Source organism: Elaeis guineensis, chromosome 8 (assembly GCF_000442705.2).
Source record: "Elaeis guineensis isolate ETL-2024a chromosome 8, EG11, whole genome shotgun sequence".
Lineage (NCBI taxonomy): Eukaryota > Viridiplantae > Streptophyta > Magnoliopsida > Arecales > Arecaceae > Elaeis > Elaeis guineensis.
The window spans coordinates 54846936-54919024 of record NC_026000.2 but is presented as its reverse complement, the minus strand read 5'-3'; the positions used below and the strand labels follow the sequence as shown (position 1 = coordinate 54919024).

The 72089-nt window shown below is 40.5% G+C and overlaps 1 protein-coding gene across 1 annotated transcript; it reads left to right on the top strand.

The window, feature by feature from the left end:
- The first annotated feature begins 31377 nt into the window (after window positions 1–31377).
- LOC105035662 (probable alkaline/neutral invertase D) lies at window positions 31378–50330 on the top strand. Its single transcript, XM_073261739.1, has 5 exons — window positions 31378–31536; window positions 31888–32270; window positions 32844–33275; window positions 48761–49319; window positions 49811–50330. Exons 2-5 carry the CDS (start codon window positions 31890–31892, stop codon window positions 50104–50106), a joined length of 1668 nt encoding a protein of 555 aa, XP_073117840.1. The 5' UTR covers window positions 31378–31536; window positions 31888–31889; the 3' UTR covers window positions 50107–50330.
- Window positions 50331–72089: the final 21759 nt, after the last annotated feature.

Here is a 72089-nt window from a genome sequence, read left to right as displayed (position 1 = left end):
AAACATAGTTAGGCTAAGAGCATAAATCCGATCTATATCAAAATACTTAGTACCACAATATATATCATAATCTTTCACTAAACATGTGCATAAATCGATATACCATAACATTTCAAAAGCACTTTTCTTTCAAAACATAATTTCATAAATCATGCATAATTTCAGAGAATAATTATTTATTTTCAGAATAAATATGGAATATCTCGAGAAGATGATTCATTACTTACCTTTTACGGAGCACTGAACGAATAGATCGACTAACTTCTAAGAGATTCTTCCGTGCCTATTATTCAAAATTATATTTTTACATTAATTTTAATTCAAAATTAAATCTAACAAATCCCAAAATCAAAATCTCGCTTAAAATCAGACTCGTCTCTAAACTTGATCAGAATCATCAGATGAAGCCGTCCCCTACGCTAATCTTAGAAGGGTAACTTTAGAGAGAGAGAAATCCATCAAGAGAGAGAAACAAGCTAGAGAGAGAAAGTAGAGAGAGAAAGCTCAATTCCAGAGAGAAAAAGTCAGGGTTCAGACTGAAAGAAGAGAGAGAAGAGAGAGAAACTCTCTCTCTCATCATTTTTTTATTTTTTATTTTATTTATTCACTTATTTATATATATATATATAAGTATATATATATATATTTACATATATATATATATATATTTTGTTATTATTATTATTATTATTATATTTATTCTTTTCTCTTTTTTTTTTCTTTTCTTTTCTTTTCTTTGCTTTTCTTTTCTTTTTCTTTTCTTTTTTTTTCTTTTCTTTTCTCTTTTCTTTTGTTTTTCTTCTTTTCTTTTCTTTTTCTTTTCTTTTCTTTTTCTTCTTCTTCTTCTTCTTCTTTTTCCTTGGTTCCTTCCAGGCCGAACAGGGGACGGTGGGGGTTCTCCGGCCTTGACCGGCCGTTCGGGCCACGACCACCGCGGCGGAGGCCGGCGGCCGACGGGAATCACTCCCCGATCACGGAGGAGGGTGGCCGGCGATCAATTTCGATCGTCGGTGCCGGAAAAATCCACGGGAAAGAGACCAAAACAGAGGTCTCTTTCTCCGACCGGAAATCGGCGACTCTCATCGCCGCAGTGCGCACAATGCACGGGGAGGAAGGAGAAGAAAGAGGGGAGGAAGAGGGAAACTTACCTCAGCCTCCGGAGACCTCGTCGGCGGCAATCACGGCGAGAAATCAAAGGGTGTCCGCGGCCTTCGATCGAGAAAAATGGAGAGAAAGAGAGAGGGAGGAGGCCAATGATTGGTCTCAAGAGGGAGGGGGTCTTCTTATAGAGAACCCTAGGACTCTGAGGGATCCTAGGAGTCCTAATTTGCCCGGGACTCGTCGGAGAAGAAGACTCCTACCGGGAGTCTTCTTCCCGATTTTGCATACTCTATTTTTTTTTTTTGGGCTATAACAGGCACAGTCAAGTACTTGCGAAGTCAGAGTGTGATCGAGATGGGATTGATCACTCCAAGAGTTGGAGAAGAATGAGTCACTGTATTTCAATTTAGCAAAACATTGGCCAGGATAATCCATCAGATGGATTTGATATTTTGAAATACAATGTGGACAACCTGATCAGAGTTGATAGTTGAACTCTGGGGTGTTCTATGATCATTTTGGTCAAGGGAATGAATTATATGAAAACTATATTCGCATGGGTTCTAAGGATGTTGTTCTACACATTCGACCTATCCGATCGTCAGGTACCATTGCTAGATGGTCACTTCGATTGGTACAAAAATTTATTTCTGTGCTATCAGCTTAGGTTTGGACCTATGAGATCACACACATTAGAGTTCATGATCCGATCGGATGGTTGATCAACGATTAAGAATCATTTTAGGGTTAAATGATCAATACGATTGACATTTAACCCAGTGCAAGTGTTGCAGGAGGATCGATTAGCAATTCAATTACTAATTGGCTTAATTTGATTAAGCCAATAGGCTGAGATTAAGTCTAATTAAATATAATTTAACTAGATTTAGTTTAGACTTGATTGGATCAAGTCCAATTGGTTTATTGGATAAGCCAAGTGCAAGGAAAAACTAGTCCTAGTTCAACTAGGACTTGGGTCAATCTAATTTCTAATTTGATTAAAAAATTAAATCAGATTTAAATCTAATTTAATCTGATTAAATTAGGTTTTTAATTGGGTTAAGACCTATTTTAATTGGGTTGATCTAATTTTGATTTGATTTGGTTTGAGAAACTAAATTAAAACAAGACATAAGATAGAATCCTAGTAAGACTAGGATTCCACCTTGCACCACATAAGCCTTCCCCACGCCCTCTCTCTCATTCAACACCAATCCCCTCTTATTTTGTGCGATAAAAGTCCTCTCCCAGGTCTCTCCCACATTCACAAAAGGTCTCCTTTCTTCTTTCTTACATGGAAGGTGGTTTGGATCAAATCAAAAAGGAATAAGTTTGGATTTTGAATTCTATGAGATAGAGTTTTAAAAATTCAAAACTCTTTCAATTTTGCACCGAATCTATCCAATTTTTTTTTGAAATTTTCATGACTTTTAGGGTAAACATTATGCACCCTTTTCTAATGATCTATGTATGAAAATAAGGAGGAGGTGCTCAAGAGTTGGGCGCCCCTTAACTTGCCATGTTTGGATAAGCCTTGACTAGGTATTTGACCTAGACAAGGACTTTATCATATCTCTCTATATAAAATGAGTTTCTTCATAAAAGTTTTGAAGAAGATATAGATTTGAGAGACCTTTGGGCCATCCAAAAATTAGAGAGAAATACCTTTGGATCATGGAGATATAAAAGACACAAGTTAGGGTGTCTAGAGAGAGAAACGAGAAGAAGAAGAGGGTCTTCTTCTAGGGTTGTTTGTTTTCATATCTTTCCTCCCTCCATCTTGAGTTTCCTGAGAGTGTCTCAGATCTAAAACTCCTCCTTCTACTTTTCATCTTTGGAAGAGTCCAAATCAAGAAGAAGGAGGTATCTGATCAACCATCAAAGAAGGATCAGCGCAGTACTAGCATACTGTGCTGATTTCCTGAAGCAGGACTTCTGATCGAGATTCGTGGGCTCGTGTGGATGACTCCTAGAGGTCGGACATGTGTGCGGCTTGCAACATCATCCTCAAGTCCGGACCAGTGAGGTTAGAACGTCTAACTTGCAAGGTAATAGATCTGATCTATTATTTAATACATACATTAGATGTAGTATAGAAACATGTTGATATGATCAACATGTAGTTCATGCTATATTTATATATTTTAATTTTTGATTTAATACTATGTAATAATCATGTAATAGGATCTTAGATCTAGAGATTCTCTAATTTTAGAAAATAATTTTGATTTATTTTAGTCTTTCGCTGTATGATCTTGAAAAAGTTTCAAGATCTAACCCTGAAACCTTAGATCTGATTCCTACAAATTGAATCTATGGGATCATACAACAAAGGGATTAGATCTAAAATTAGCAATTGGACTTATAAAGTGTCAATTGAGTTTAGAGAAACCCGCTTGGATTCAAGGTAATCTTGCTAGCACATGGTTGGACCCAATTTTTTCTTTATATTTAAATTTTTTATTTGATAAGATAATTCAAACTTAATTATCTACTAATAACTTAAATAAATTAGATTTATTGGACTTCAATTGTTAGGTATCTAAAGTTTTGGATCAATTGAATTAAGGGTGCAAGTCTTTAATTAAAATTTCTTGATAGTTTAGTTGGGACGCCATCTTGATTGGATCAAGTTGGGCGTGTCCCATCTTTAGAGGGCATGTAGACTCTTTATGGGGCATCCCTTGGGTGCACTTTGGGGTGTGTTTATGTGGGTGCAAGGGCTTCAAGAGTTGATGTTTAAAAGGATTCCTAAAGGAAGTTGAATAACTTAAATTATTAGGAAACCTAATGCAAGTAGAACTTGTATTATGAGATTGAATAGGATTCAATCTTTATGTCTATTTAAAGGGACCTCCACTAAATTCCCTAGGCATCCAAACTAGCAGCCCTATGCCTTTTAAGGAGCCCCCCATGCCCTCTCTTCTCCTCCCCTTCTCCTTCCCTTGGGCATCCCACACGTCCTCTCTTTTGGGACATCCCAATTGTTTCCACACCCAAGCTGTTGGACATCCCTCGTTTGCTGGTTTTCAGTCTATGGTAGCAGCATAAATTAAAAGGAGAAAGGTAAGAGAAGAAGAAGATCAAAAAAAGAGATCAAGAGTTGATTGCGATCCAGGCTTCGTTCAAATTCAGCAGACTAAATTTTCTTAGAGAAAAAAATTCTACTTGAAGAGGGCTGTTCCAGATTGATCCCGAGTGGATATCCATAAAGATCGGACACTTGTGCAACTAGAAAAAAAATTTTTCTCTTCTACATCCAGATTTGAAGAAAAAAATTATGAAACAGATATGTAATTCGATCATATGTTAAATTTTATCATATGTATAATTTCAGCATATGAAGTAGATCCTTGTGGTTTATGTTTTTATGCATGCATGATATAGATTAAAAGTATTTTAATCTACTATTTCACTGTGGTGTTTAGAAAATAAAATTTTAAAACACACATGCATATCCCAACATACAAATTTCAATAGTTCTCTCATTCCCCACTCCTCTTCTCTTCTTGATCGGCAAGTCACAACTGATCGAAATGTCAACTTCTTATTCTTTGATGAAAAGGGTTTTTAGGTTGGGAATTGGATTTGAAGGCAAGGATGGGAAAGATTCTTCTCCATGAATCAGTCCACCTATCCTCGTCTTCTTTGTGAGTTTTATCAGACCATGGCTAGGGGAGACAACGACCTTGGTGTCACTATGAAATGTGTGTCTTTCTTTCTCACACCCAAAAGATTAAGGTAGATTTGGGGGATGCAAGTTGATGGTGTTGCACCTCGCCATCCATACGATAAGGAGTTGGCACTTCAATAACTATTTATCATAGAGATGAGTGTGCTAAGTCACATGGTTGCTCGGATTATCTTCCCCAAGACTTGTCGATTTGACCTTATCCCGATCGAGTTATAGGTGAAGCGAAAATTCAGTGCAGGGGCAAAATGGTAATTTTAAAACTTTTTCAAAATTACTATTTTACAGCAGAAATATTAATTAATCTCATTAATTAATACTAATTAACCCTACACTATGATCTAAATATGATACAACAGCATGCATTTAAATTTGAAATTCAAATTTGAAACAGTAAATTTTTTACTATACTGTGTTTAGAACACATCACCTTTTGCGGATAGTCGATCACCATAATCTGATCACTGTCGGGGGGCTCTGATCATCACGTCATAGTCACACTAGTGTCTAGTCTCTGCGGATCATCCACATGAAGCTCTTGTCTGATCAGCTCCTCACGAATGCTAGTTCGTGATTTTACCCTTTTGATGGCTGATGTTGATCGAACTCCTTCGATCGATGTGTGCCGACTCCTCGGATGCTCTGGATCATCTGTACGATTGGTTGAGAGGTTGATGGATCTCTCTCTAAAATTTGGTGGACTCACGACACTCGTGGCACACCAATTTCACTTCCCGAACCCTAGGTAGAAACCCTAGGGTACACACCAAAAATCCTGTGCCCACTTCTCTCTCCTTTTTCTCTCCTCTCGATAAATTTTGAACACTTCAAAATTTTTCCAGAACCTCCCCACGCCCCTTATCTCTTCTTTCTTTCATTGCCCATGCCCCCTCCCTTTCTCATTTTATAAAACATCGCAAGAGATGTTGAAAGCGTGTGAGTGGATAAGAAGAGGTGGTTGCTCACTTAAATTCAAATCAAATTTGAATTCAAGTGTCAACCAATCTTATCCTCATCCATTTGTGCAAGAAAGAAGAGATGGCGTGGCCTTTTTTTTGTGCATGGAGACTTTCACGAGAAACCATTTCTCGTGTGGAATATGGGGCGCACAAAAGAGGATAAGCTGGCGCATGGTTATTTGGTTATCCATTCAAATTCAAAACCCCTTTGAATTTGGATGGGTAACAAACCAAGTTAATCCAAATAATTGGTGCATAGAAATATGGACGTGAGAGAGCTTTGCATGGGACAAAATTCATGAGAAAATTTTTTCTCGTGAATTCAAATGGGCACAAGGAAGTTGGGTGGCGCAGAAAATTTAAAACAAGGTGGTTTGATTCAAATTGAGCCAACCTAATTAAAATAGGTTAAGTACAATTAGACCAGATTAAACCCAACACAATTAGGCTTAATTAGGCTCAATAAAATCCTAATCAAATCAGGAATTAACTAAGCCTAACCCCTGATCAAATCAGGGACTAAACCACCTTAGCGATTAGATCAACACTTAACCTAATCAGGTCAATCCAAACTGAATCCAATTCAATTGGACTTGATCTAAAAATAATTACTCAATCAAATTGAGTTAATTAATGATCAAACCACTAATTAAACCTCTCATAAATATTGAGTCCAAATCCGATGGGCAATTAGGCATCAGAGACCATCGATATGAAACCCTGATCAAAGAGTTCAAATTTCAAATTCAAACTTTGAAATTCAAAATTTTGACCCCGGTACCCAAAATATGTGGAACTCATGATCAGAGAATCCTAATTCTCAATCATAGAGTCTCAGACACATAACACTCATAATCAGCCATTAGATCAGAAAGGAACCTCTAATGTGTGTGACCCCACAGGTTCGAATCTAAGCCGGTAGCACAAGAACCAATTTCTGTACTAATCGAAGTGACCATCTAGCAATGGTACCCGACGATCAGATAGGTTGAATAGTCGCAATTGCAACATTCAGAACCTACGTGAATATGGTTATCGTATAATTCATCCCTTTTGACTCCTGTGTTTAGGACGACTCAGGGTTAAACTATCAACCCTGATGAGATCATCCGAATTGTGCTCAACTCAATTAGTCCTGTGACTCCTCACTAGGACTATCCTGGCCAAGGTTTTGCTAAATTGAAACACGACTGTACACAGCTCCTAAACTGAAGTGGTCAATCCCATCTTGACACACGCACCGACAAGTCAAGTACTTGACTACACCCAGCAGCCTTCCGTCACTGAATTAAAAATTTAGGTAGTCCAGTGCCTAAGTTCAGTGAGTTGCTTGCAAGTCACCGTGGCGGTCTCAGGTCGGAGGGACATTTATACCCATATCCCATCAGAGTAAATCTTGACAGCAGAAATAGCTCCGGAGTCGGTCACGTTCAGTGCAGATGTACCATTATATCTCACCTGTATGCCATACCAGTGTCTCCACACTCCTTGGTTATGAGGACAACCAACCCATATGGCACACAATGACCTATGCTCGATAAATATTGTCATCCTTGGTAACAACGTATCATTTGATCACGAACAGGTTAAAGAACTAAGCGACAAATCCTCCTTTGTCGAGTCTAAATAGTCCTAAGGACTTCACCACAACACAGGAGTTCATTAGAAGATGAAACATTTGTGATGAAAAAATACCAAAATAATTTTTATTTATTTATAATTCATGTACTAATACAAAAAGAGCACAACTGTCAACAGGCTGACGATTGGCTTTGGGATACTATTCCCAACAATCTCTGACTTGGCCTAAAGCCAATCGGTGCAGTGTCTAATACCCATCTTCGACTTGTAGTCGTTGAACTCCTTCACCGCAATGGCTTTAATGAATGGGTCGGCCAGGTTCTCCTTTCCGTCGATCTTCTGAAGGTCGACGTCACCTTGATCCATGATCTCTCGGATGAGATGGTAGCGACGCAGAATATGCTTCGTCCACTGGTGTGCCTTCGATTCTTTCGCCTGAGCAATGGCTCCAGAGCTGTCACAGTAGAGCAAAACTGGACCAACAAGGGAGGGTGCTACTCCGAGCTCGGTGATGAATTTTCTCAGCCACACCACTTCTTTGGCAACATCTGATGCAGCAATATACTCCGCCTTGCATACTGAATCAGCCATAGTGTGCTGTTTGGAACTCTTCCAGCAGACAGCCCCACCATTAAGGGTAAAAATAAATCCTGACACACTCTTGCTGTCATCGCGATCAGATTGAAAACTAGAGTCTGTAAACCTTATAAGTCTCAAGTTCGATTCACCATAAACAAGCCACTAGTCCTTAATATTTCTTAAATACTTCAGGATGGTTTTAACAACCTTCCAGTGATTCTCCCCTGGATCAGATTGGTATCTACTCACTACCCCTAGTGAGTATGCCACATCTGGTCGTGTACATATCATGGCGTACATGATAGATCCCACTGCCGAAGCATATGGAATCCTACCCATACACTCTCTCTCTTGAGGTGTTGTCGGACAATCCCTTTTCGAGAGAGAAATTCCATGGCCTATCGATAGATAGCCTTTCTTGGAATTCTCCATGCTGAATCTTTTCAGCATAGTATCAATGTACGTGGACTGGGATAAGCCAAGCAACCTTTTGGATCTATCCCTATAGATCCTCATCCCTAGGATGTAGGAAGCTTCTCCCAGATCCTTCATGGAGAACTGTGACGATAGCCAAATCTTTATTCCCTGTAATGCAGGGACATCATTCTCGATTAAGAAAATATCATCCACATACAATACAAGAAATACTACTACTGGACCATTAGCCCACTTATAAATGCAGGACTCTTCTTCATTCTTAACGAAGCCATACGTTTTGATTGTCCTATCAAAATGTATGTTCCAACTCCGAGATGCCTGCTTAAGTCTATAAATAGACCTTTGTAGCTTGCATACCTTAGACTCATCTGTGGATGTAAACCCTTCAGGTTGTATCATATACACCTCTTCGTCCAGCTCTCCATTTAGAAAAACTATCTTCACATCCATCTGCCAGATTTCATAGTCTAGATGGGCAGCTATCGCAAGCATAATCCGAATGGATTTGAGCATTGCCACAGGAGAAAATGTCTCGTCATAGTCTATACCATAATGTTGACGATATCCCTTGGCAACCAGACGGGCTTTATAGGTCTCCACCTTTCCGTCTGCGTCCCTCTTCCTCTTGAAGACCCACTTACACCCTATGGGTTTCACTCCTTCGGATGAGTTAACCAATGTCCACACATCGTTGACCTTCATGGAGTCCATTTTGGATTTCATGGCCTCTAGCCATTTCTCAGAGTCAGGTCTCTGCATTGCATCCATGTAGGTGATCGGATCCTCATCGTTTTCATCAAGTTCGACAGGATCGCCATCCCGGACCAAGAAACCATAGTATATGTCCGGTTGATGTGGTACTCTACCAGACCGTCTTAAGGGTACATAATCAATGGGCTCCGGATCTGATCTAATCAAATCTGGTTCAAGTTCAGTAACATGTGTCGGTTTTTCCACCTATCGAACTTCGTCAAGTTCGACCTTAGAGGCAACAGTTCCTTCACTAAGGAACTCTTTTTTTAAAAAGATTGCCTTAAGGCTGACAAACACCTTTTGCTCATCAGCAAGGTAGACCCTTTGGTCTCTTTTGGGTACCCTATAAAATTACACTTGTCAGACCTAGGTCCAAGCTTGTCTGTAATTAAACGTTTAACATAAGCCGAACACCCCCAAACCCTAAGGTGCGAGAGTACTGGCTTATGTCCTATCCATATCTCATATGGCATTTTGTCTACAGACATACTCGAAACTCTATTTAGAAGGTAACAAGCTGATTCGAGTGCATATCTCCAGAGGGAGATTGGCAGACCAGCAAACCCCATCATGGATCGAACCATGTCCAATAAGGTTCGATTCCTCCTTTCAGACACACCATTATGCTGTGGTGTTTCAGGAGGAGTCCATGAGAGAGAATCTCATTCTCCCCTAGATACATCAGAAACTCATTGGAAAGGTATTTACCTCCTCGATCAGATCGAAAAATTTTAATACACTTTCCAGTTTGTTTTTCTACCTCATTTCGAAATAGTTTGAACATTTCAAACGACTCCGACTTATGCTTCATTAAGTAGACATACCCATACCTCGATAGATCGTCTGTGAAGGTTATGAAGTAGAAATATCCACCTCTTGCACTTGAGCTCATAGGTCCACATACATCAGAATGTACCAGACCCAAGAGTTCACTGGCTCACTCACCTTTTCCAGTAAAAGGTGACTTGGTCATCTTTCCAAGAAGACAAGACTCACAGGTTAAAAGTGATTCACAATCACCAAGTTCAAGAATTCCTTCTTGAGCCAACATGTTTATCCTGTTCTTATTGATATGACCTAGCCTACAGTGCCAAAGGTAGACTTCTGACACATTATCTATTCTAGGGTATTTACCAAAGTTTTGAACCACATTAACAGGCTGTGATAGTAAGTAAATTCCATTATTTAATTGTCCAACAAACATTGTAACACCATTCAAAATGATATTGTAAATATTTTTTTTTATTAAAAAATTATAACCGTACATGGCCAAAAGGCCTACAGAAATAATATTTAATAAAAAGTTTGGACAATAGTGACATTCACTCAGAATTACATTACGAGAATTGATTACAAGACTCATGATTCCTAAAGCTAGAACTAGAACTTTGCTTCCATCTCCAACGTTCAGGAACCTCTCGCCTTCATCAAATCTCCTATTGAACTGCAGACCCTGCATCGAATTACAAATATGATAAGGGCTTCCGGTATCCAATACCCAGGCAGTAGTATCACAAATGAAAAAGTTGCAAGGAGTTATCATATAATTATCTTGCTTCTTCTTCGGCCTGTTTGGGTCCAGGGAGGCAATGTATTGAGGATAGTTCCTCTTCCAATGCTCCTGCTTCTTACAAAAGAAGCACTCCGCCTGGCTCTGGTCAGGCTTGCGCTTCTTGGTCTGACCCTGTGCAACCATCCCGGCATGAGGCTGCACCTTCTTGTTCTTGTTCTTCTTGTTCTTCTTCCCCTTCCCAAAGGGTCGACGACGAGAAGAAGACCCTCCCACTACATTCACCAACTCCTTATGGAGCTGGTGATCCTTCTCAAAGTTCTGCAGCAATCCCAACAATCCATGGTAGTTTACTGCAGGCTTTGTCATTCGAAAATGACTAAAAAATGGGAGGAAGGACTTGGGCAAGGAATTAAGGATCGCATCCTTACCGAGCTACACGTGCAGAGAAAAACTCAATTTGCTTAGGCGCTCAATCATCTCGATCATGTACAGTACATGATCAGTGACTGAGGCCCCATCCCTCATCCGAGCATTGAAAATGGACAACTAGTTTTGTGCCTTTCAACATCGTCAGGCGTGCCAAAGGAGTCATTCAACATTTGAAGCATCTCCTATGGCTGGGCGTTCTCAAACCTAAGGCTGAACTCATCATTCATTACTGCCAGCATAATACATCGGATGGTGGTGCGATCATTGAGCCACTTCTGGTAAGTGTCTCGGATCGCCTTACTAGCGTTCGGAGCTGGCTCCTCAGGTGCTGGATCCGTTACTACATAAAAGATCCGCTCATGCTCAAGGACGATTTTCAATTTTCGATACCAGCTATCGAAATTAGGTCCCATGAGCTTGTCATTATCTAATAATGATCGAAACGACAAGGTAGTGGCCATAGCTGTATAAAGAAAAACCAGACCTCTATTAGTATATAAATTAATACTAAAGACTTGGACTTTAGTCTAAAGTTTTTCTCAATATTTTTACGAACTGGTAGCCTCAATCTCCAATTTGAGAAATTACTTTAATTCCTTAATAGGTACTAAAATCCACATAGACTACACACGAGCCCAACTTTAGTTGGTCAACCCATGTGCATCTATGGGTAGGTTCTTAATCAGTTGTTTCTCTAAACAACTTCTAGTAATTAATTTTGCTCCAGAACCTAATCAGTAGGCTTTGGCCTCCACTGAAAAGATCTGGTTAGGTCCAACCATTAACATGACTTAATTTGGTGAATCAGACCAATAAATGATCAGGCCCGACTTTGGCCGGCCAATCTAACCACCATCAAAAAGACTCAACCAAATTATCATATTATGAATGATAATTCCATTAGCCAATGAGCACCAGGCCTTTGGGCCTCCAATGATCATTGAACTAATGGACTCATTATCACTCACTTAATGGGAGGCATTGACTTAGTTATCATTATAACTTAATCATTTTAGGGACCAATAATTTTTAAGGATTTTATTAAAGGATAGTAGAGAAGAAATCATCCAGTCAATTTCAATCCTCCCACTGACTTCACCAAGTCAGATTAAAAAAGAATTTAATTAAAGCTAGCATTAGGAGCACCTAAATCAGCCACACTAATTTACCTAATGACATGGGTGAGCTCTAATCACCAAGTGATCTAATCAAAATCTAACTTACCAGATTGGCCAGGTAAGTGAGATCAGTGGTGGAGATTTGCCATTAACTCGTCAATGATCGAATCAATGCGAGTAGCTCCCGCTTAAGAACCACTGGTCAAAACTGTCGAACTTACTTTAGACACCAACCGGTTCATTAGTTTTAATTTTGATCAACTTAGTAAATAGGGCTCCACCGCATAGCCATGAATTAAGTCCATCTTGGTCTAGTTAAAGACATGGACCCATTCAACTACAACTATTGAAGTTGAGTCTAGAGTATCCTTGACCTAATCTAATTCAACTTTTGATTAGATTTGACCAATTACTCCATTTAGTCCATTTTTTAAGGTAACCTTAGGTCTAACCCAATTATGGACCTAATTCATCTAACCCATTGACCCACAAGTTTATGCAATTATCTTAGGTCTTAATTCATAATTCTAGACCTACTAGACAACACTTAATTCTTTTAATTAAGTACTTGGACTGATGGGTCAGGATTTGACATTTCAAAAATAATTTTTAAATTTTAAAAGATTTTATTTTTTTTGTTCACCAAATGTGTTGACTCATTTCACAAACGGGTCAGCACATTTCATAAACAGCAATCCTATTGCTCATTTCATAAAGAAAATAACTCAAAATAAATCTTATAATTAAGTCCTAACACATTCATGATAAATCTTATAATTAAGTCCTTTCGCTGCTTCATCGGCATGGGATATAATTGCATTGGCACCCCTACCACCATAAGAGACCCCATCGAATGGGAAGAGAGGGCCTTTAAACTCTACTTTTCTCCTATGACTGGACGGCCATGGCAACCAACCCTATTAGATTACTTGCTACTTGGATCAAGTATATCTAAATATACCAATTTCAAAATTTAAATTTTGAATTTCAAATTTCAAATTTCAAATTTGAGATTTCAATAAAATTTCAAATTTGAATTTCCAATCTTTGAATTTTAAATTTTAAATTTTGAATTTTAAATTTTAAATTTTGAATTTCAAATTTCAAATTTGAAATTTCAAACAAATTTCAAATTTCAAAATTCAAATTTCAAATTTCAAAATTTAAATTTTGAATTTTGAATTTCAAATTTGAAACTTCTAACAAATTTCAAATTTTAAATTTTGAATTTCAAATTTAAACTTATAGATTACACCTTAATCTACGCATGCATATGTATATCATATTCTAGAACCATGCTCTGATACATTTGAAGCAAAAATTCAGTGCAGGGGCAAAATGGTAATTTTAAAACTTTTTCAAAATTACTATTTTATAGTAGAATTATTAATTAATCTCATTAATTAATACTAATTAACCCTACACTAGGATCTAAATATGATACAATAGCATGCATTTAAATTTAAAATTCAAATTTGAAACAGTAAACTTTTTACTGTACTGTGTTCAGAACACATCACTTTTTGCGGATAGTCGATCACCGCATCTGATCACCATCGGAGGGTTCTGATCGTCACGTCATAGCCAACTAGTGTCTGATCTCTGTGGATCATCCATATGAAGCTCCCGTCTGATCGGCTCCTCACGAATGCTAGTTCGTGATTTCATTCTTTTGATGGCTGATGTTGATCGAACTCCTTCGATTGATGTGTGCCAACTCCTCGGATGCTCTAGATCATCTGCATGATTGGTTGAGAGGCTGATGGATCTCTTCCTAAAATTTGGTGGACTCACGACACTCGTGGCACACTAATTTCACTTCCCGAACCCTAGGTAGAAACCCTAGGGTACACACCAAAAATCCTGCGCCCACTTCTCTCTCCTTTTTCTCTCCTCTCGGTAAATTTTGAACACTTCAAAATTTTTTCAGAACCTCCCCACGCCCCTTATCTCTTCTTTCTTTCATTGCCCACGCCCCCTCCCTTTCTCATTTTATAAAACATCGCAAGAGATGTTGAAAGCGCGTGAGTGGATAAGAAGAGGTGGTTGCTCACTTAAATTCAAATCAAATTTGAATTCAAGTGTCAACCAATCTTATCCTCATCCATTTGTGCGAGAAAGAAGAGATGGCATGGCCTTTATTTTGTGCGTAGAGACTTTCATGAGAAACCATTTCTCATGTGGAATATGGGGCACACAAAAGTGGATAAGCTGGCGCATGGTTATTTGGTTATCCATTCAAATTCAAAACCCCTTTAAATTTGGATGGGTAACAGACCAAGTTAATCCAAATAATTGGCGCACAGAAATATGGGTGTGAGAGAGCTTTGTGTGGGAGAAAATTCATGAGAAATTTCTTCTCGTGAATTCAAATGGGCGCAAGAAAGTTGGGTGGCGCAGGGAATTTAAAACAAGGTGGTTTGATTCAAATTGAGCCAACCTAATTAAAATAGGTTAAGCACAATTAGACCAGATTAAACCCAACACAATTAGGCTTAATTAGGCTCAATAAAATCTTAATCAAATCAGAAATTAACTAAGCCTAACCCCTGATCAAATCAGAGACTAAACCACCTTAGCGATTAGATCAACACTTAACTTAATCGGGTTAATCCAAACTGAATCCAATTCAATTGGACTTGATCTAAAAATAATTACTCAATCAAATTGAGTTAATTAGTGATCAAACCACTAATTAAACCTCTCATAAATATTGAGTCCAAATTCGATGGGCAATTAGGCATCAGAGACCATCGATATGAAACCCTGATCAAAGAGTTCAAATTTCAAATTCAAAATTTGAAATTCAAAATTTTGACCCCGATACCCAAAATGTGTGGAATGCATGATCAGAGAATCCTAATTCTCAATCATAGAGTCTCAGACACATAAGACTCATAATCAGCCATCAGATCAGAAAGGAACCTCTAATGTGTGTGACCCCACAGGTTCGAACCTAAGCTGGTAGCACAGGAATCAATTTCTGTACTAATCGAAGTGACCATCTAGCAATGGCACCCGACGATCGGATAGATTGAATAGTCACAATCGCAACATTCAAAACCTACGTGAATATGGTTACCATATAATTCATCCCTTTTGACCCCTGTGTTTAGGACGACTCAGGGTTAAACTGTCAACCCTGATGAGATCATCCGAATCGTGCTCAACTCAATTAGTCCTGTGACTCCTCACTAGGACTACCCTGGCCAAGGTTTTGCTAAATTGAAACACGACTGTACACAGCTCCTAAACTGGAGTGGTCAATCCCATCTTGACACACACACCGACAAGTCAAGTACTTGACTACACCCAGCAGCCTTCCGTCACTGAATTAGAAATTCAGGTAGTCCAGTGCCTAAGTGCAGTGAGTTGCTTGTAAGTCATCGTGGCAGTCTCAGGTCAGAGGGACATTTATACCCATATCCCATCGGAGCAAATCTTGACAGCAGAAATAGCTCCGGAGTCGGTCACGTTCAGTGCAGATGTACCATTATATCTCACCTGTATGCCATACCAGTGTCTCCACACTCCTTGGTTATGAGGACAACCAACCCATATGGCACACAACGACCTATGCTCGATAAACATTGTCGTCCTTGGTAACAACGTATCATTTGGTCGCGAACAGGTTTAAGGACTAAGCGACAAATCCTCCTTTGTTGAGTCTAAATAGTCCTAAGGACTTCACCACAACACAGGAGTTCATTAGAAGATGAAACATTTGTGATGAAAAAATGCCAAAATAATTTTTATTTATTTATAATTCATGTACTAATACAAAAGGAGCACAACCATCAACAGGCTGACGATTGACTTTGGAACACTATTCTCAATAATAGGGATCATGGATTTCATCATCCGAGGACTGCTACTAAACCTCCCATTACTGATTTTTACTCAAATGAGAGATGGTGTAGGCTTAGCCAGGGCTTGTCTACCTTATGGCATGGCTCTGACTTCAGTCTTTCAGGAGGTAGGGGTCGATCTTGAGGGAGAGCTGTCTGTCGATCTGTGCCACACCAAAACCTATGATAAGCGGACCTTAGTTCGTATGGATTGCTGCAAGGTAGGTGAGAGGTGGGTCAGGTGTGTCTTTGGACAAAAGCTGCAGCAGCAACAGGTCAGGTATGAGGGAGGACAAGCCACCAGGCAGACATTCTTTCTGATGTTCCTCGAGCACAGCCATTAGATCCTTTCATGACTCCTCCAGCCGCTTAGCTAGAGCCCAATCGACCCATTTGCCGCCTGATGATGATCAGATAGCGAGGATTGATCACTTTATTATGGAGGGCATTCAGACTGAGCTTGGTAGATTGTCATCAGAGGTTTGTCGTCTGCCCCAGTGGATTGATAGCTTGGAGTAGAGAGACAGTTCTGGTGTATCCCAGGATTTCACTGCATCACTATTAGTTTTGATGGGGCAGCTGGTTGATCTATTGAGGACTCATACTCCACCTGGATCAACAGCAGTAGCAGCAGCAGCAGCAACGGCAGCAGACATTACTTTTAATCTTGATCAGCCACTTGCTTCATAGCCACCCCAGAGTGCACCTGTCCAACCTTCCACCTCCACTCAGCCACCTCCTAGACCCCTTAGGACTTACTCTAGAGCAGTTGCAGGAGGTCCCTCTACCCACACTAAGAGTAGGTCTAGTTTCCTCATTGCTAGGACTAGCTCCTCCATCACCCATGAGGTCTCATCCGATGAGGATCAGACCTAGGTTATCCTTTAAGACTTAGTTATGATGTTCTTATTTCTATGTGTGCTTTAGAACTTAGTTTATGTTTTCAGTTGTATGAAGGCTCCAGTGATGTTTGTACTATAAGTATCTCATTTCTTATATATAGTATATATTTCTATAATTATTGTACTTTCTTTCTACATTAATGAATGCTAACTTTTATATTTCATTCTTCTGAGTTTGATGATGACAAAAAGGGGAAGAAGAAACTAATGGCATTTATAATGTATATGGCACATGGCATAATGGCACAATGGCACAATGGCACATGGCATTTATAATGTACATGGCACATGGCACATAAAACATTTGGCACACAAAGTGGTAAAATGGCACACTCAAAGTGATAACTTAAATCGGCACATAAAGGCATTTAATGGCATAGATTGGCACATAAAAATCTTTAATTGATGAATTAAATTGCTTTTAACAAATAAATCGGGGGAGGATTCTTTTATTTAAAATGATTGATACTTACAAAAAGGGAGAAACTCTACTATGATCTAAATTTTTTAATTAATTGATCATAACTCTAAATCTTCCCTTAAGATGTCAAATTGATGCGAAATGATAATGATAAGTTTATTTTTTTTACTTTGAATGAACTTGAAATTGAAAATATTATGCTCGTACTCAAAAATTTTGTCATTATCAAAAAGAAGAAGATTTTTGACCTAAGATTTGATTTTGATGAATAACAAAATTTTTGAGTATATTTTGGTACTAATGAATTATTTGAGTATTCAAGAGAAGTTTCAGAAAGTTAAGATCCTATCTCAATGAAATTCCATATTTTTAAATAGAAGATTCAAGAAGAAAGAGTTAAAACAGTCAAGCCAACTATTTTTTCAAGAAAATAGGACGTTAAGCCGACTCAAGAGAATGATGAGTCGACTCTGGCATGCCTTCAGTATTTGACATGGATCTTGAGTTGACTCAGAAACAGTATGAGCTGACTCAGGCACACAAATGGGGACTAAAATAAAAATAGAAGCTATTATTTTGGACCCTATCTTTTGAGTCAGCTCAAGCATAATATGAGTCGACTCAGGCACGCAGGACTGGCACCAGCATAGAAAAGATAGAGAAGCCATTTCTAACCCTGTTGAATGAGCTGACTCAAGAAATCTATGAGCCAACTCACTTGAGTCGACTCAAGGATCTGATGAGTCTACTTATCAACTCCTAACAACTCTAATGGCTAGTTTTCAGAACTTTGTAGAATTACTCCGAAAAGCTCCAAACGACTATTTCTCGCCCTTCAATGCCTATAAACTCATTTTTAATGATCCTAACTTAGATTAGAAGGGTTCTAAGTGTCTATTAAAGTAAGAGAACAAATAAAAGGACAAAAACAAGGAGAGAAAATCAGATACATAGAAATCAGCCTACAAGAGTGCTTTCAAGAGAATTTACTTCATTCCAACCACCCAATCTACTATGCATCCAAGTCATTCTCAAGTGAAGGAAGCATTCATTACAAAAGCCCTCCAACTTCTCATCTTGTACATCAAAATCTTACATCAGCTCATCAAGGAGTTTGTATTTGTATTTAAATTTTTGCACCTACTTTTTCTATATTTCAAGGTTCAATAGGATTTGAAACTTGGAGAATAGGTTCATCCAAGTCTAAAATTAGATTTGTAAAAATCTAAAAGTGGCTTGAAGATAGATTTTAATTGGTAAGCCTATAAAATCAATTGGGTTCAGGTTATAAATCCAAAAAATAATTTTATTGTAATCTGTAGATTATAGTGAAATCTTCAAGAAGGTTGCTTGGAGAGTGGACGTAGGTGTTGGGGATTGACACTGAATCATTATAAAACTTTGTGTTTGTGTATGTGTGATTTTATTCATTCTTTGCATTTATTTTCTACTCATTAATTCACTACACTTACAACATATATATTTCTGTTCTACACACTCCTGTTTAAATTATTAAAAGTTTTGAAAAACCCAATTCACCCCCTCCCTCTCTTGAGTTGTCTCTTTGGGCAACATATGGCCTCACCTAGGATCCTTGGTTGGCTATTTCAACTTGTTGGTGCAAAAATCCGCCCGCATCAGAGAAGCTGGAGTCGAGGGAATCGCAGTCACCGTCGGGACCTGCAAAAGAAGTCCAGACCGAAGTTGGGGTTGCTCCGGCAAGACCCTCCGAGGCTCAAGTCAGTTCTCTGCCCCAACAAGAATGGAGTGCTCGAACGAAAATTTTAGCAGAGTTTTTGGGAGAGAAATTAGAGCTTAGAGGATAACGTATCTGGAGTCTCTTTTTTATAGGCAGAGGGTGTGGTAGATGATAGCGACGTTTGTAACCGTCTGGCAGCGGGTCGTTCGGAGCCAGAAGGAGTCTGTTATGGAGGGTAGTGGAGTGGAATCGTGGCCATCACTGTGACCTACCATGTGGAGTCTGTCATGGGGAGTGGAGCGGCGTCTGTTGTCGTGACTTGCCAGAGGGTGGAGGAGCCGCGTGGCGTCAGTTGCAGGAAGTGGAGCAGAGTCGTGGTCATTACTGTGGCTTGCCAGGGAGTGATGGAGCCGTACGAAATCCGTCACACGAAGTGAAGCAGAGTCGTGGCCGTTACTATGGCCTGCCAGGGAGTGATGGAGCCGCGCGAAATCCGTCGCAGGAAGTGGAGCAAAGTCGTGGCCGTTACTATGGCCTGCCAGGGGGTCCAGGCCCGTCGGCAATGGAAATCCAAAAGGAATTCACCCTCAACAGAAGCTTGGTCAAAGGCTTACGGTGGGAATCCGACGCAGACTGCTTGTGGCAGGAATTTGAAGTAGATCATTTGTAGCAGAAGCTCGAAGGGGGTCGCTTGCGATAGGGGCTCGAAGTCTAGCCCTTGTAGGAGTTCGGGGCGAGGTCCACCTGCAATGAGAGTTCAGGACGAAGTCTGGCTCCCGTAGGAGTCCGGATGGAGTCTACCTGCAGTTGAAGTCGGGGATGAAGTCCGGCTCCCGTGGGAGTCCGGATGAAGTCTACCTGTGCAGTTGAAGTCGGAGACGAAGCCCGGCTCCCGTGGGAGTCCAGATGAAGTCTACCTACGCAGTTGAAGTCGGGGATGAAGTCCGACTCTCGTGGGAGTCCAGATGAAGTCTATCTGTGCAGTTGAAGTCGGAGACGAAGCTCGGCTCCCGTAGGAGTCCGGATGAAGTCTACCTGCACAGTTGAAGTCGGGGATGAAGTCCGGCTCCCGTGGGAGTCCGGATGAAGTCTACCTGCGCAGTTGAAGTCGGGGATGAAGTTCGTCTCCCGTGGGAGTCCGGATGAAGTCTACCTGTACAATTGAAGTCGGGGACGAAGTTCGGCTCCCGTAGGAGTCCGGATGAAGTCTACCTGTGTAGTTGAAGTCAGGGATGAAGTCTGGCTCCCGTGGGAGTCTTTGCCATCTCCGCCGGCACCCCACCGCCTTCAGCCTTCTGAGCCCCTTCGAGGGGTTCCCCTACCGGGGCTCCTATCCCGGAGGTCAATCTCGAGAGGATGTTGCAGATTGAGAGGAGTAGGAGGGGAAAGACGGTGGTCGGTGGGCGCATTCCACCCGAGAGTTTCAGAGTAGTTGAACGAGGTGACACCAGTCAAGGGGGTAGAGCTGTCATCATAAGCTGTGGCGGGTCTCTTGACGTCATCAGGGTCGAGGGACCAGAGGCGGTCGGCACTGACGGCGGGGTAGTAGAACTTGTTGCGGGGATGGTGGAAGTAGCGCATGCCGACCTTGCCGAAGTACCCAGGATGGTGGTCGTCGCGGAGCACACGGTGGTGGTGCATGCCTCCGGCATCATTGCGGCCTCCGGGATACTTCTGGTTCTTCTTGATGCAGGTCGTCATCGCCGCTGTCGTCGCCGTCCTTTGGATTCTATCCCCCCCTTTTCCCCCTAGGGTTGGGGTTTCGGCAATGGAGCGGAACGAGGTGGGGGGCGAGAGCAGAGGGGTTCATCACACGCGCTGGGAAACACCGCTGAAAAGGATGGAACTGGAAGGAGGAGTCGAGAGCTCGAAGCGGTCCCTAACGTGTTCCTTTCGAGTCTTGTAGCAATGTTCTTTTTTCTCGGCCCCCAGGGTCTTGTAACGTACATCTTCTTAATTGAGAATGAGAAGAAGATTTTGTTATTTTGTATGCACTTCGTGTCAAATTGTCGCCTGCCGAACTTCTTTCATTCACCATTATTATTGTTGTATTCCCCTCCCCTTTCCTTTTCTTTTTCTTTTTTTTTTTTATTTTTGACGTCGTCCGGAGGTTACTGGTCATTGCCGCATCGGCTCGCTCTCTCAATCATCCTTCTTCTTCAGCCCTAGGGGCTCTGTAATGCATATTTAATAAATAATATAAGAAGGAAATTTTTCGCTACCTCTTTTACTCATATGTTGAATTATCGTTTGCCGAGCTTCTTTCGGCTCTTGCCTTGCTCGAAATCGATGCCGTTCGGAGGCACCTGATTGCCATCACATTGACCCATCCTTTCATCCACGACTGCAAATTTGTCCGGGGCCGCTCGGGTATGATGCCCCCCTTCAGAGTCTGAGCTCAGAGGTTCGAGCTTCTCGTCATCCTGAGGAAGCCGTCTTATCTCTGGCTTGTGTGGAGAGCTTTTTGAAGGCCGGGGATTTTGATGAGAACCCCAATCCTCGCTGAGATGAGGTTCCCTGCATCCTTGATGCTGTTTATTTTCCATTTGTCGCTGACGCAGTCTGTCGCTTCCCTTTTTAACTCCCCTCCCCTTTTTTCCTTTTTCTTTTTTTGAGTGAGGATTTTTCCTCTGCTCTTGGTGGGGTCGCGGGAGCGCGAAGGGGACACTGAGGAGGTCCCCCTTTTCTGATCTGGCCTTTGATGATTAGACCTTAATTGGCGTCAGGATGGGGTTCTTCCCCTATTCCTGACGTAATCGATTTTAGCTCAGGTTAGGACGAGGTCCTCCTCTTGTCTCTAACAGGACTATGGGGCACATATGGGCGTTGCGGGGCCTCTCTCCCCATCCGATCTAAGGAGAATCAGGCCTTCGACTTTGCTCAAGTTAGGCGAGGTCCTCCTCCTATCCCTAACAGGGCTGTGGGGCACATATGGGCATTGCGGGGCCTCTCCCTCCATCCGACCTAAGGAGAACCGGGCCTTCGACTTTGCTCAAGTTAGGGCGAGGTTCTCCTCCTGTCCCTAACAGGGCTGTGGGGGCACATATGGACGTTGCAGGGCCTCTCCCCCCATCCGGTCTAAGGAGAACCGGATCTTCGACTTTGCTCAAGTTAGGGCGAGGTCCTCCTCCTATCCCTAACAGGGCTGTGGGGGCACATATAGATGTTGCAGGGCCTCTCCCCCCATCCGATCTAAGGAGAACCGGGCCTTCGATTTTGTCGAGACAAAGTTCACTTTCTGCTCCCGACATGGTTTGTTTTGACTGTCCTGTCAATATAGACTCGTGCTAAGAGAGAAGACATGCGGATATAAAATTTTTATTTAAAATAAAGTTATCGGTAATACATTCGTAAGTTTTTCGAGCTTCATGACCGCGGGAGGTCTGCTCCTTCGAGCTCCTTGAGGTAGTAAGTTTCGGGTCGGACTACTTCTTTGACTTCGTATGGGCCTTCCCAATTTGGGGCGAGCTTCCCCCGATCCTGAGGTTGCGAGACGGTGGCTCGTCGAAGCACTAGGTCTCCTACTCTAAAGACTTTATTCTTGACCCGAGAATTGTAATAGCGGGCGACTTTCTATCTGTAGGCTGCCATCTGGACTTGAGCTACCTCCCACTTTTTTTCCAGCAAGTCGAGGTTGGCTTGAAGACCTTGCGAATTGTGATGTTCGTTGAATGCCACGACTCGTGCCAACGGGAGCTTGAGCTCAATTGGGATAACAGCCTCCATTCTGAAGGCTAAAGCGAAGGGGGTCTCCCCCGTGGGCAGTCTTTGGGTAGTTCGGTATGCCCACAACACATGATAAAGTTCGTCTGCCCAAGTTCCCTTCGCTCTTTCGAGCCTTGTCTTGATCCCTTGCAACAGAGTTCTGTTGGTCACTTCAGCTTCGTCGTTCGCCTGAGGATGGGCCACTGATGTGAAGTTGTGGGAGATGTTTAGGTCTTCACAAAATTTGATGAATCTCGCTCCCGCAAATTGTTGCCCATTATCAGTAATTAGGGTTCTCGATAGGCCGAACCTGCAAATGATTGATTTTCAGATGAAGTTTTGCACTTTAGCTTCTGTGATTTTCGCCAGCGGCTCGGCTTCAACCCACTTGGTGAAATAGTCAATCGCTACCAGGAGGAACTTCCTCTGTCCCGACGCCACGGGAAAGGGTCCAAGGATATCCATCCCCCATTGTGCAAACAGCCATGGGGCACTCAAGGGTGTAAGCTCGGTGGCTGGCTGTCTCTGGATGCTGGCATATCTTTGACATCGGTCACACTTTCTGACGTATTCAATTGAGTCACGATGCATTGTCGGCCAGTAATATCCTTGGCGGAGCAGCTTGTGGGATAAGGATCTAGCCCCCAGATGTGTTCCGCAGATTCCTTCATGCACCTCCCACAAGGCGTAGTCAGCTTCCGAAGGTCGGAGACATTTTAAAAGGGGCAAAGAGTATGATCTCTTGTACAACTTGTCCTTATAAAGGATGTACTGGGAGGCTTGATTTCTGAGCTTCCGACTTCTTTTGCATCATGAGAGAGAACCCCATCTCTGAGATATGCCACCAGTGGGTCGATCCAACTGGGCTCATGGTCGATTTCCATCACAGGCCGCGATTCTTCCGTACTCGGATGTTTCAGAACTTCAAAGAGAACACCCTTGGGCAATTCAGCCGGAGCCAGCATAGCCAGCTTGGAGAGAAGATCGGCCATGGTATTTTCCATCCTTGGAATCTGCCTGATGCTGAAGCTACTAAAGGCGGGGACGAGCTCCTTTACCTTTTCAAGATACTTGGCCATGCTGTCCTCCCGTGCTTCGTAGCTTCCACTGACTTGTCTCACTACCAGTTGGGAGTCACTGTGAACTTGGAGCCGGTCTACTCCCAACTCTCTGGCGATCTTCAATCCTGCGATCAGAGCTTCATATTCTGCTCCATTGTTTGTTGCGGGGAACTCGAAGCGCAGAGCGTACTCCATGACGATTCCCTCTGGACTAATCAGGATCAGGCCCGCGCCTGTGCCCGACATGTTGGAAGACCCATCCACATAGAGGGCCCAAAAGCAACCAGGGGGGTCTGCTTCTCCTTCGGGGGAGTTCGGTCGGGGCTCCAGGCCGTCAATTTCGCCCTGTTCAGGTTCGGCCTCCTCTGGGATAGTGCACTCTACTATAAAATCTACCAATATCTGGGCTTTCACTGCTGGTCTAGATCGATAGTTGATGTCGAATTCTGTGAGCTCGATCGCCCATTTTGCCATCCTTCCGTAGGCATCTGCCCGGTACAGAATCGCCTTAATTGGTTGGTCGGTGAGCAACGTTACGGTGTGCCCTTGAAAGTAGGGTCGGAGCCTCCGGGCTGCAACCAACAGGGCGTAGGTTAGTTTCTCTAGTTTAGTATACCTGGTTTCGGCGTCTCTCAACGCACGGCTGATGTAGTAGATCAGTCGTTGAATTTTCGCCTCTTCCTTAATAAGGACTGCTGCGAGAGCCATAGGGGAGACCGTCAGGTACAAAAATAGCTCCTCTCTAGGCTCAGGCTTCGCCAACAATGGAGGCGAGCCGAGGTAGCTCCTCAGCTCTTCGAACACCTGTTGGCACTCAGCGGTCCAACAGAAGTTCTTCAGTCGCCTGAGGGTTTGGAAGAAGGGTAAGCACCGTTCGACCGACCTCGCAACGAAGCGATTCAGGGCTGCCACCCTCCCTGTAAGGCGCTGAACCTCTTTTATCGACTTTGGGATGGCCATCTCCTGGATGACGTGAATTTTCTCTGGATTAGCTTCAATTCCACACCCCTATACCATGAAGCCCAGAAACTTCCCCGAGGTCACTCCGAAGGCACATTTAGTCGGGTTCAGCTTCATCTTATATTTTCGGAGGGTGCCGAAGGTTTCCTCAAGGTCAGCGATGTGGTTCACGGAAGATTTGCTTTTCACTAGCATGTCATCCACGTAGACCTCCATATTGCGGCCGATCTGCTCCTTGAAGATTTTGTTCACCAGCCGCTGATAGGTCGCACCTGCATTTTTGAGGCCGAAAGGCATGATCCTGTAACAATAAAGGCCACGGTTAGTAATGAAAGCAGTCTTTTCTTCATCTTCCGGTGCCATCCTGATTTGATTATAGCCGGAGAATGCGTCCATAAAGGTGAGAAGCTCATGGCCCGAGGTTGCATCCACCAGTTGATCAATTCTGGACAGAGGGTAGCTGTCCTTTGGGTAGGCTTTATTCAGCTTTTTTAAGTCTATACACATCCTCCACTTGCCGTTTGCCTTTTTGACTAGGACGATGTTGGAAATCCAGTAGGGATAATTGACTTCTCTAATGAATCCGGCTTTCAGGAGTTTGTCCACTTCTTCGGCTATCGCTTTCTGCCTCTCCGGTGCATGACCTTGAATTTTTTTTTTCGTCAGCCAATGCTTTGGATCGACGGTCAGATGGTGTTCCATGACTTCTGTGTCAATTCCTGGCATGTTTGTGGGAACCCAAGCGAAAATGTCCGCATTCTTTCGTAGAAAATCAATGAGATACGTTCGCACCTCTTCCCCCAGGTTGGAGCCGATCTTCACCACATGCTCCGCATTCCCGTCGTTCAAAGAGACCGAAACCAGATCTTCGATTGGGCTGCCCCTCTCCTCAGCGAGGTCATCGCGGACATCCAGCCCATCAACTGGACAGAGATCGGATTGATCACCTCTTTGCAAGGCTATGTTGTAGCAGTGTCTGGCCAGGGCTTGGTCCCCCCTGACTTCTCTGACCCCCTGGTTGGTAAAAAATTTTAATTTCAAATGGTAGGTTGATACTATGGCCCGGAGAGCGTTGAGGCCAGATCGGTCGAGGATTGCGTTGTAGGCTAACGGCACCTTCACCACCAGAAAATTCACCAGAGCCCTGGATTGCCTTGGATATCGACCCGCAGCTACAGTCAAAGTTATTACTCCCTCCATCGGGACAGCATCGCCGGTGAACCCTACCAGAGGAGAACTAATCGGCCCCAAATGGTCGTCAAGGGTGGACATTCTTGAGAAGGCGTCGTAGAACAAAATGTCGGCCGAACTTTCATTGTCGACAAGAATGCGGCGGACGTCGTAATTAGCTATATTCAAGGAAACTACAACTGCGTCGTTGTGAGGAAACTGAACTCCCCGAGCATCTTCTTCAGTGAAAGTTATGGATTCCTCAATCTTTTGCCGCTTGGGAGGTCCGGCCAATACGCCGGTCGCTCCCCGCCGGGATTCTTCTGAGATGGTGTTGGCGAAATCCGTCGGAGGCCGATTGTCTGACCGCTCCACGCCGACGGCCGTTGTCGGAGGACGAGGAGTATGGGAAACTGGAGGTGAAGCCGGAGCCTGAGATCTGGCTACGGAGGCCATGGATCATCGTGCGGATGTCTTGCGGGGAGGCATCGGGCGAAGATCTAGCGGGGGAAGGAGGAGAGGTCGTCGGAAAAGATGATCGGAGGCGGTTCCGTTGAGCGCTCCTTTAAGAATAAGGGTACTATGAAGACACAGCCCCTTCCTCTAGCACCAATCCTGTTGGTGCAAAAATCTACCCGCGTCGGAGAAGCTAGAGTCGAGGGAGTCACGGTCGCCGCCGGGACCTGCAAAAGAAGTCCAGACCAGAGTTGGGGTTACTCCGACAAGATCCTCCAACCTCAAGTCAGTTCTCTGCCCCAACAAGAATGGAGTGCTCGAACAAAAATTTTAGCAGAATTTTTGGGAGAGAAATTAGAGCTTAGAGGATAACGTATCTGGAGTCCCCTTTTTATAGGCAGAGGGTGTGGTAGATGATAGCGATGTTTGTAACCGTCTGGCAGTGGGCCGTTCGGAGCCAGAAGGAGTCTGTTATGGAGGGTAGTGGAGTGGAATTGTGACCATCACTGTGACCTGCCACATGGAGTCTGTCATGGGGAGCGGAGCGGTGTCTGTTGTCGCAACTTGCCAGAGGATGGAGGAGCCGCGTGGCGTCAGTTGCAGGAAGTGGAGCAGAGTCGTGGTCATTACTGTGGCCTGCCAGGGAGTGATGGAGCCGCATGGAATCCATCGCAGGAAGTGGAGCAGAGTCATGGCCATTACTATGGCCTGTCAGGGAGTGATGGAGCCACGTAGAATCTGTCACAGGAAGTGGAGCAGAGTCGTGGCCGTTACTATGGCCTGCCAGGGGGTCCAGGCCCATCGGCAATGGAAATCCAAAAGGAATTCGCCCTCAATGGAAGCTTGGTCAAAGGCTTACGGTGGGAATCCGACGCGGACCGCTCGTGGCAGGAATTTGAAGTAGATCGTTTGTAGCAGAAGCTCGGAGGGGATTGCTTGCGATAGGGGCTCAAAATCCAGCCCTTGTAGGAGTTCGGGACGAGGTCCACCTGCAATGGGAGTTCAGGATGAAGTTCGGCTCCCGTAGGAGTCCGGATGGAGTCTACCTGCAGTTGAAGTCGGGGACGAAGTCCGGCTCCCGTGGGAGTCCTGATGAAGTCTACCTGCGCAGTTGAAGTCGGGGATGAAGCCCAACTCTCGTGGGAGTCCGGATGAAGTCTACCTGTGCAGTTGAAGTCGGGGATGAAGTCCAGCTCCCGTGGGAGTCCGGATGAAGTCTACCTGCGCAGTTGAAGTCGGAGACGAAGTCTGGCTCCCGTGAGAGTCCGGATGAAGTCTACCTGCGCAGTTGAAGTCAGGGACTAAGCCTGGCTCCTGTAGGAGTCCGGATGAAGTCTACCTGCGCAGTTGAATTCGGAGACGAAGTCCGGCTCCCATGGGAGTTCGGATGAAGTCTACCTACGCAGTTGAAGTCGGGGATGAAGTCTGGCTCCCGTGGGAGTCCGGATGAAGTCTACCTGCGCAGTTGAAGTCGGGGATGAAGTCCGGCTCCCGTAGGAGTCCGGATGAAGTCTACCTGCGCAGTTGAAGTCGGAGACGAAGTCTGACTCCCGTGGGAGTCCGGATGAAGTCTACCTGCGCAGTTGAAGTCGGAGACGAAGCCCGACTCCCGTAGGAGTCCGGATGAAGTCTACCTGTGCAGTTGAAGTCAGGGATAAAGTTCGGTTCCCGTGGGAGTCCGGATGAAGTCTACTTGCGCAGTTGAAGTCGAGGATGAAGTCCGGCTCCCGTGGGAGTCAGGATGAAGTCTACCTGCACAGTTGAAGTCGGGGACGAAGCCTGGCTCCCGTAGGAGTCCGGATGAAGTCTACCTGCGCAGTTGAAGTCGGAGACGAAGTCCGGCTCCCGTGGGAGTCCGGATGAAGTCTACCTGCGTAGTTGAAGTCGGAGATGAAGTCCGACTCCCGTAAGAGTCCGGGTGAAGTCTACCTGCGTAGTTGAAGTGGGGATGAAGTCCGGCTCCCGTGGGAGTCCGGATGAAGTCTACCTGCGCAGTTAAAGTCGGAGACGAAGTCCAGCTCCCGTGGGAGTCCGGATGAAGTCTACCTGTGCAGTTGAAGTCGAGGACGAAGCCCGACTCCCGTAGGAGCCCGGATGAAGTCTACATGCACAGTTGAAGTCGGGGACGAAGTCCGGCTCCCGTGGGAGTCCGGATGAAGTCTACCTGTGCAGTTGAAGTCGGAGGTCCGGCTTCCGTAGGAGCCCGGATGAAGTCTACCTGCGCAGTTGAAGTCGGGGACGAAGTCCGGCTCCCGTGGGAGTCCGGATGAAGTCTACCTGCGCAGTTGAAGTCGGAGGTCCGGCTCCCGTAGGAGTTCGAACAAAGTCTAGAAGGTGGTCAATCATTGTGGAAGCTTGGGTGGAGTCCGTCCGCCGCGAAGAATCCGGTCAACGTTGGTGGGGGCTTGTCTGTTGGCAAAACTTGAGAGTGTTGCGGAGGCTCGGCCGCCAGAGAGGTTCGGAGAGATGTCGCCGAAGGTCGGAAGTCGGTAGAATCCCCGGAGGGCCACTCCTGTCACGAACTTCGGCTGGGGGGTATTTTATACCCAACACAACTTGGTTGAGCTTGCCTAGGACTGCAAGGGTGAGACTCAGACTTTGCGGTGGATGAGCTGAAGTTGTACTTGAATTATTGGGCGACGGCCGAGGTGCAACAGATTGTTGCATCCCCTAGACCACCATAGTTAGGTTTTGCATTTATTCAACTAGTAGATTGAACTGCTTGAGAGTTACAACTGCAAAGCCTAAGATGGCTAGTGTCATAAGGCTATTTCTTGCACCTAAATTTTTCACAAGAACTTCAGCCTTGTGCGGCACTAGCCATCCCATAGCTTGCTGCCAAGGGCCAGCATACATGTATATTATATAAAAGCAGTGGATAACTCTCCCAACTATTAGAAATTTTACAAAACTACTGCCAACCATGGTCAATTACTCTAGGAAGTTTGGACAACTCCTCCAAAGAGTTTGAAATTATTGAAAACCATCAAGCACCTAGACTCGGGTCTCCTTGTGCATGGCCGTGTGTCCCACACATGAGTCCTACATCCATGATGTGTCTGGCCATAAATCCCACTATGCATGCTCGCGCGTCCTGCAGTGCATGCTTGTGCACTCCATTGTTGGTGCCCATGCATCCCGCTACACACCTGGCTACACATCTTGCAGTGCATGCCCGTGCATCCCACTGCGCACTTGTCCATGCATCTTGCAATGTGTGCCTTGTGCACCTACATGCCCAGCGGCTTGCACACCCCATGGCTTGCTCGCCCTGCGACCTTCATGCCCTATGGACTTGCAAGCCCTTGTGCCCTACAGCTTTGCGCACCCACTACATCTTTTGGCCTAACTTGAGCATACTTATCTAAGCCTAGCATGTGCACTCATTAGGTCGGGCATGCATCTGCTCATGTCTAATCTTGCATGTGCCTTTACAATGTCCATATATGCTTTATCTTATCTGGCCATCCATGCACCATACCAACTAATGGTACCTTATTGTGGTAGAGTTCCAACCATGCTTCTGTCCATCCCAGGTTGGCACGGCAAAAGGACCAATCCATGGCAATCCATATAAGCCACTAGCGAGTGTTTAATAGCTGGCATGGTGGTATATAGGATGGGCTTGATAGGAAAGTATTGAAGCGGTGCGAGGCATGTGATGTTTCCTACTTCTACGTGATTTCATGAGGGTAATTAGATTTATATCTTTCAAAATAAGCAAGATCTTTCTTCTAACGTCAAACTATTATTGTTGAACTCTGAGATCAAGCTAAGGTTGGTAGGACTGAGATGAGCCAAGGTTGGTGCAATTGCTGTAGCTCTTTGGTTAATTGCTAAACTTGAAAAGAGTACATTTACCGAAGTTTGATCGGTAGGGGAGCTTCGATGCTCATATCAATGGGAACCCAAAAAATAGTAGAAGAAAAGATGCCAGAATAAGAATAATAAAATGGGCTTGAGAGACTTACCTAAAGGTTCACAATAAGGCTAGTTCATGGCTTAAGTGGGCTGCAACGGCTAGTCACATCCTTCGGTAGTTATGAGTATATTAATCATATGAAAATTGCTACTGGTGTAACTGCCATTGGTATTCTTCTTTTAGATCGTTGATGTTTGAGGTGATAAGGTCGATCATGGTGAGCTTGTTCCACCTTGGATAGTTGGATCGTATCGAGATTGGCCAAAATATTCTGCATCACATAGTTTTAATTAATATATTGACATCAGTTCAATTAATACATTAACTACTATCTTATTGGTGATATGTGAGTGTTTCCAGTAAATCGCCGAAAAGTCTGGATCACCGCAATAAGACGCAGACAAACGAACCCCATACGCTATCAACTACAGAAAATGAAGATGCGCACGGAGGAACGAGTGCCTGTCGATTGGATAAACTAATAAATAAAAACATCCCGATCGATCAATAGAGGGTAATATCTTCACAATCGAAATTAATTAATTAAATGATCAAATAATTAATTAATTAAATTAATCTCCCGACCCAATTATTACGTTAACGCCCACGCTGATATCAACAGAGATCGGCACCAGCCAACCATCCCTGAGGCGGGTCCCGCCCGTGCCACGGCCGAGATCGTAGTCGTACCCTTAACGCGAAGCAAGGATTCACCTGCCGAATCCTCCCTCGCGCCCATTTGGATCATCACTGCTCGCTTTGAGGATTGTGTAGGCGGATGAACGAAGGCGATCAGAGCGCTTTGAGGGCTGTGCAGCCATTTCCAGTCGTTAAGCACACGTCAGCATCCCACGTGGTCTGACCGGCGACTCCCGGTAACTGCGAGGGCTAGGAGGGCTCCAGCGGGCCACGAAAAATAATCTGTAGCCCAATAATACTACCCCAGTTCACCGTGTCACAGATTAACTGGGGAGTTGCACCACAGTTGCCGTAAACTGGGCCAATCCCTCGTGCCATTGGCCTAGATTTTTTTAAACAAACTAGTTGGGCTCCGTACTACTGGAGTTCGTCCCCCTCTTCCCTCTTCTGTTCGCTTTCTCTCTCACTATAAATTCCAGTCACCGCAAAAATGCTCCTTTCTTTGTGCTTTCGTCCCCGGTCTCCTCGACTCCTTAGGGGCCGTTCCCCTCGTTCTCTCCCGGCTCCTCTCGCTCTGTTCCGGATCTCTTGGTATGGCCCCCTCGCTCTCTCCCCTGAGATATTTCTCGATTTTTAGGCTTTTTTTTTTCCTCTGGATTTCTGGTCTTTTTTCATATATTTATTAGTTCATAGGTGACTTAGATCCAAGTCGATGGATTGAGTTTTTCTCTTGTTGCATGGTTCTAGATTTATGGGCAAACCTACGGTTTTTTTTTGGCTCTCTGGCCTGGATCTTGGTCCGAGATTCGGGGGTTCTAGTTCTTTTTAGCGCTGATCCGCGCACAATCAGAAAAATGTAGCTCAAGTTCGTTTTCTGAGTATGTTTCGGTGTTTTTCTCCTGTTTTTACTGCTTCAAAATGGCAACTTTGATGCACCGCTAGGAATGGACGGGACAAGGGAGCTGGGGCTGCGGAAGGAGGAGACGCATTGCTCCATGGCGGAGGCCGAGGACGTCAATTTGACACGGCTCCTCGGCAAGCCGAAGCTCAATATTGAGCGGCAGAGGTCGTTTGATGAGAGGTCGCTCAGTGAGCTCTCGATCAACGTCAGAGGCCTTGATAATTTTGAGAGCATGTACTCCCCTGGATTCAGGTCGGGGCTTGATACACCGGCCTCGTCGGCCCGGAACTCATTCGAGCCGCACCCGATGGTCGCAGAGGCCTGGGAGGCTCTGCAGAGGTCATTGGTGTATTTCCGGGGGCAGCCAGTGGGGACGATTGCCGCCTATGATCACGCATCGGAGGAGGTGCTGAACTATGATCAGGTATAATACAGTGCACGTGCTTGCTTTCTTTAGCTTCTTGGACCAGGTACTTTTGTTGAAGATGAAAATCTCAATCTCATAGATAATGTGAACCCAAGAAACGACATTTTGTCAGAACTCTGAAAACCGTAAGAAATTATTTAAAAAATGTTATTTTATCTTCTTGCTCATTGTATCTCAACTGTATGCTCTTTTAGCTTTCATGAGAGATGCTTGGTGACTCCGACTCTTTAATCAATTGGTTTTTGAAGTCTTAAAGTATTAATCTTGGATTTGTGACCTTTTTAGATTGCTTTAATTTGGCCACTTGCTGCATTTATTTCTTCACACAGAGAAGGAAAAAATCTTGGCAGGATCCCGTTAGATAAATCTTGTCTTGAGGGTTCTATAAATGATCATGGATTTGTTAGGTAGCTGTCTGCCTGAGGCTTCGATAAAGCTTCTTCAGTTTTTGGCGGATATATTTGAATGAATCATTGATAGAAGGATGTCAATTATTGCTTGACAAGCTTGCTTCTGATAGCTGATACCGGAAAACTAGTTGTTCTAATCACTGTTTTTATTGTGTATTAGGTGTTTGTCCGTGACTTCGTACCAAGTGCACTGGCTTTTTTAATGAATGGGGAACCGGAGATAGTGAAGAATTTTCTCCTCAAAACTCTCCATCTTCAAGGGTGGGAAAAGAAGATAGATCGTTTCAAGCTTGGGGAGGGTGCCATGCCGGCAAGTTTCAAGGTGCTCCATGATCCTGTTCGGAAAACTGATACTCTCATTGCAGATTTTGGTGAGAGTGCCATCGGAAGAGTCGCACCTGTTGACTCAGGATTTTGGTGGATTATTCTTCTGCGCGCCTATACAAAGTCTACTGGGGATTTATCTCTTTCAGAAACACCAGAATGTCAAAAGGGGATGAGGCTTATATTAGCTCTATGTCTGTCTGAGGGCTTTGACACATTTCCAACCCTGCTCTGTGCTGATGGATGCTCAATGATTGATCGGAGAATGGTAAGATCATGCACAGCATTTTGAATAATGCAAATACTTACTAGTCCTGAACCTCCTTACCAGCCTAATTGATTTTTGTCTCTAGTCTGTATGTCATAAATTTTTTCAATTCGAAAGAATTATTTTTGAAAGATTGCACCAATGGTATGATTTCCAATATACTGGTTAGTAATTTTTTCTGAATATTTATTCTTAATGATCTGCTACAACATTGTAATTGTCAGAGTATTTTTCAAATATTGCACAAGGTTAGGATTTCCATAGTTTTGGTCTGGATATTTTTCTAAATATGTATTCTGAATGATCTGTTATAACATTATGCCTGTGAAAATTTCTATCTGGAGCTACTTTTCACAATTTTGAGCCTTTGTAGTGTGCATGCCTTCTTTCTCTCATCAATGTAATTCTCCTATACCATACCATACTCATCAAACTTTCTCCCAATGCTTTCTGGATCTTTATTCACCAGCATTCCTATTTAGTGCTGCAGGACTGCCTAATGTAATGCCACAATGCATTTATCATGTTTTAGCTTTTATATAGCAAATCCGATCAGTTATACCATTCTGCCAAAGACACATATTACATTGATTTTATGCTGGATCATGAAAAGCTATACCATACCGATTATTTTGATGAGAACCTACTATCTTCTTCTATCTCTATGTTGTGATGACCATTTTGTTTAGGCATTAGTAAGTCATGAATGGGTATGGTTAAAAATAAAGATACTGATTTTTTTTTTCATCCTGCTTATTTGTTAATTGTTACTAATGCATTTGCTGTTTTTCTATTACTAATAATTTATAAATAGGTAATTAAGTAGAGTATTATTGCTTTTCCCTGACATCTTGTCCTTGTAAGCCACTTGCTACATTAAAAGAATGGCTAAACTAGTTGGGCATCATAGATCCTTGTTGCCTATTTTGAATATACGATCAGTCTTCATCAAAGTTTACCATCTCGGCACCGAATCCTGCACAAATACTATCCTATTACCGTGTCAGTATGCTATTCAGTATGGTACGAGACATTGTACCGGTCCAAGATAGCATACCGGTACAAGACTAGTATGGTACGATATGCCCTATAATGGATGGCAAAGGGCGGTAGAGAAACCATAGTCTTCATATCTTATTGGGCATATTCTGAATTACCATTTACTGCTTTCATTTGCTTAATGAAAGTGACTAGGCTCTGCCTAAATATCCCCCAAAAGTCTGAATGTACCATCATATCTTATTATTCTTGGCTAAAGATATCAGTTTTGTTCATGCTTGTACATGTATACATGTTTTCGTATTCCTGCAACATATATCAATTGTGGCAAAAGTTAAATTAGCTGCGCAGAAAGTTGCTAACGTGCATGTCATGGGTCTGCTTTGCCAACCCCTATCAGCAGGCCAACCCTGCCCAAAGTAAAATAAAATAAAAAGAATAAATAAATAAAATAAATAAAATAAGTAGAAATTTTTAGAAAAAAATAAAAGTGGGGGAAAGAGGAAAACTACATGTCTCATTTTCCATGTATCTCAGGTTGCTTTTGATTTGTTTCACAGCAAGTATTTGCTGTGGGACTACGTTCTTGACTTCTCAGAGTCCGACAAATAAATAACTTTTGCACTAAAGTTTATCTTATCATATGTTGAGGATGGGCATTTAAGGGGGATAGAATAACGGTAAAAGTTCTGTTGGGATAATTCAACCGACCCCCGATTCTAACTCTAAATTAGCCTCATGGATACAAAATGCCAACTAACAATTAGTTTGCCGACCTACAGTCGGTTATCCTCAGCAATCGACAGATTTAGTCACGACAACTCGGCTAATCTTAGATCGATGACCATCGACATATCAGAGTTACCGATCGATGCTCATTCGGATCTCCACAACTACTACCGACATACGATCGACGTACTATTATTACCGACATATAGTCGGTTTATCTGAAAGTGCCAGCGCAGAAAGCGCATACTGGCCAAAACATGATCAGTGACGAGTATGACCATCCATCCCACGATCACATAATGTCGGAACGTGCGGGATCCATATGTCTAATCGTTACAGACGGTTACCAACTATTCGTCTATAAAAGGAGAGAAATGAACAGCATTGGGTAAGACACTTCTGGACTGATACTCTATCACTTTCAAAATTTTATTTACTGTTCATCACTCCCCACTGACTTAAGCATCGGAAGATCTCCGCTGGACACAATTCTGATCAGTGTGGACTTTTTTTGCAGGTGCTCTTCTCTGATGATGGACGCAACAGGGGATTGGCCGCAATAGATTGACGTGCCTAGAAGGGGGAGTATACGAGCAACCATGGCTAAAACCAGAGCTCAACATTAAACAGGATCCGTGAGGCAATTTTTCCGTCGAAAAGATATTCCTCCTCCCCTATTGGCAGAGCCCAGCTCTTCGCATCCCGTAGTCATTACAGACACAAATTGCTGCCTTGATACAACAAATGAAGGTGTTAATAGAGGCAGTTCACAGCCTCCAACAGCAACAAACACAGCAGCAGCAGCGACCGTCAATGGAGGAGTCGGTGGCTTATTCAGTGCTATCTAGGCACAGCCATCATCCACCACGACGTTCATCCTCTTCATCTTCAGAATGACGGTCGTCTCGGCATTCTCATTGAGTCGAGCAATCGCGTTCTCGGCATTCTCGCCACACTACCCATTCTGCATGGCGATTTTCTTCTCCTTCCCATGTACATAGTATCAAGAAGAAAAAAAGGCCGCGTGATCTTTCTTCTCCATCCTCAAATTCTTTGGAGGACTCTACCTTCGGATTATCTCAGCAACGGCGGCTCGATGACTACGAGCGCAAATTCAAAGAGATCGACCGTCAATTTGTCCGACTTCAGATGGAAGGTCGGAAGTCATCCAGCGATTATGACTTCCACACTGCCCAACCTCTCTCTCAGTGCATCCTAGATGAACCGATTTCGTCTCGAATCAAGATGCTGTAGATAAATCCATATGACGGCTCTACCGACTCAATTGATCATTTAGAGAGATACAAGACTCTCATGATGATTCAGGGGACAACCGATGTCCTTCTATGCATCAGCTTTTCGGCGACTATTCAGAAGGTTGCTCGAGCTCGATATTCTGGACTGCAATTGGGAAGCATAAACTTCTTCAAGCAGCTCGAACATTCTTTTTTGATCCATTTCAGCATTAGCCGAAAGGTGCCACGGACGTTAGACAGTCTCTTCTCCATCAAGCAAGACGAGACAGAGACGTTGAGAGATTTTGTGGCTTGCTTCAACACGGCCACACTTGAGGTCAGGGACCTCAATGAAGATATGGCCATATCGGCCATGAAGAGGGGTCAGAGGGGATCCAGATTTATCTATTTTCTAGACAAGATTCTCCTTCGGACCCATGCTGAACTTTTGGAGCACGCATACAAGTATATTCGCACGGATGAGGGTGCTTCTGATCAGCGCCAGACAGAAGGAAAAGGTCAGAAAAAGAAGCAGAAGAAAAGTGAAGTCCCGATCGAATCAAGTCGGTCAACTATCAATAAGCGAGTTTCACCTTGACGACGGAGTCCAAAGCCAAACAATTATAGCAAGTATGACTCATATACTTTTCTTTTTGCTCTCCGTGCGCAGATCTTAATGGAGATCGAAGGAAAGAAGTGCCTACAGCATCCCCCGTCGATGAAAGAGCCACCAAGGAGTCGTGACAGGAAGAAGCACTGTCGATTTCATCATGATCATGGTCACGATACCGAACAGTGCATTCAACTCAGAGACGAAATAGAGACCTTGATTCGACAACGCTACTTTGGAAAGTTTCGACGAGATCATCCAACTCAACTTCCCACCGACCAATAGCCTCAGTCATAAACTGAGGAAATGATCAACAATCGACCAACGGTGGGAGTAATCAACATGATCTCTAAACGATCGAAGGATTGGAGGGCAACTTTCGAAGAAGAGTCGGTGAAGAAACGACAACTTGACAATGTAATTTATTTTTCAAAAGATGATGTCCGGAGAATACAAACTTTCCATGATGATGTTGTTATTATTTTGACGACGATAGCAAATTATGATGTAAAAAAAATTTTAGTTGATAATGAAAACTCAATTGATGTTCTTTTTTATTCGACTTTCTCTCGAATGCAACTACCGACTGACCGACTCAGAAGAGTCTCGACGTTATTAGTCGATTTTACTGGAGATGCAATTATTGTAGAAGAAAAAATTACTCTCCCACTAACCGTGGGAACAGATCCACAACAAAGTACTGTTCTCCTGACATTCACAGTCATCCGACTTCCGTCGGCTTACGACACCATATTTGGACGATCTGAACTTAATGCTCTGAGAGCAGTAGTTTCAACATTCCATTTACTAATCCGATTTCCAACAAAAAATAAAGTCGAAGAAATGCGTGGAGATCAACAACTTGCTCGACATTACTTTCTGGTCTCCACAAAGAATAATCAATCTGAAGACTCTTTGTTTGTCGATAAATTAGACCAAAGAAAAAATGAAGAAAGTAGTGAACCAGCCGAGCAACTGATTTTCATCCCATTAAAAGAAGAAGATTCTGAGAAGACGGTCTAAATTGGATCGCAGTTGTCTGATCCGAAGTGGCAACAACTGATGAATCTACTAAGAGCAAATGTCGATGTTTTTATTTGGTCGGCAACGGATATGCCAGAAATTTCTCTGAAAGTAATAACTCACCGGCTGAACATTGATCCTAAAGTTAGATTGGTGAGACAAGAAAAGATCTTTTGTTCCTAAGAGGCAGAAGATCATCGACGAAAAAGTCGACAAGCTCCTTGCAGCTGGCTTCATCAAAGAAGCTAATTATCCTGATTAGCTCGTCAATGTAGTGATGGTGAGAAAAGCCAATAGAAAATGGAGAATCTGCATCAATTATACAAATCTAAATGAAGCTTGTCCGAAAGATTTTTTTGTCAATGATTGACCAAGTAGTTGATATGACTTCGGGACACTGACTCTTAAGCTTCATGGATGTCTTTGTGGGCTATAATCAGATTCGGATGGTATCCGAAGATGAGGAACACACTGTCTTCATAACCGACAAAGGCATCTACTGTTATAAAGTAATGCCATTCGGTTTAAAAAATGTCGGAGCTACTTATCAATGGCTAGTCAACAAAATATTCAAAGCACAAATTGGGCAAAATATGGAAGTCTACGTTGATGATATGCTGGTGAAAAACTTTCAAACATCTGATCATGTTCGAAATTTGGAAGAAGCCTTCGGCACACTTCGACGATATCAGATGAAATTGAATCCAATTAAGTGTGCATTTGGAGTAACTTTCGAAATTTTTTTTGAATTTCTTGTGTCAAATGAGGAATTGAAGCCAATCCCGAAAAAATGAAGGTTATTATCAATATGAAGCACCCAAGCTTCAAGAAAGAGATATAATAACTTAATGAAAGGATCGCTGCACTCAGTTGATTTATCTCAAGGTTGGTAGAAAGATGCTTGCTCTTCTTCAAGACTTTGAGACAAGCAAAAGACTTTACATGGTCAAACGAATACCGGCAATTTTTCGAAGATTTAAAAAGATATTTGGCGTCTCCACCATTGTTTACAAAATCAAAGGTCGGAGAAATTTGTATTTCTATTTGGCGATTTCGACGGAAGCAGTTAGTTCGGTACTCGTCTAGAAGGATGAAAACCGGATTCAATAGTCAATTTATTACACCAGCAAGGTGTTTCATAATGCTGAAATAAGATATTCAAGGACGGAGAAGATGATCTATGCTTTAATAATATCATCGTAGTGACTTCGTCCGTACTTTCAAACACATCCTATAGTTGTCTTGACAGATCAGTCGTTGAAGGCAATTTTATACTAATCTGATACTTTAGGTCGAATAATGAAGTGGGCAATAAAATTCAGTGAGTTTGATATTCAATATCGTCTGCAACCGTCGATGAAGACACAAGTTTTGACTGATTTCATCATTGAATGTACTATATTTGATAATAATTCTGAAGATGAACCCACTGACAAATTAAAGCAAGTTGAAACTTCTGAGTCTGACTTTACATTAATATGGGTGCTACATATTGATGGAGTATCCAATGCACAAGGCAGTGAAGTCGATCTCATCCTCATCAATTTCGAAGGGATTGTAATCGAATATGTCCTTTGGTTTAACTTTAAAGCTTCAAATAATTAAGTCGAGTACGAAGTTCTCCTAATCGGCTTAAAAATTATTAAAGAACTTGACATAGACAACCTGAAGGTCTTCACCGGCTTACAGTTGATTATCGAGCAGGTCAAGGGCAAGTTTGAAGCCCGAGACTCCGTTATGATGAAATATTTTCAGAAAATAAAAGATCTTACGTCAACTTTAAAATATTTTGAGATCTCTCACATTCTAAGAATCGAGAATGCTCGAGCTAACGTATTTTTCCGACTTGCAATCACTTCGTTCAACTCGCTGGATCGGACGTTCATTGAATGTCTCAAACAATCGAGTATTGACAAAGTCGAAGAAGTGCTACAAGTCAATGACAAACCAAGCTGGATGGATCTGATTATCCATTATCTGACTGATGGAACTCTAACTGCAGATCCTTCAAAAGCCAAACAACTAAGATGGATGGCCTCACAATATATTTTAATGAATGGGCAACTTTATAAAAGGTCACAATATATTTTAATGAGATCAGCGGATGTCGATTATGCACTCTGAGAAGTTCATGAAAGAATTTGTGAAAATCACTTGGATGGTAAATTTTTGGCTTATAAAGTCTTACGATAAGGATATTATTGGCCCATATGAAGAAAAATATAGCTGAACTTGTTCGAAGATGTGAACCATATCAGAACTATACTAATATACAACATCAACCGATCAGTCAGCTGACATCAATTGTTGCACCATGGTCCTTCGCACAATGGAGAATCGACATACTCGGTCCTTTTCCTCTAGCATCCGATCAGAGAAAGTTCATTGTAGTTGCCATTGATTATTTCATCAAATGGGTAGAAGCTGAACTTTTGGTACAGATCACTGAAAGTAAGATCGACGACTTCATTCAGAAGTCAATCATATACAAATTCGATCTACCACACACCATGATCATCGATAATGGTCGACAATTCGACAATCAAAATTTTAAAAAGTTTTGTGCGAAATTTTATATTTTGCACAAACTCACATCAGTTGGCCATCCATAATCCAACGATGTGGTGGAGGTAACAAATCGAACAATTCTACATGATTTTAAGATCAAACTGAATGAAGCTAAAGGTCTCTGGATGAAAGAGTTATATCCGGTCTTATGGGTATATCAGACAACTCAAATACTGACGGGAGAATCGTCATTCAATCTAACTTATTGGACAGAGGTGATGATTTCACTTGAGATCGGATTACCATCAGCAAGAGTAGAACAGTATAATGAGCTGAGCAATTCAGAATGTCGGAGAGTCGATTTAGATTTACTTCCAAAAATCCGACAGTAAGCTCAAGTTTGAATGGCAGTATATCGGTAGAGAGTGGTCCAATATTACAATTCAAAAATCAAGCCAAAGGTCTTTCGTCCGGGAGATCTGGTCCTAAGAAAGATAGAAATTTTAAAGCCTCTGGATCAGGAAAAATTGTCTCCAAATTGGGAAGGACTCTACAGAATAACCGAGATACTTCGATCGGATGCATATTGGTTAGAAACTCTTGATGGAACGACTATTTCTCAAGCTTGGAATGCCGATAATTTGAAGATGTATTATCAATAAAGTTGTTTCTATATATAATGTTCAAAAAGAAACATTAGAATTCAAAACCATGAAAGCTTCGATCAATTACATCTACGAAATGATGTTAGACCGATAAACAATCGGTCATTTTACCGACTACATTATGATTTTTCACTGTAAAAATTGACCGACGGACTATATCTTGGTTTTTCACTGTAAAAAATTGACTTTAGTCGAAGGACTATTCATGCTGACTTAGCTTTAGCTAAGCGGAACATTATGCCGACTCGATCCCGGTTGAGTAAGAAATACACCGACTTGATTATGATCAGTCGAAGGATATTCGGCTTACCATCATCGATCAAATATCTAAATATACCGACTTGACTATGGTCAGTCGAAGGATATTCGGCTTATCACCGTCTATCAAATATCTAAGTACCTAAAAAGTATACAATGTCAACTGACATCCAACTAACAAATAAATTCTATTACAATTATTACTGAACATCCAACTCATCGATGGATAATCGATTGTCCGACCGTGATTCGATGACATTGACAGAACAAGTGCAAAAAGAAGATTCCGTACTTGAAAAGTTTTTTTCATTCATTGAAGGAAGGAAATTACAAAATTGGACTCAAAGTTTGATTACAAAATTAAACTGTCTGATTAAAAAAAAATGTTACATCGGTCACCAGTCGGTTTCTTCATCACCTTGCTCCGGCATAGCCTCAGTAGTTGGAGCAAATCCTGGTGCAGTTGCTGTATCTCCTTCAGTCGGCATGGCGCCCTCTTCAACAGCCTCTTCTCCCAAATTAGGAGGAACGATGCTGCTCAAGTCCAAGTGCGGATATAATTTTTCGATCGCATCTCGACCATCCTCGTATCCAATACAGTAAGAGGTGAATCCACCTTCGAGAATTTCATCTTTGAATTCTTTCGAATCCTTGAAGTTCTCGATAGCCAGACTCAAGGCGTCTTTCGCCGACTTAGCTTCAGTCTTCGCGGAGGTCGACTCAGCATCGGCCAGTGCCAGCCTTTCCATAATGGCCCAATGCCTGCCGCATTTCGCTTCCAGCTCTTCGATGCATCCGTCTCTCTCCGGAGCCAACTGATGGAATGCTTCTTGCTCCTGATCCAAGACTCAAGAGACATGATGTTCTGTTGAGTTGATTCAAGTTCGACTCTAGAGGACTGAAGGTTGGCCGTCATATGGGAGATTTCTTCTTAAAGCTTCTTCTCCTGTTCAGTTGCCATCTGAAGCTGTTCGACGGCAGCAGTCTTTTCGGCATTGGCGGCCGCCATCTTATCCATCCATGCCCAATGAAGGTCGGCAATTTTTCAATATCCGCTCTTTAAAGCATACATATCGTGCGTCCATTGAAAAGAAAAGACAAGTCAGATAAAAAAAAAGGAATGTGTAATGTCGGAAAATTATCCCAAGCTTCGTCGGGTAAAAGGAAGAAAATATTTCGGACACTGTCCGATGTCTTCTGTTCTTCCTATCTATCGGGAGAAGGCAGCCTCGATGAGTCATCTGGCCAATGATGGATTGGCCAAGGCTGACTCACCGACAGAAATTCTGATGTCGAAGGTGGGGAGGCCTGCAGAAAACCCATTGTCGGCAGAAGTAGTTAGCGCCTTCCCCCGATCTTCAGTCGGCAGTCGCGCATTTGAGACTGCCACGAAGTCAGTGCTTGACTGCGCCTGAGATTGCTCCACTGGAACAACTGGTGCAGCAGCACATTGTTCAGGTTCGACTGCGACTTCTGATTTTGCTCGAACCCCCACTAATGGAGCTGCTAATGGTTCTATCGTTGCTTCATCTCGCACCGTCCCGACTCCAGCAGACGGCACTTCAGTCGGAGAAAGCGTTGTCGGAGTCGACAATGCTAGGACTGGCTTGGGGACTGTCTTCGATGGAACGTCGGGTTCTCTTGTCAGTACCGATGGAGAATCAATCCGACTCTTTCTCAATGGTTGGGAAGATCCAGTATCGGTCGCTGTCCTCTTCTTGGCAGCATGCGAGCGGATGTCAGTAGTCGAAACTCGTGCCCTTGTCCGCATAGTTGCAATCAAAAGATAAAGATCAATACAAAATTTAGAAACAAACAAAAAAAAAGTGAAGTGACCGACTATGTTAAACGTAAAGAAGTTACCGAACTAAGTCCGACATCATAGAGAGCTTGTTCGGTCATCAGCTCTCGTTGCGGTGGAATTTTCATATCTTTTAGTCGGAGAAAGTCTTCCCGATCAACTGTATCTACTCGACTATTCTCGTTGGGGTCGGTTCTCGGATCATCCCAGCACGAAGGAAAGCCCCAAGGAGACGAAGAAGAAGCAAAGAAAAATTGATTCTTCCATCCATGAATGAACGATGGAAGATTGGAGATGAAAGAAAGGCCCTTCCTCGGGTTGAAAAACCACCAATCTTTAGCCTTGGGGTGAGGATGGAGAATAAAGAAAGACCGAAATAGAGAAGGGCAAGGATCAGTCAGGATAAGACGACATAACAAAGCAAAACTGATAATCAGCCAGATGGAGTTCGGAGCCAGCTGAGCAGGATAAAGACCATAATAGTCAAAAAGATTTCGGACGAACTTCGGAATCAAAAATTAAAGATCGGCCCGAAGGTCTCGACATAAAATGCATTCTAGCTCGAAGGAAGGGAATTCACCCGACCATTCGGATCAGGAGCGACAAGCTGATATTGCTCCGGGATACGGTACTGTTCCCGAAGCAGTTCGACATTGGGTCCGGATAAGGAGACTTCCGTCTCCAGACCCGAAGGAGAATCATCGATCGGATTCTCCGGCCGACTATCTCGAGAAGATGAAGCTTTCTTACTTCTACTTGCCATTGAAAATGAGAACAAGAAAAAAATCTTAAGAGAAGGGAATAGGAACTCAACCTGGAGCTACAGATTTCGTAAGGACCAAGAAAACTTTGGGAAGCTTCTAGCACTGGGGCTGAGCCTTCTGTTGCAGAGGAGAGTGATGAATGCAAAAGTAAAGTTCAAATGAAAGCGACTTTATATATATAGGATCCCTCAATGGTTCGAATGAAGTCACTCAAATCAGGATCTCTTCAGATGTCGACACGTGGCTACATCAAGACCAACCATTGATCGGATGGTTCGACGCACCTACTCTCAGATCACGCCACTTCATTATTATCCGTGTGAATAGCATAGGGCCAATGACATCCAGATATGTGGTCAAAATTTACTAGTTAAAATCAAATCATCCGAATTCTCTAGACATCGAATTATCTTTCCGAAACAACATCTCAATGATGATCTCACAGTCATCGAAACAACAAAATAGCTGGAGATCTTTCGTATTTCAAAAAATCATTAATGCCTGCAGTCGAATTGGGGCTCAGAATAGCACGTGACAACTTTCTTTGTCCAACGTGATAGACCACGTGATGACATGTACGTCAGACTACCTTGGATTTAGGAGTGGGGGGCAACTATTGGGACAATTCAACCGACCCCCAATTCCGACTCTAAATTGGCCTTATGGATACAAAATGCCGACTAACAATTAGTTTGCCGACCTACAGTCGGCTATCCTCAGCAATCGACAGACTTAGCCACGACAACTCGATTAATCTTAAATCGATAACCATCGACATATCAAAGTTACCGATCGATGCTCATTCGGATCTCCACGATTACTACCGACATACGATCGACGTATTATTATTACCAACGTATAGTCGGCTTATCTGAAACTGCCAGCGCAGAAAGCGCATAATGGTCAAAATATGATCAGTAGCGGGTATAACCACCCATCCCACGATCACATAATGCTGGAACGTGCAGGACCCACGTGTCTAACTGTTACAGACGGTTACCAACTATTCGTGTATAAAAGGAGGTAAATGAACAGTATTGGGTAAGACACTTCTGGGCTGATACTCTGTCATTTTCAAAATTCTATCTGCTGTTCACCACTTCTCACTGACTTAAACATCAGAGGGTCCTCGTCGGATACAACTCCGGTCAGTGTGAACTTCTTTTGCAGGTGCTCTTCTCCGGTGACGGGTGCAACAGGGGATTGGCTGCAACAAGTTCAATTATCAGTTCATGCTTTCCAGTGCCATAACTTGTTAGGCTATTGTGGCACTAGGCACTTATATGTGGCGTAATACCTTGCATATCGCAGGCTATTGACCTGTGCTGACCTGCATTGGCAGGTGTTAGTTTGGCATGAGTTGGTATGACTTGGTACAAATGAGCAATGCTGAGCAAATGGCCATTGGCTGGCACAGACCCACTGGTACAAACACCTGGCTTCTTGAACAGTAGTATAATATATCGTCTTCAATAGCCACATCAAGGTCATTAATGGGCAAGGAGATGGAACACCTGCATCCAGTCTTGACTCACTAGTTACTACCCCTGCTACAAAGGAACACAGATGTAATGTTCTATACTGGAACTCTGGATGTAGAATTAACTTTTTGCGTAGTAAGATGCACTTAATTCTTTTTTGTGCTGTGTAGGAAGAATGTCCAGAAAAATTTTACATAGATGATTTGAATGACTAGATCTCACCACACCTTGATATTTTCTATCCTAGAGGCAGGTTTTATTCATTTGCCTATTTATAACCTTTTAGCCATTTCTTTAAATGAAGTCTATATATTCTGAAGGCAAGCAATTCTGAGCTTTGGTGTCACCTAGTATGAGTTGTTCAAATTATAAGCCTGACACAAGGCTTTTCTCTAGATCTCTGACGCATGCGTGCTGAATACTGCCAAGTAGACAAAAATGGTTGTTCTTATTTTCTGAACCTTTGCTCTCAATAGTGTTGATCTCCACTATTTTGGAAGGCCTTATGAAGGATACTTTTCTGTCCATGTCTAATTATATATGAAGAGTTCATTCTCTTTTGCTGCAATGTCTACTATTTCTTAACCAAATCTTCTACCCATGCTATCTTTTATTGAAGACTAAAAATTTCTTGTCTTTGCAGCATCCTCCAATAAACACTATTGTTTTTAACTCTAAAAGTTTGGTCACAATATCAAAGAAGATTTTTTTCTCCTCAGAGGTTTATGCACACGCACTCCAATAAAAACAATAATAAAATTACCAACCTTAATGCTGTCAAATAAAATTCTCTTCAGGCTCACCAATCACCACATTTCAAAAGTTGCTTCCCCAATCCCCCACCTAAAAATGGAGGGAGACCCACCTGCACTTTCATCAGCCAGGCACAAATACTTGGGGATGCACCACCCAAGATTTGAACCCAGAAACTCTGGTTCCCAAGCAGAGCCTCAATTCACACCGGGACAAGCCTCAATTCACACTGCACTTCAAAAGATGGTTGAACTAAATTAAGTCATGTCTATGGGCATAAACAATTGAGTCATGCTGTGCAGCTTAAATTTACACCTTAAAGTTTCCTGGAGTTTATGTGAAAGTTGACTTAAGTAGTTATCTGATCATACTAGCTATCTTTATATCATCTTTGTACTGCATTGAGGAGCTGCAAAAATTCTATCAGTTTAAAGAAATCCTTGTATCCAGAAAGAAACTTTGTCAAGGACCATGGATATTTCTCAAGACTTTTTTATGTCTTGCTTTTGCATAATCTCTATTGAGAAGGGAACTGTGTTTGGTTTCTAGAATAAGCCACATGCACTTGTATTGAGGCGGGCAATCTGAGGGGAACCTCATGCACTGCTTGGGAATTCACTTATAATGGTAGAATAGGTAGACATCTTTTGGATGGATGATGTTGTTGTGGATGCATTAGCTGACCCTGCATACATATTTTCAATCTCTCAACTTTTTGGAAATGCTTTAGTTTTTGGCTCCTGTTCTTTAAGTTCAGGGTCCTTGTGGCAACAGTTTTATTTCTTATAATTTATTATCAAAAATCAAAGAAGAAAAAACTAACAAGACTGGAAAATACATTTTTGATATCCCTTTTCTTCTTATTACTATTTTAAAATTTTAAAATTTCATTTAATAAACACTTTGCCTTCCATAGTATTATAGTATAATATACTTATCTATTATAATACATGTAATAATTTTTAAAAATAAAATATATTGGTTATCATGATATTGTTCTACTGTTATATCCAATCTGCAATACAAGCCACATAGTAAAATACAACTAGATTTTGATCATATATAATTAGTATAATTGCATATTGTATTAATGTATATTTATTAATGTTCAGTGTATCAATATTATATAATATTAGTATGTGCACAATTACATGCAATTTAATGTAATTAATATAATTACTTATCAATAGCAATTATAAGTATACAAGTAATGTTATATGAGAAAATCCTAATATTATTATAATATTAATATTGACATAATAATGTGAATTTAATATTATTGATATATCAGAACTAATGTAACATATAGTCAATAACATACTGAATTATGAGATTATAATAATTAATCAATATATTTATCTTCTATATAGATATATTATAATAAGAAATTATCAATATCAATAATATAATAATTATCCTAATACTATCGAAAAACAGTTATGTCTCAAGTTTCCAACTCCCATGATGACCTAATTAGATTTCTTCTATGGATGCTTAAACCATGCTAAACTTCTATAAAATGGTGTTTACACCTCATTTCGACAACTTAACTAGAGGCTATGGGTATGTGCCATGTGTACAAAGTTAGATGAAGTAAAGATAGAAATCTTGTGACCTTTGCTGAGTTGAAAGGGTTCAACCATGAAAAGTCCCATCTATGGAGGTACAAGCCCAAAAAGTAGAATTCGGTTATGATGCTGAGGAGCAGGCTGACAAGATCAAGATGTGGCCATGACATATAATACAAGGTGTATGAAGTTAAATGGCCGATAGTAGTAGGCCGAGGTGACCGAACCAGTCTCCAAGTTATTCAAAATGTTGAAGACTGCACTATAGGCCGAATAAGGAAAGGGCCAATGCCAAGCATGTTGGATGAGCCAAGATTGATAAGATATAGTTATTGGTTTGCCTATTAATATAGAGCAACTATGCTAATAAACATGCATAATAGGTGGACAGTTGGCATCAGTTACCAGAATTGTCAGAAGTAGAGGCCAGACAGAGGTAGCAATGATTCCTTTCAGACTACCTGTGTGATGAGGATGTTTAAAGAATCAATCAACCTCACTATCACATAAATGTGGACTAAGGAAATTGTCATGTAGTTATAGAGGCAATCAATGTGCCTATCAATCTTAAGATTGCCATGCCTATTCAAATAGAAAAGACACAAGCTTGTTTTTCTCTGATTAATTTCATGCTTGTGATAATGTTCTAAAAATCTTATAAAATGCTGGTTAAGGACATCAGAGCATTGCTCCTCATCTGCTTCAAAGAGTCTTGAACATTCTAAATTTCTTGAAAAACTTGATGGTCAAGTTAAACAAATTTGCAAAGATTTCTGACCGCACTAAATGTAAATATAAGGTTCTGCACTGAACATGTGAATCAGAAAATGCATATTACCAATAGGTTTCTTGATAAAATATTGCTTCCAAGATCCAGCATTCCTTGCATTGCATGGCAATTTTGTTCTTTCATTGATGTGCCTACACATGCATCCATCCTGGGTTGCTTGGAGATCAAGTTGTTTTGGTTACTAGTTTCATGATTCACCAATTGCCATATGCATTAATTTATGTGTGTCTATCAGCTGTCCACATTTTTATCTTTTGGTTTTTGTCCTAATTTACATGTTCTCTTGGCACATTAATTTCAGGGTATATATGGTTATCCTATAGAAATCCAAGCTCTTTTCTTTATGGCATTGAGGTGTGCTCTTTTAATGCTTAAACATGATGCAGAAGGGAAGGAGTTTATAGAGCGGATAGTGAAACGTTTGCATGCTTTAAGTTATCACATGAGAAGCTACTTTTGGCTTGACTTCCAGCAGCTAAATGACATCTACCGCTATAAAACAGAGGAGTATTCTCACACAGCAGTAAACAAATTTAATGTTATTCCTGATTCCATTCCTGATTGGGTTTTTGATTTTATGCCTATCCGTGGTGGTTACTTTATTGGAAACGTCAGTCCTGCAAGAATGGACTTCCGATGGTTTGCATTAGGTAACTGTGTTGCCATTCTATCATCTGTTGCCACCCCTGAGCAGTCTGTGGCCATAATGGACCTCATTGAAGCACGCTGGGAAGAACTAGTTGGAGAAATGCCTCTGAAGATAGCTTATCCTGCCCTTGAGAGCCATGAATGGCGGATTATCACGGGTTGCGACCCCAAGAACACCCGATGGAGTTACCACAATGGAGGATCTTGGCCAGGTGAGTGCATCTGAGACCATTAGAACTCTCTATATTCCCAAGGTACCTATTTGCTTTGTCTAAACTCATTTCTTTGTTTTACGATATTGAAATGCACAATAAGCAAACGATTCTTTTGCTATGATCAGTCTGTTAACCAAATCTGTCCTTTCTAGACTTTACCAACATTGAATCTGTCTTAAAGCCAATTGAAGAATGTAGATTGTCCGGTTGTTCTCTATAATGCTAAAAAGTCATAAAATGATCCTGCAATTTTGCATTCCTTTTCTAGATTTTGGACATGCTATGATTTGGACTTTTGCCATGATATCAAATCACCAGTGCTTTTTAAGTCTTTAAATCAATATTTTCCTTTCTAAACTCCATCATATTTGCTGTGGTTTCTCTTGAAGTCCTTTAGGACAAGGAATTTAGGACCGGTTTCCTTTGAAATGCCTGAAGCTCTTGAACTTATAATTTTCCAAACTCTCTCCTTTTCTGCTATCGTGCAGTGCTTCTGTGGCTGCTCACTGCAGCCTGTATCAAGACAGGTCGACCACAGATTGCCAGACGAGCAATAGAGCTTGCAGAGAACCGGCTGTTGAAAGACTGCTGGCCAGAATATTATGATGGCAAGCTCGGAAGGTATATTGGCAAACAGGCCAGAAAATTCCAGACATGGTCCATTGCAGGTTATTTGGTTGCTAAGATGATGCTGGAAGACCCCTCCCATCTTGGTATGATCTCTCTTGAAGAGGACAAGGCAATGAAGCCACTGATAAAGAGATCTGTCTCGTGGACCTCCTGATGAGAACCTCCATAGAAAAAATTTCCCACATTTTTTGTGGTAGTTTCATCAATTTTCTTATCTTTTTCTGCCCTCCAAATGGCTTGGGTCTGTACAATTTAGTCAATCATCAACATTCAAATAAAGGCAAGTTTTGTTTATGCAAACAATTGGATCATTTTGTAGCAAAAAAGAAACTCTTATTTACAAAATGGTGCTAAATCTGAATGTGGATTCGGATTATATTCCCCTCGGGTTGTGAGATGAGTATTTCAGTCATCAATATTGTGCCTTTTGCCGCTTCGGCTGTAAACTGATGTCATTGTTTACCAAGCTAATCAGCTGCAACCTGAAACCACATCTGCAGTTTGGGTTTATGAAACTTTTATGCTAATTTCCTTGGTCATCCTCGGTGAGAAAGCTGCATCAAATTAGCTTATCCAAATCCTTGGAGAAGCAGGGAGTTGCATGGAGTCACGTACGCTGTCCATAGCGCTAAATAATGCTTTTTAAATTCTTACAATCTTTTTGTTGAGTTGCATGGAGTCATGTACGGTTCGAGTTTCAGCTGATGGAGCTATCGGTAGTAATGCTGCAGCTCCATCTTCTCTTGTCGTCCCATCTTCAGTGGATGACACCTCAGGGGGCGTTGGTGGAGAAAACTGGCTCGGGAATCGATTTCGACGAAATGTCGGATTTTTGCGTCGGTGCAGATGGAGTAACCACCTGATCCTTCTTCGATGATCGGGAGGATCCAGCTTCAGATGCTATCTTTTTTTTGGCAGTGTGTTGATGAATCTCAGCAGCCGACATTTGTATCATCGGCTGCATAGCTGCAATCAGAACAAAGAAATTAGTACAGTTCAGAAATAAACAAAAGTAAAAAATAAAATTGATCAACTATGCTATACCTAAGGTGGTGATCGAATTAACCCCGGCATCGTAGAGAGCTTGTTCGGTCATCAGCTCTCGCTGCGGTGGAACTGCCATGTCCTTCAGTCGGTGGAAATCTTTTCGATCATTAACCTCCATCCGACTATTTTCGTTAGGGCTGGTCCTTAGATCACCCCAGCACGAAAGAAAGCCTCGGGAAAAAGGAGAAGAAACAAAGAAAAATTGATTTTTCTATCTATGAATGGACGATGGAAGACCGGTGATGAAAGAAAGATCTTTTCTCAGATTGAAAAACTACCAACCCTTGGCCTTAGGATGAGGACGAAGGACAAAGAAAGTTCGAAAGAGAGAAGGATGAGGCTCAGTCTGTATGAGCCGTCACAGCAAAGCAAAACTGATGATCAGTCGGATGGAGTTCGGAGCCAGCTGAGCAGGATAGAGATCGTAATAGTCAAAAAGATTTCGGATGAACTTCAGAATTGAGAATCGAAGACCGGCCTGAAAGTCTTCGACACAAAATGCGACCTGACCCGGAGGAGGAGAATTAATCCGACCATCTGTGCTAGGAGCAAATAGCTGATACTGCTTCGGGATACGATACTGCTCCTGGAGCCATTCAACATTGGATCCGGATAAAGAAGAAGCTTTCATTTCTGGGCCCAATAGAGATTCATCGGCCAGATTCTCTGACCGACTATCCCGAGAAGAAGAAGCCCTAGCCATAAAGATGGAAAACTAGAGAAAACCCTAAAATGAAAACTCAAAGGGGAGACGGACCCAAGGAGAAGGATGAGAAAACTTGAAGGGGCGGAGAAGAGACCCTGGAGCTCTGGTACTGAGACGATCTTTTCGTAGAACTTTCCATTACAGAGGATGGTGAGTTTGGCTGAAAGCGACTCTATATATATAGGATCCCTCAACGGTTCGGATGAAATCGCTCAAATCTGAATCTCATCAGATGATGACACGTGAGAACATCTAGACTGACCATTGGTCGGACGGTTTGACGTGTCTGCCTCTGATCGTGCCACCTCACCGTTATCCACATGAACAGCTCCAACCCAATGATGTTTGGACATATGGCCAAGATCTACTGGTTAGAATCAAATCATCCGGATGTCCTAGGCATCGAATTATTTTATCAAAATGACAGTCCAATAATGATTTCGCAGCTACCAAAACAACAAAATAGCCGGAGATCTCTTGTATTCCAAAAATCATAAAGGCCAGCAGCCGAATCGGGGCTCGAGGTGACACGTGACGACTTCCTTCGTCTAACGTGATAGACCACATGATGATGTACATGTCAGACCATCTTGGACTTAGGAGTGGGGGGCAACTGTTGGGACAATTCAAGTGACCCCCGACTACGACTATACATCGGCCTTATGAATACATTACTCTGACTAATAATCAATTGACCGACCGACAGTCGGCTACTATCAACCAACAATGGACAACTCGGTTAACCTCCGATCGAAAATCATCGGCATATTAGAGTTATCGATCGATGCTCATTCGGATCTCCAAGACTACCGACTTATCACTATTATCAATATATAGTCGACCTATCTTCTCAACACACTCTAACCATTATGAACAGTTATCGACTATGTGTCACAGTCATTAGTGGGAATAAACAACCCACTAACGTCATGATTATGGCTCGATAATATAGCACCATAAAAAGCGGGACCACGTGCTCGATGGTTATATTAGAATCATCTATAAAAGAGAGGTAAATGAACAGCAAGGATAAGATAATTCTGGACAAACACCCTGCCATTTCGATTACTCATTATCTGCTATTCACCAACTCTCCGCTGACTTAAGCATCGAAGGGTCTCCGTCAGACATAATTCTGGTCTGAGAGGACTTTGTTTTGTAGGTACTCTTCATCGGCGACAGGCGACAGAGGATTGGCCACAATAGATTGGCGTGCCAGATAGGGAGAAAACTACAATCAACCATGCCAAAAATCAGAGCTCAACACTCCACTAGATCGGCGAGGCAGTCTTTCCATCGGGAAGATGTTCCTCCCCCACCTCCAGTGGCAGAGCTCAACACTCCACTGGATTGGCGAGGCAGTCTTTCCATCAGGAAGATGTTCCTCCCCCACCTCCAGTGGTAGAGCTCAGCTTTTTGCATCTTATGGTCACCACAGACGCACAGATTGCTGCACTCATGCAGCAAATGAAGGTTTTGATGGAGGCGGTCCAAAGTCTTTAGCAGCAGCAAACCCAGCAGCAGTAACAGCCACCAGTGGAGTAGCCGGTGGCTCAGTCAGTGACATCTAGACATAGCCATCGTCCTCCATGACCTCACCCTCCTCATCTTCGAAGCGACGACCGTCTCGACACTCCCTCTGAGACAGGCAACCGCATTCTCGGCACTCCCATCATGCCATCCATCATTCACGGCATTCTCCCTCTCCTTCCCATCTACATAGTATTAGAAAGGGAAAACGACCGCGGATCCTTTTGCTTCTCCCTCTTCAAGCTCTTCAGAGAGTTCTACCCCTAAAATTTTTCAGCAACGATGGTTTGACGACTACAAACGCAAGTTCAAAGAGATTGATCGTCAGCTTACCCGACTTTAGGTAGAAGGTCGGAAGTCCTCCAACAACTATGACTTCCACACTGCCCAGCCTCTCTCTCAGCGCATCTTTGATGAACTGATTTCATCTCGGTTCAAAATGCCATAGATGGAGCCATAGATGGCTCCACCAATCTGATTGACCATCTAGAGAGCTATAAGGCTCTCATGATGATTCAGGGGGCAATTGATATCCTCTTGTGCATTGACTTTCCGGTAACTCTATGGAAGGCTGCTCGAGCCTGGTATTCTGGACTTTAGTTGGGAAGTATTAACTCTTTCGAGTAGCTAGAGTAATCTTTTGTGGCACACTTCAGCACTAGCTGAAGGCTGCCACAAACATCAAACAGTCTCATCTCAATTAAGGTGAGATAGAGACTTTGAGAGATTTCGTGGTCCGATTTAACATGGCCACACTTGAGGTCAGGGACCTCAATGAAGACATGGCTATATCGACCATGAAAAGGAGTCTGAGGAGATTCAGATTTACCTACTCTTTAGACAAAACTCTCCTTCTGACCTATGCTAAACTTTTGGAGTGTGCATACAAGTACATTTGCATGGATGAAGCTGCTTCTGACCAACGTCAGACAGATGAAAAAGGTCAGAAGAAGAAACAAAAGAAAAGTGAAGCTCCAGCTGAATCAAGTAGGTCGACATCAATAAGCGAGCTTCACCTCGATGATGGAGTTCGAAGCCGAATAACTATGGTAGATATGACTCCTATACTCCTCTTTCTGCTCCTCGTGTGTAGATCCTGATGGAGATCGAAGGAGAGGAGTACTTACGACACCTCCCACCAATGAAAGTATCGTCGAGGAGTCAAGGTAGAAAGAAGTACTGTCGGTTCCATCATGATCATGGTTACGATACCAAATAGTGTATCCAACTCAGGGATGAAATAGAGGTCCTGATTCGATGATGTTATCTCGAAAAATTTCGATGAGATCGCCCGACTCAACCTCCCATCGACCAACAACCTTAGCCACAAACTGAGGAGACACTCAATAATTGACCAATGATGGGAGTAATCAACATGATCTTCGGACAATAGAAAAATTGGGGGGCAACTTTCGAAGAAGAGTCGGTGGAGAAATGATGACTCGACAATGTAATTACCTTTTCGAAAGATGATGTTTGGAGAATATAAACTCCCCATGATGATGCTATCGTTGTCTCGATAATGATAGCAAAATATGATGTAAAAAAAAATTTAGTGGATAATGGAAGCTGGATAGATATTTTATTTTACTCGATTTTCTTCCGAATGTGACTACTGATTGATCGACTGAGGAGAGTCTCAATGCCATTAGTCGGCTTCACTGGAGATACGGTTACTGTGGAAGAAGAAATCACTCTCCCATTAATCATAGGAACTGAACCACAACAAATCTAATTTCACTTACATCCTCTTGATTTTAAAATATGTTAAACTAATCCTTCAAATTTTAGAAATTTTCCAATATAGTCTTACGAACAAAAATCATATGGGACAACCATTATAAAATATCATATGGGATAAGCTTCATAATGTGTCGCATTTCTCTTAATATTAATCTTAAAGGATAAGTTTAAAAATCAAAGATTTTTTCTACTAATGGAGTTATTAGTCCCATAATTAATGAAAGAAAAAATCTGTTTCAAGGATGAATCATCAGGGAGTATCTAAAAATTTTCTATAATAAGCTAACATAGATTTTATCTTTTATCTGATATGTGATAGAGTCGCGATGTTATCGTTAGGATACCGTACTTATCAAATTTAATTCTAACTTCAATAAAAATTAAAAATATATAAAAAATAATGAGTCGGGTCGAATCCACAAAGAAGGCAGAATTTTAATTTGAAATCTTTGATTTTATAAAAAAAAATTTGAAGAAAGTAATTTAAGTTGAAAAATAAAAATTAAAAATATAAAAAATAAATCAAGTACTAAGATCTACTATTTAGATCCTAACTTCTACTTATAATAAAAATAAATAATAAAAATTTAAAGAGCATAAAATAAATTAGTACTAAGATCTATTAACTAGATCCTAGCATCTACTTTAATAAAAATAAAAGATAAAAATTTAAAATATAAAAAAATAAATTTTATATTAATTATAATTAAAATTTAAGTATAAAAAATTTAAAAAATAATAAAATAAAATAAAAATAAAATTATAACAAGGATCTGAAGTTGATCAGCACAGTCTCGTTGGGAAGATGGTTGATGATCTCTTCTTCTTTCTTCGTACTCCATAAAGCGAATCAATTTTTCTTCTTCTTCTCTTTAGATCCTAAACCTATCTAATTTTTTTCTATTTTTTTCTTATTTTTTTACTAATTTTTTTTTTCCACTCTTATTCTCGGATCTCCTATTTATAGGTGAATTTTTTATCTTTTTTTGGTAGCAAAAGGAGTCCCAAAATCCTTAGAACTCGTATTATACTCGTATCAATTTATTCTGACCGTTAGATCTTCATTGGACCGCCCAGATCTGATAAAAAATTAGCGTTTAACTCCTCCCAGTCGGGATCCACCACAACCATCCGATCATGCCTCGAATGGAATCTGGGCCATCAATCAGCACCTTGAATTTTTTATTCAAAGTCAGGAGCGATAATAGCCGTTGGATCGAGTGATGGATTGAATTTTGGCTATCAGATCGTGCAAAAGTTTTCTCTTTTCAACTGACGATGAACAGCAGCCGTTGGATCCCATTCTGAATCAATCTCCACCATCCATCCGCAAAAATTTTTCTCTGCCCGCCGTAGACCACACCAAAGATCACGAAGCATTTTCAGTGGACTGCGCCCTTAAATCCGTGGACTGAGCGGTCGGTCCACCATGCACCAAAGACTATTTTAAATATTTTTTAAGGCATTTTGAGTGATTTTTGCTTTGATTTTTTATCTAAAAAATTAAAAAAAAATGTATTAAATTTTTAATAAATTTTTATTATTTTAATTATTAAAATTACTTAATTAAATTGACATCTATTTTTTATAAATATACTCTAATTTTATATTTTTTAAAATTATTTATTTTTGTAAAAAAATCTAATTTATTTATGAAATTAAATTTTTTAGAAGATGTTAGTACCATAAAATATCAAAAATATCTATAATAAATGTAAAAATATATCACTTATTATACCCCCCAACTTGAACTTTGCTCGTCCTCGAATAAAGAAAAATTTAAAATTAAGTACCATTTAACTTAAAATTTTAAATTTTATCAAATAATTTTAAAAAGGGCTACTGTGTTCAATAGAGTGTGAGTGAGGTATGTCATTGGAGTATTAATACTAATCAATGTGGAAGTTAAACCAAAAATACTAAACTTTTTCTGAACTTTTTCTAGATTATCCCTACCTTTATCTCCAAATCATTAACCTTCATATGGACAAGTATATTATTACTTCTATCATTTATTTATTATTTTTTTTTAATATTATACCGCTATTGAGTATCTTAATCCCTTAAGCTTTCTGTTTGACCCATATAGCGAGTTTTTAGCTAATGACTTTCGAACCAAACGGCTTTAGGGTACTTGGTATAGAATATGTCTCAGACCTACTTGCTCGAATCAAATAGGCTACGAGTTAAAACTAGTTTTATAACAAAGCTTCTTTATCCTTCATATCTTTTGATGCGAAACTCAATGCTTGCTTAGGGAAAGAGGCCCAGTTACTCAGCATGAAGTACTTGAATGTTTTTTTTTTAACATATGAAAAAGCATATAGTTACCCTACACAAGCCCATAGGAGGTAAACTCTTCTTTGATGCTGGTAGAAAAATTTAAAAATACTCAAAAAAAATATTAATTTTCTAAACTTAACTCTTTATTGAATTTTTTTAATACTTGATCCCTCAATATCTCATAAACTCTTTGGTCTGTACATCAATTTTCTTTTAAAAATACTTTATTTAACTTGATTCTTTAAGTGTAATCTGGTGCTTAGATGCTAAATACTTACTTTAGGACTTAATTTTTTTTTTTATTATTCTTCCCCCCAACTTAATTATCCTCAATGGAGTAGAAAAAATAAAAGATGCATAAAAAGAAAAAGAAAAAAGAGAGATGTTACCTGATCTAGAAGTCTTTTTAAAATTGGTTCTCCCTCCAACTTAGCCAATATTGTCTTCAAAACTCTATAAAAGATACAAAGCAAGATTCGATTAACCTAAATAAAATATAAAAAAAAGTAAAAGCAAAAGCTAAAAGCTGGATTGCCTCTCAGAAAGTGCTAAGTTTACCATCTTCAACCAGACCATGCTAATTCTTTCACCTACCCCATGTCAAATATTGGATTGACAAATTTCAATGATTTTGGATTGTCAATCTCAAAAAGATGGCCTACAATAAATTTTAGTATTTTATTACTGATCTCCAAAAAATATTTCACACTCCGTTCTTGATTTTAGGAAGATAATTTATAAACCCATTCACAGGCCTTTGCTTGTTGAGAATTTCTTTTATTTGTTCTTCTAAAATGCTCATGAATTGAGTTTTTGGGTTAAGTGTTGAGTTTGAAGTAATGGATGCTGGAAGGGTGTCACTTGATTCTAAATATCCATATTCAGGTGTGACCAAAGGCAATTTTAATATTGGAGGAGATGGTGATTCTAAAGTAAAAGAATCGATTTCTAAAGCTAAAGAAAATGGGACTCTTGATTTATATATTTCAGGTAACTCATCCACTCTCTTCTTCTCTTTTGTTGCCCAGCTATGCAACCCAAGAGGGGGGGGGGTGAATTGGGTTTTAAAAAATTTAAGCTTAACTAATTACTTATGAAAAGTATTTGTTAAAAGCTTGATGAATGAGGAGAAGGACTTTAGTTCAAGATTAATTACCTAAAGCAAGAATGCAAGGATATAATAAAGAAATAAAGAGAAACAATAAAGCACACCACAAAAACAAGGATTTATAGTGGTTCGGTGCCAACCTTGCACCTACATCCACTCCCCAAGCTCCTACTTGGAAATTCCAATCCACTATACTTGTATTCAACCCGAATACAAACGTCGGAAACTCCGACACTAGCAATCCCAAGCTAGTCCACTTATTTTTCGGGTACAAGCCAATCCAAAATACTCCGATTTCAGGTTCGGATCAACCTTCCCTTGTTTTGGAAACCCTCCAAAAACAAGAACAATTACTCACAAAGAGTAAGACAGTTTAGAGCACAAATAAGTACAAGAATAGCTCCTTAAATGAGCGAATAAAATATTAAATACACTTTACTCAAATGAAGAAGCCCCTTTTGGATTTCTCAAGGTGGATGAAGAGTTGAATGAACGCTTGAGGGGAAGATGATCTTTGATTGAAGACTTCTTGAAGGCTTTGAAAGAGCTCTTGATCAAGGTTGAAAAGTTGGCTTGAAAAACTCTCTCTTTGAATGCTCTTGAAAGCCCTTTTGAACGCTCTTGCTTTTCTCTTTCAAAATCTCTCGTATGTCTTTTGTGTATATTGTAGATCTCTTATATCTCTCGTGTATATTGTGGATCCCCCTTTTTATTTTTCACCTTTTGAAACCTTTTATAGCTTTAAGAAATAAGGAAAAATATTTTAGACAGAAAAAGAGCCGTTAGAGCATTTTAAGGGAGCATTAAAGGCAACTAAAACGGGCAAAAAACTAGCCGTTGCGGACAATTTCTATCGCAGGGGTCGACTCATGAGTCGACTCATGCTTCAGGAGTCGACTCATGAGTCGACTTCTGTTGCAACAGCCAGAAATGTTGGTTTCTAGATTTTTTTTTGGCCCAAACCAGCAGAGGTCGACTCATGAGTCGACTCATGCCTTGTGGGTCGACTCATGAGTCGACTCACAGGTCGTGCCAAGCCAGAAAACCAGCGTGCCAAGGGAAATTTTAGCGTGCCAAGCAGCTCATTGTGCCATGAGTTGACTCATGCACTTCAAATATTCATAACTTCAAAAATATAAGTCCAAAAATAATGAAAATTTCACCAATAGATTACAAATCATTTATTCTACCAAATGATACTATCAAATCAAGATTTTAGTAAAATTACAATTTTGCCCCTGAAGAGCATAAAGACTTTTTCAAATAAAAATATTTGTATCCCTTCAATCTGCTTTGTAATCATCAAAATCAATCTAGGAGCAACAATCTCCCCCTTTTTGATGATGACAAAACACTTGAACAAAAGCATTTATGTGAATGCATTATAGATTTATATGCTTGAAAAGAGTATGATTCTTTTGGCATGTGATATAAATGGTCATATGCAAGAATAGTTTGCCCATTTGCTTAAAGATTTGAAGATATGCTCATTGGATTATGTGATTTTGGTGTTAGAGCAGAAAACTTGTTTTTGTTATCAGATCAAGCTGTATTTTGAAAATTTGCTCATTCTCATTTGATTTTAGTTTTAGCATCAGAGCAAAAAATAATTATGTGTGCCAAAGCATGTTTAAGAGTTGATTTGGAAAGTGTATTAGATCATTTTGAGTTTAAGATGTATCAGAGCAAGAGAAAAATAAATTTTACAATGTATCAGAGCAAGAAAAATAATTTTACAATGTTATCAGAAAAAAATTTTACAATGTATCAGAGCAAGTTAAAAATTTTAAGATGTATCAGAGTAAGTTAAATTTCTTAAGATGTATCAAGGCAAGTTGAATTTCTTAAGATGTATCAAGGTAAATAAAATTTCAAAAGATGTATCAGAGCAAGATGGAATTTTTAAGTATATCAGAGCATATTTAAATTTTTAAAGCAAATCAGAGCATATGTAAAGAAGTAATTTAAAAGTTACTTATTTGCATTGTACTTAGCATTGTACTTTTGATATTGTTCTTTAAATTCTCTAATTCATTCATTAATTTCTCATAATTTGTAGTTTTGCTTTTGATGGGATGTTTTTTCTTTAATTGCTCATAATTTATGGTTTTGCTTTTGATGGATTGCTTTTTCTTTAATTGCTCATAATTTATGGTTTTGCTTTTGATGGATTTTTTTTTTTTTTTTTTAATTGCTCATAATTTATGGTTTTGCTTTTGATGGATTTTTTTTTGTTTAATTTCTCCCCCTTTTTGACATCATCAAACATGGTTAACTCCTCCTTTTTCTGAAACATTCTTTAATTTCTCCCCCTTTAGAGTTTATCACAGATGTTTGCTCCCCCTTAATACAGCAATTATTAACAGCAAACAACAACAAAGAGAAGACAATATTTCAACAAGGAGAATATATATAACCAAAATATGATCGACATCATTACAAAAGGTAGAAATATAAGTAAAAGATGATGCCATAAAACCATAATTGTTTCAATACATAGTTCATAATATAAAAGTCAACCAGCTATTTGTCAATACATGGCTCCAAAATATAGATCCTAGAACAAGACACTAACACCTAGGATCTAGTAATGATCATGAGAAGTCATGGATCGGAGTCATCAGATATGGGATGAGAAGCTGATGGATCTCGATCAGAAGTGCATCCTCTACCCCATCTGCCTCTGGCACGAGCAAGAGAGCGAGATGAACTGGGTGGCTGAGAACGCTGAGAGGCTAAGAACTGAACAGAAAGGGTGAGTCTGATGGAATCAAGTATGTTCAGTGCTCTGGAAACAGACTGAAGTAGAGCAGTGAACTGAGTGGATGCATGCTCACTCGATCCTCGGATCTCTCTCCTCAGTAACTCATATCCACCCTCCAGTGCTTCTCTGAGCCTGCCAGCCTCTGCAGTGAGGTCTGTGACCTCAATAGTGGACTCCTGTGGCTGAGGATGGGCCAAAGCAAGGACTTGCCCCTGCAAGTCAAGAACTCTACCAGTCAGTCTCCAGACAGTGTCCTCAAGCTGCTGAATCTGAATGTACTGATCTGATATCATCTGAAATACAGTGGATATGTGGGGAGTCATGGTCTGATCAGAAGAAGTGGCTCCTGGTGCAAAAGTAGTACTGCTCCACTGACTAGACAGCAAAGAAGCCACACGCTGTGATATCTGCTCGATCTGATCATCAGCCAGTCTGAACTCTGATGGAGGTGCTCTGCTCTCTGGCTGATACACTGGTGTGGGCATCCTAGTAAACTCTGAAGGGCCAGCCTCTGTATCAGGAATGAACTGGATATTTGGTGATGCTGCCCTGAAGTCATGGATAGGAGATGATGGACCTTCTTCTTTAGCTCTGTCTTCAATTCTCTCTTCAGCTCTATCTTCAGTTCTCTCCCCAGCTCTCTCCTCAGCTCTCTCCTCAGATCCTTTGATCCAACCACCATCAGTCTTTGTAAATCCCATTCGGTGCAGGGTGTGTTGGTTGAAAGTGTCCACATGAGAGAGCTTAGTAGATGCCTCCCCCTCACAGCTAACTCCAAACCTCCTAAATACTCGAGTAAGGGCCATACCATAAGGCAAGTGTGCCTTGGATCTGTTCAAAGTCTCTCTCATGGCCTCTATCATAAGTGCAGGGAGGTTTAGGGGGGGTCTGAGTGATGACATGAAATATGATACAAACATCTCTGCTGGAAAGTAAATCATGCCTACCACTCCTAGGAAAGAAAAGCTTCGTTACCATCTGATGTAGGATCCTCATCTCAATTGATAAAATTTTTGCTTCCAATTTATTTAAACTCCCTGAATAAGTTCCCCCTAGTATAACACTGATCCCCTCTTCTTTTACTGGGAGTTCCATATAAGAGTAACCCTCACTAGGCAAATCAAGTATTTCTCCCAATATACTAGAATCCAAGCAAATATCAATACCCTTGACTGTTGAAGTCACTGACCCATTTTCATAATGTAGATTCTGGTAGAATTCTCTAACTAGGTCAACATAGGTGACTTCCTTAAGGGAGCAGTAGAAACCCCATCCTTGGTTTTTAATCTTGGTTGCAAATGTAAAACCCTCTTTTTCAAAGAACCAAAAATCTATATTCTTCCCGGTTCCAACTTTTCTATCAGATAGAGGATTCTTACTGGGGCTTAGGGAGGATTGAGGGGGACCTTGAGCAGATACTGAAACTGGAGTGGGAGCAGTGGAAGACTGAGCAGCTTGCCTTTTCTTTCGGACATTTTCTTCAAGCTCACGGACTGACTTTCTTCTTTGGGGAAGCTTCATCTTCGGAGCCATATTCACTACAGTAGCAGGCAAGGAGACTTGGAGGAACAAGTGAATGAGTGGAGAAGGGATCACAAGAGAGTGAAGAGAGATTTTGGTGGAGAAAAGAGGTGGATTTGGGAAGAATGGTGGAGTGCTAGGGCACGCTCCAACCGTGCCAAACAATGGAAGAAAGCACAAAAATCCCTTTCCAAGGTGGCGATTTTTGGTGGAGAGGAGGAGGGAGAAGTGCCTCGAGCTAGATCCTTGGATTTGGATCAAAAGGAAATGGGGAAGTCGGCTTTTGGAAGGAGGAAGATGAAAGGATGAGTCGTCTCACGAACAGGATCCCATATAAAAATAATGAGCCCGTGGGAAGTTTGAGGAAATAACAAGTTTGCCATTGAGTCGACTCATGGGGGTCGACTCATGAAGTTCAAAAATTCAGAAAAAATGTGAATAAATTCCAAAAAAATTTGAAATTTTGGGAGAAGGAGATTTGCTCAAAGATAAGTTTTTAGAATGATAAACTTGAGCTTTTGAGACCAGGTTAGATGTTGGAAATTGAGCTCTAAGAATTTTTGACATTAATTCTTGGAAATTGAGAAAAATTTAGGCATATGGATCTAGAATTTCTAGATTTCTCCTAATTTCACAGAATCTATCCTCACTAAGGGCCTTTGTAAAGATATCAGCTAATTGATTTTCAGTACAAACATATTCAAGAATTATATTATTGTTTTGAACATGTTCTCTTATAAAATGATGTCTTATTTCAATATGTTTGGATCTTGAGTGTTGAATTAGATTTTTAGATAGATTTATGGCACTTGTGTTGTCACATCTTATTGGTGTTTCATTAAGTTTGATTTCAAAGTCTTCGAGTTGTTGTTTAATCCACAAGATTTGAGCACAACAACTTCCGGCTGCAATGTATTCGGCCTCAGCCGTAGACAGTGCCACCGAATTTTGTTTCTTGCTAAACCATGAGATTAGGTTAACTCCAAAAAATTGTCAAGTTCCACTTGTGCTTTTTCTATCTAATTTACATCCAGCAAAATCAGCATCTGAATATCCTAATAAATCAATTTGTGAGTCCTTAGAGTACCATAACCCTAGAGTTTGAGTACCATTTAAGTATCTAAGGATTCTTTTAACAGCATTCAAATGAGATTCTTTAGGATTAGATTGATATCTAGCACATAAACAAACACTAAACATGATATCAGGCCTACTTGTAGTTAAATATAATAATGAGCCAATCATGCCTCTATAGTATTTTAAGTCTACACATTTACCTTCATCATCCTTATCAAGCTTACATGAGGGACTCATTGGTGTGCCAATTGGTTTGCAGTTCTCCATTCCAAATCTTTTGAGTAGTTCCTTGGTGTACTTGCTTTGGATGATGGAGATTCTCTCTTTTGATTGTTTGATTTGGAGTCCGAGGAAGAAGGTGAGTTCTCCCATCATGCTCATCTCGAACTCCTCCTGCATAAGCTTAGCAAAGTCTTGACAAAGGGATTCATTAGTAGACCCAAAAATTATGTCATCAACATAAATTTGTATAACTAGCATATCATTTTGATTTCTTTTAATAAAGAGGGTTGTATCTATATTACCTCTTGAAAAACCATTATTTAGTAGAAATTTGCTTAGCCTATCATACCATGCTCTAGGTGCTTGTTTTAATCCATATAAAGCTTTATTTAATCTAAAGACATGATTAGGAAAAGCATGATTTTCAAATCCAAGGGGTTGTTCTACATATACTTCTTCAGCAATAAATCCATTTAAAAATGTACTTTTAACATCTATTTGAAATAATTTGAATTTCATAAAGCAAGCATATGCAAGTAGAAGTCTAATAGCTTCTAATCTAGCAACAGGTGCAAAGGTTTCATCAAAATCAATTCCTTCTTCTTGATTATATCCCTTAGCAACCAGTCTTGCTTTATTTCTAATTACATTACCATGCTCAACTAATTTGTTTCTAAAGACCCATTTTGTGCCAATTATTGAATAATTTTTAGGTCTAGATACTAAGGTCCAAACATTATTTCTTTCAAATTGATTAAGTTCCTCTTGCATTGCATTAATCCAATTATGATCATTTTCAGCTTCTTCAAAAGTTTTAGGTTCAAAATGAGATACAAAAGCACAATGATTAACTACATCTCTAAGTGAAGAACGGGTTTTTACCCCATGCATAGGATCACCAATAATTAACTCCTTAGGGTGGTTGTGAACATACCTCCATTCCTTGGGTAGGTCATTTATACCTTGAGGTTGTTCTTGAATTTCTTCACCTCTCTCATCTTGTTTGTCTTCTTGATCCTTGTCTTCTGGAGTTGCTGAATCTTTCAGAGTGATCTCCTTCATACCTTCTATTAGTGGATCTGCATCATCAACATCCTCATTCTTCCTTGAAGGAAGATCGTTAGATTCATCAAAAACAACATGTATGGACTCCTCAACTACTAAAGTTCTTTTGTTGAAAACTCTAAATATTTTACTAGTGGAGGAGTAATCTAGAAAGATTGCTTCATCTGATTTTGCATCAAATTTACCAAGTCTTTCTTTGCCATTATTTAATACAAAACATCGGCAACCAAAAATATGAAAATATGCAATATTTGGTTTTCTTCCTTTCCAAAGTTCATAGGGGGTTTTCTTTAAAAATTATCTAATCAAAGCACGATTTAAAATGTAACATGCTGTGTTAATTGCTTCCGCCCAAAAATATCTTGGAAGGTTGCTTTCACAAAGCATGGTACGGGCCATTTCTTCTAAGGTTCTGTTTTTCCTTTCAACTACCCCATTCTGTTGGGGTGTCCTAGGAGCAGAGAAGTTATGGCCAATTCCATTTTCATCACAAAAAATTTTAAAATCTTGATTTTCAAATTCAGTTCCATGATTACTTCTAATATTTTGAATTGAAAACCCTTTTTCATTAGTGACTTTTCGGTGAAATTTAGTGAAAATATGAAAAGTTTCATCTTTGTGTGCCAAAAAGAAAATCCAAGTAAAATGAGAGTAATCATCTATAATTACAAAGCCATATCATTTTCCTCCTAGACTAGTGGTTCTAGTTGGTCCAAATAAGTCCATATGCAAGAGCTCTAAAGGTCTAGAAGTTGAAACAGTATTTTTGGATTTAAATGAAACTCTAGTTTGTTTACCTAATTGGCATGCATCACAAATTCTATCCTTTTCAAAATTCAGTTTTGGCAAACCAAGAACTAATTCTTTTTTAATTAATTTTGAAAGAGAATGCATGCTAATATGTGCAAGTCTACGATGCCACAGCCAACTAGTCTCATTAACTTTAGCATTCAAGGATACTAGGCATTGCATGTCTAATTTGGCTAAATCATTCAAATCTACCATATAAACATTGCTATGCCTATGTCCTATAAATTTAATGCCATTGTTAATAGGACTAGTCACAATGTAAACAGATGATTCAAAAATAACTTTATACCCTTTATCACAAAATTGACTAATGCTAAGTAAGTTATGCTTTAAACCTTTAACTAACAAAACATTTTCAATGTATTTGGAGGGAGTGATACCAATGTTACCTATCCCGATGATCTTTTCTTTGCCATTATCTCTAAAGGTGACCATCCCTCCATCCTTAGCATCAAGCGTGATGAATTGTGATTCATCACCAGTCATGTGTCTCGAGCATCCACTGTCAAGATACCATTTCCTGTTTCCTCCTTGGGATGCTAGACACACCTGCAAGCAAAAGTCAAGTTTCTGTCTTAGGTACCCAAGCTTTCTTGGATCCTTTTAGGTTAGTCAAAATGGTTCCTTTTGGAACTCATATTTTCTTTATAGTTGTGTTTGCAGATTTGTTAATAAGGCATGTGTATGATTTATGTCCTATTCTACCATATTTGAAACAAGTAATATTTGTAGACTTGTTACTTGAATAATTTACATAAATATTCTTCAGAAATTTTTGTTTCTTCAAGGGGTTATAGCCAAGTCCAGCCTTATCATATATAGCTTTTTGATTATCAAGAATCATATTTAGTTTGTTTGAACTTAAGGTGAACTTATCTACTATAGGTTTCAGCTTGTTAATTTCATTCTTTAAGCTTTGATTTTCTTGAATCAAGGTGAATTTTTCAATTGAAAGGTTTTCAGCTTGTTTCACTAAGGACTGATTTTCCAATTTTAGTTCTTTGTTTTTCATCCCTAGTTTCTTTAATTCATCAATTAAATCATAGAATGCTTCATGCAATTCTTCAAAAGTAAATTCACTAGGAGATTCAGAAGTTACCTCATTTTCGTGTGCCATAAGGCACAGGTTGGCTTGTTCTGTTGAGGTTTCCTCATCGGAGCTTGAGTCATCACTCGCACTCTAAGTCGCCATCATTGCTTTCTTTTTGAACTTTTTGGGACCTTTCTTCAGTTGTGGACATTCGGATTTGAAATGTCCCGGCTTCTTGCACTCGTAGCATATAAGGGGTTGATCTTTCTCTTTCTCTTTGCTTTGTTCCCCTTTTGTGAATGACTTCTTTCTCATCCCCTGTTTTCTTTTTCTTAGAAACTTCTTAAATCTTCGGGTGATGAGTGCCATCTCTTCATCCTGTTCTTCATCTTCAGTGTCATCCATTTCATCATCAGGCGAAGCTGTGGATTTGAGGGCAATGATTCTTTTCTTTTTGACTTCATCCTCTTGATGTTGCTTCATGCTAAGTTCATGAGTCATCAAGGATCCAAGAAGCTCTTCTAGAGGTAGAGTATTCAAGTCCTTTGCTTCTTGGATGGCAGTCACCTTGGCTTTCCAAGTTCTTGACAATGACCTGAGAATCTTCCTTACAAGCTCACTGTTAGTATAAGATTTGCAAAGACTCTTCAAACCATTAATTATATCAGTAAAACGAGTAAACATAGCAGTTATGGACTCATCATGCTCCATTTTAAACAATTCATATTTATGCACAAGCATGTTTATTTTAGACTCTTTTACTTGATTTGTTCCCTCATGGGTTACTTCTAACCTATCCCATATTTCTTTAGCAGATGCACAAGTAGAAATGCGATTAAATTCATTTGCATCAAGTGCACAATAAAGAACATTCATAGCTTTAGCATTTAATTGTGCCAATTTCTTATCAACCTCATCCCATTCTTTCTCGGGTTTGGTTGACTCCTCACCATCTATAATCTTGGTGGGTGTGTGAGAACTGTTCACTATGATACTCCACATATCATAGTCGAGTGCTTGTATGAATATCTTCATCCGAGCTTTCCAATAGGTGTAATTAGACCCATTGAAAAGTGGAGGTCGGTTGGTAGATTGCCCCTCGGCTAGAGAAGTACCGACATGGGTTGCCATAGATCTTTGGCTCTTTGATTGTTAGATCAAAGAAGGGCTAGAGCACCAGGCTCTGATACCACTTGTTGCCCAGCTATGCAACCCAAGAGGGGGGGGGTGAATTGGGTTTTAAAAAATTTAAGCTTAACTAATTACTTATGAAAAGTATTTGTTAAAAGCTTGATGAATGAGGAGAAGGACTTTAGTTCAAGATTAATTATCTAAAGCAAGAATGCAAGGATATAATAAAGAAATAAAGAGAAACAATAAAGCACACCACAAAAATAAGGATTTATAGTGGTTCGGTGCCAACCTTGCACCTACATCCACTCCCCAAGCTCCTACTTGAGAATTTCAATCCACTATACTTGTATTCAACCCGAATACAAACGTCGAAACTCCGACACTAGCTATCCCAAGCTAGTCCACTTATTTTTCGGGTACAAGCCAACCCAAAATACTTCGATTTCAGGTTCGGATCAACCTTCCCTTGTTTTGGAAACCCTCCAAAAACAAGAACAATTACTCACAAAGAGTAAGACAGTTTAGAGCACAAATAAGTACAAGAATAGCTCCTTAAATGAGTGAATAAAATATTAAATATACTTTACTCAAATGAAGAAGCCCCTTTTGGATTTTCTCAAGGTGGATGAAGAGTTGAATGAACGCTTGAGGAGAAGATGATCTTTGATTGAAGACTTCTTGAAGGCTTTGAAAGAGCTCTTGATCAAGGTTGAAAAGTTGGCTTGAAAAACCCTCTCTTTGAATGCTCTTGAAAGCCCTTTTGAACGCTCTTGCTTTTCTCTTTCAAAATCTCTCGTATGTCTTTTGTGTATATTGTAGATCTCTTGTATCTCTCGTGTATATTGTGGATCCCCCTTTTTGTTTTTCACCTTTTGAAACCTTTTATAGCTTTAAGAAACAAGGGAAAACATTTTAGGTAGAAAAAGAGCCGTTAGAGCATTTTAAGGGAGCATTAAAGGCAACTAAAACGGACAAAAAACTAGCCGTTGCGGATAATTTCCATCGCAGGGGTCGACTCATGAGTCGACTCATGCTTCAGGAGTCGACTCATGAGTCGACTTCTGTTGCAACAGTCAGAAATGTTGGTTTCTGGATTTTTTTTGGCCCAAACCAGCAGAGGTCGACTCATGAGTCGACTCATGCCTTGTGGGTCGACTCATGAGTTGACTTACAGGTCGTGCCAAGCCAGAAAACCAGCGTGCCAAGGGAAATTTTAGCGTGCCAAGCAGCTCATTGTGCCATGAGTTGACTCATGAGTCGACTCATGCACTTCAAACATTCATAACTTCAAAAATATAAGTCCAAAAATAATGAAATTTTCACCAATAGATTACAAATCATTTGTTCTACCAAATGATACTATCAAATCAGGGTTTTAGTAAAATTATGATTTTGCCCCTGAAGAGCATAAAGACTTTTTCAAATAAAAATATTTGTATCCCTTCAATCTGCTTTGTAATCATCAAAATCAATCTAGGAGCAACATCTTTATCTTTCTCACTCAGATCAGTACCAATTTCGGGCTCAGATTCTTCTACTGGGTTAATCTCAGTACTAACCTCTTCTTTTAAATTCACATTTTGGCTAGCATCAGTACTAGTCTCACTCACTTGATCTTGGTATGGATCCTTAAGAATCCTATCACTTCTAAGCTTAGAGATTATTTTATTATTTTTAAATTTCAAATTTTTAGGTAGGATATTGGAATGATGACTAGGTCCAGATAGTTGGTGGATGGATGGGTTGTTTTTGAAAGTCGGTATTGGTTGGCTCGATAATTGACCTAGTTCTCTCCTCAGGAAGACTCAGCTAACTAACCTATTTGTGCTTCTAGCCTGGTGAGGGATTACTATTGGATCATAATCATTTGTAAAAGTTGGCTACACCTATCGTCAGCTAGAGGGGTCTGTTGAGGAGGTGGGTATGAAGGCTGATTATAATAGGATGGCTGGGTAGGCTGACTAGGCTGACCTTTATTATAGATATAATTCTGATATTAGGGTCTATTTTGAAAATTTTGCACAGGAAGAATTTGGGTCTAAGCCTGAGTCTGTTGGGGTCTCCAAGAAAAATTGAGGTGGTTCCTCTATCCTGAATTATATGTGTTAGAGAATGGATCATTGACAGGCTTGGAGTAATCTTGGGCAACTTGAACTTATTGTTGGATGAAAGATGAAAACTGTGCAGCCGTGGAACATTCACTCACATAATGGGCTAGGCTAGCACAGATAGAACAAATCTCTTGATAATTAAGACGTGGTGTGTATTGCGCAGAAGATTGTTAATTTAAGACTAAAAATTTATCTATAAGAAGATCGACTTTATCTAATTTTTGAGCTATCAGGTTCAAATCGACCTTAGGACTAGAGTCTGAATGTTTGATCCTATAGAATCATGGAAACATCGATGGATTAAAGGTGGAAGGAATAAAATATTCTTTCATCTGCCTAGGTGGTTCTCAAGATTTTCAGTCATTTGATTATCATGTTTAACATAGATCAATCGTTCAAATTTAGGATTAGGTTCAATTAGATCAGGGTATAGAGATCTCCTACCATGGATGTATCTGTGCAAACCCTAATGTATGGTTTAAATTTTTTTTAAAAAAAAAATAAGAAAGAGAAAAGAAAATAAAAAAAGAGAGAAGTTCTAAAGGTGAGAACCTTAAGAAAGTCCTAGACCTGAGGACGAAAGATGAGAAGAATTAGTTATGGTTGAGTGCTAATTGTAATCAAGTTAGCAAACAATTAAACCTAGACACCTACAGGCTTCTTAGACCTAACAGTTTGATGTAGAGTGGCTTAACCTAAATACAAATTGAGTTTGTTCTCACTTCCTTCAACTAGCCAGGTAAGGGGTGGGATCGTGGGGTCCCCCCATTGCTTGCCTTAGACACCAATTGAATTGGTTAGGTAAGCTAATGAATCCAATTAAATAACTACGAGTCTACTTAGGTGGAGCCTTTGTAACCTCTTGTCTTAGACACCAGTTTCAGAGGTGAGTCCAAACTTACTTTGCACTTGACTTCACCACAATACTCAAATAGAACTCAATTGATCCTAGGGATCAACGTCTACTAAATTTTAATTAGGCTAGGGTTAATGCAGGATGTTGGTTGGTTATTTTTGTGTTAAGAAAGAGTGATGAAATCTCTACCTTATCTTGTTAATAGGTGTTGTCCTTAAATTGATTTGAAATGAATGTGCACAATCAATTTCAAATAAAAGGTTCTATGCAACTAAATAAGATGTATGAAATTAATCAAACTTGAAAGCTTACCTTGTCTCCAGCGATCATCAAAAATAAATCTAAGATGATGAATGCTTCTAAAAAATTAAGTTTCTACTCTTGTCATACGATTTTTATTAGGTTTATGTGGGTGAATTTTAGGCTAATTTGAAAAAAATAGTAATTAATACTAAAAAAAATAGTTAGGGTTAGGATTGATCTCACCAAGTAAAATTGAAAGCTTTTTATCTCTTTTTTAATTTTTTTTTATTTCAAAATAAAAAATAAAAAAGTTAGTAAGCTATATTCATAAGAAAATTAAAAAAAATCAAACATTAAAATTGATGCCTTCTCCGGCAACGGTGTTAAAAAAATTGATAGGGTCGCGATGTTATCGTTAGGACACCATGCTTATCAAATTTAATTTTAATTTTAATAAAAATTAAAAATATATAAAAAATAATGAGTCAGGTTGAATTCATAGAGAAAACAAAATTTTGATTTGAAATATTTGATTTTATAAAAAAAATAAAATTTTGAAGAAAATAATTTAAGTTGAAAAATAAAAATTAAAAGTATAAAAAATAAATCAGATACTAAGATCTATTATTTAGATCCTAACTTTTATTTAAAATAAAAATAAATAATAGAAATTTAAAGAACATAAAATAAATTGGTATTAAGATCTACTAACTAGATCCTAGCATCTACTTGTAATAAAAATAAAAGATAAAAATTTAAAATATAAAAAAATAAATTTTATATTAATTAAAATTAAAATTAAAGTATTAAAAATTTAAAAAAATAATAAAATAAAAATAAAATTATAACAAAGATCTAAAGTTGATCAGCATAACCTCATCGAGAAG

Coding starts and splice junctions, on each gene's coding strand:
- LOC105035662 (XM_073261739.1), top strand. CDS start 31,890: ATGGACGGGACAAGGGAGCTGGGGCTGCGGAAGGAGGAGACGCATTGC. Junction 33,276..48,760: donor CAATGATTGATCGGAGAATG/GTAAGATCATGC, acceptor CATTAATTTCAG/GGTATATATGGTTATCCTAT. Junction 49,320..49,810: donor CAATGGAGGATCTTGGCCAG/GTGAGTGCATCT, acceptor GCTATCGTGCAG/TGCTTCTGTGGCTGCTCACT.